This window comes from Medicago truncatula, chromosome 5 (assembly GCF_003473485.1).
Source record: "Medicago truncatula cultivar Jemalong A17 chromosome 5, MtrunA17r5.0-ANR, whole genome shotgun sequence".
In the NCBI taxonomy this organism is placed as follows: Eukaryota; Viridiplantae; Streptophyta; class Magnoliopsida; order Fabales; family Fabaceae; genus Medicago; species Medicago truncatula.
The window spans coordinates 33,476,598-33,548,399 of record NC_053046.1 but is presented as its reverse complement, the minus strand read 5'-3'; the positions used below and the strand labels follow the sequence as shown (position 1 = coordinate 33,548,399).

Below are 71,802 nucleotides of genomic sequence, written 5' to 3'. Positions count from 1 at the left end.
AATGGAATGTTGTCCTTATAGAGAAGAGGGTGGAAATTTCCATCCCATGTAGGAGGAGGAGGGGATGGAATGTTGTCCTTATAGAGAAGAGGGTTGGAATCTCCATTCAATGAGGTAATGTCAAAGTTGCTTTTTCTTTTAGTTTTTTTTGATGTAGCACTATGATGAAGGAAATGCTTTTGATCATGGCTACCAACTTGACTTGGAGTTTTTGTACTAAGATGTTCTGAAATTTTCAATTTCCCTTCTTAAGAATCTCAAGCCCCTCTACAAATTACCTATAAAGAAATGATGAAAGGAAGTCAAATTTTTAAGGGGAAATAAATGGAAACAAAATATTTAATCTAACTGAAAAACAAAATAAAAAGTGACTTTTTTTCCTAGTTTGATTACGAGTATCCAAATCAAAACTTTAGTCAGTGGAAATAAACATTGTACTCCTATATTGGCTAGTCAATAATGTAATACTTCCTCAATCTTATCATCAATATACATTTTCACCTATTACTTGACCAAATGAGAATTCTTCGTAAATTTATTTTATATCATGGTAAAAATAATAATACAGAAAACCCAATATATTTGTTAGTGTCAAGATACATTATTTCTTCAAGTTTGTTATACCTTTCTTTTTAATCCAATTTAAGGAATAAGGTAGTAACACAAAAATTACCACCCATAAAAGTAATGATGCAGGGAAATTAAAATCTATAATGAATATGTTAATAGAAAAACAAGGAATGAAAGTTTACCTAATAAAAGAATAAACGTATAACAAAATAAAATCAAAAGTTACGTGTTCTTCGACTAAAATATTTACTGATCCCTCTTTTTATGGAATTCTCATTCATTTAAGACTCACTCATTCACAACATGCTTTTTCAGAAAATTGACAAAGCACATTAGTAACAAGAAGGAAAAAGATGCCAACCGTTGTGAATGAATTGAACACGATTAATGTGAATGAATTGTAGTTGAACCTTGTGCCAACCGTTGAAGACGTATATGACGCCAAAGATGCCAATGAGACCTAAATGAACGAAAAAAAAAATAAAGGAACAGGATGAGGAATAACACAGTGAACGGCGATAAGAACGAGAGAAATCGAGAAAAGTACAAACCACACAAACATATATAAACATTTCTATTTTGTTACGAAATAGAAATGAATTTTTTATTTTTTATTTTTTAAATTAAAAATGCAAAATATATATTATCTATACCTAAATCTTAATCAAAATCAAAATAAATTAAATCAAATTTCATAAAAATCATCAACTGCAATTTATGCACATTAGTGCAATAAAAAGACGGGACATACGAGTAGGGATGGGAATAGGTCAGACTAGACTTTGATAGGCCTGAGTTTGGCCTATGAATTCTTTTTCAAGCCTGAGCCTTGCCTATGGTCTATCATAGGCCTATTTTTTTGGTCTGGTCTAGCCTAATTAAAAGTGTGGCCTAGATTGAAAACCTATTTACAAGTCTACTTCAAATTAAATATTCATTTTTATCTTACTTCTAAATTGGTCTTAAAGCCTATTTCACAGTGAGGTTTGTCTCTCAATATAAGACCTTAAAAGCCTATTTCACTTTAAGGTCTTAAAGCCTATTTAAAAAGTCAATTATATGAGTTTTTTATGCTACATGTCACTTCTACTTTTAACCTTTCCCGACAAACATATAATCACTGAAAGTCAACATTAACTTAATTGAAAAATGTCCTCGTGAACATAGCTCAGTTGATAAGGACATGCATTATTATATGTAGGGGTCGGGGTTCGAACCCCAGACACCCAATTTATTCACTTTGAAAAATGTGAATTTTTGCCATTAGGTTGCTTGACAAAAAAATAAAATAATAATAATAAATAATCATTATTATTGGAAAATGATGATTTCTCGAACAATACAAGTAATTGCAAAATGAATAAGTGAATTGGACATTATTCGAAAATAGTATTAAGCCTTTGAATATCAAACGTATAAAAATATTTTTTAGAGTTAAATAAACTTTTCACCCTTGTAAAATGGAAACCTACCAAGTGTAGTTCTTACTTAATTTAATATTTGTTTAATCTCTTTAAAAAATTTCTGCACGCAATTTTAGTCAATATTTTTGAGTTTACATGTATTTTTAAATGGTTGTTTTGCAGCATGTTAAAAATTCAGGCAAGCACGTATAAGCTCCAATTTGATAAGGTTCTTTATTAAACAAAAAATAAAAATGAAGGTAGAAATTTGAAAAGCCAGCAGCAGCACAAGTCTTACATACATACTGCATGTTGGGCCTTCTATCTTTTTTTATTTTAAACATATAATCGATATTGACCCTTCTATTTTTTTTAAGAGGTTAAAATGAAATATATTACCACGGCTTTTGGCCCTCCTAGCATAAGATGTATTTAGGAAGAAACACCAAAAGAAAAACAGTAAAAGTGTCAGTAATATTTACAAGGCAAACAACGAAAGCCCGAGAAAACAACAAGGAAACAAAAAGAATATTAGCCTATACCGAGAATGGTAAACGGACTAAGCCACCAACCATGATAATTGAAAGGAAGAGTAGCGAGTTTCGCGTTCAACCACCTAAAGGTTACTGACTTGATCTTGTCCACCACATGAGATATAGAACTTTCCAAAGTATTAAAAATTCTGTTGTTTCTTTCTTTCCATAATTCCCATGTTGTTGCGAACCAAATAACCTGTAAAATTGATCGCCTCGACCGAGTAGCACCACCAATATGACTAAATTGAGTAACCAAATAAATTACAATGCAAAAATAAATGGGAAGATGTTTCCACCAAACCACACCCTCCTACACAAGATTGAGCTTCTATATCAATAACTCGCCGATGGAAAAGATTGTCCTTAGTAGAGAGTCTATTACGAAACAAACGCCATACAAACAGAACCACCTTCAAAGGGACATCTTTATGCCAAAAATCAGGTAACTGAGCCGCAGATGTATAATGAACCTGCTCATTCAAAACTTTGTATGCACTACGAACAGTGTAAGTATTAGATGGATCCAAACTCCACAACCATCTATCTTCTCTAGTAACCTGCAAAGTTACATTGTCAAGTAAAGGCCTAAGTTCCCCTACCAACTCCTCCTCCCACGCAAACAGCCTACGTCTCCAATTCCAAGCACCTCCATCTATCCCCCACCCTAAATTACACATCACATGCACAGACTCCCCTTTCAACGTCGACAAGTTAGTAATGTAAAAAGATATTCAATGTAAGAGATAATCACGAGGAATTGTCAATATGAGGGGGTGAATGAAATGTAAGAGATATTCAATGCTTCTAGCCCGTATTGTTGTTTCTCATATTTATGTGATTGATTCCAATTTGCGTTCCTTGATATCCTGTTAATTAGAGTTGTAGTTAAGAGTTTGTAGAAGTTGGTTAGTAAGTTATTAAGTTTTTTAGGTGACTGTTAAGAGTTGTTATTTTGGTTATTGTTAGAAAGTCTTTAAATAGCCCTCAATCCATACATGGAAAGATAGCTCTAGTGTGAAAGGAGAGTGATCCTTCGGAGTAGCTTCGAATGCAAGGTTACCATCATTGTATACCAAGTAAAGTCAAATTTGTGAGTATTTCCTCTGAGTTGATGTGGTGGCTAATACAATATGGAAACATAAATTTGTCAATCTTCTAGATGACCCCGGATTCGCATATCTCAGTGCAGACGTTTGGTTTTGCTTCTATTTGACATTCTGCATAGGAAGCTTCAGGCGCTTTTTCACATGTTGATAGTTGTGCCACAGTTTTATGATTAGAATTAAACTTCAGAGGTATACATGCATGCATGCTCAAAAACTAAATATTTGTTTCCATATGCAGGAGAAGTGTCTGTCCACGAGCCAATTACTCAATTTCAATTTGTCGGTGCCCTCAGAATAAACTTTCGTGTTGAATCCCTCCTTCAAAACTCTACTGAAGAGCAGCCCGAATCTTTGAGGACAGGTCGACGGGATACTGGTGTGTGGTGTATTGTATTGTAGGTGATGATGAACTCCGCTATAAAGCAATGGCTATAGTGAACAAGAACAAAGGTGCTCCTGTTCCTTTTCACATTGTCGAATAATACACAATCTAGATATGTAGCTTCAACATTTCGCACTAAAGGTGTGTCAATTGTTCGACATGTCAGTAGTAGTGTCGCATTTGGTTTTCTTAGTCTGGCTCAAGGTACGAACAAAATTAGTAGCAGTGTTTGGTAGAATAATCTTTTTGAGAGATGACAAGACCGCACCCTTTCCTTGAACCACGGAAGACAGTTTCAACGGTATCAACGAACTCTTGTTTGTCTCTTCAGAGCCCAATTAATCATATTGTTGTTACTCTTGTTAAACGTGCAAGGGTCATACAGCTCATACATAGTATTGAAATCTGACCCTTGTAAATTAGTGTGGAAGTATTAGCATCCCTTTTCTCTCTATCGTTCTAATTTTAAGATTGTTTTTAGGTGAAGTTGGATTTCGGGACTCATGTAACACTCACAAAGAAAATATGATTTCTCTTACTTGTTCATTCAGCCACAAGCACTAATATTTAAACTATAAGAGTGTGTTTGGATGGGGAATGTTTTGAGGGAAAGTAATGTTTTGAGGGAATTCAAATACCTTGAGATGAATTCCATTGTTTGGATAATAATTTAAAGAATTTTTAAAATGATGGTAATTTATGAAGTATTTTATTCAAGTTAAATTTAAAGAATTTTAAATGACACCTAAAAGTTATGAATTTCAAAATTCTTCATTGTTATATTTTTTCAAATTTTGCATTTTGGTCCCCAAATTTTCCAAAAAAATCAATTTGACCCAATAAATGTTCAAAAAATTGCAAATTGACCCCTTAAAATTGTTGAAATTTACAAATTGACCCATACTTGAAATTTTCAAATTTGGCCTAAAAAAATTAAAATTTATAAAAGTTGTCCAAAATGATGACAGTGAAATTTTTTTATTACTCCATCCAAACAAAAGTATTGAGAAATAAAAGTAATTTAATTGAATCATTTAAATTGCCTAGAATTCTAAATTCTTTAAAATTTTCAAATTACCTCATCCAAACACACTCTAAGAGAAATCAAATATGACATAGTTACTTGCAATTATTTGCATCATATGATAAGCCAGAACAATCCAATCATAGCACCGCAACATCTTTGATATTGTGTACTCATCTCTGAAACATGGGTACTCCGAACATGGAGAAGTACTGATACCGGGTACGCAGCCGTACCGGGTACGCATATGGTACTCGTAAAGAAGTACCGAATTGTACCTACTTTTACTTAGTTATTTTGTCGTAGTTGGTGCAGCAAAAACGTACTGACCTTGAAAAAATAACCAAAATTATCTTGCTTTAATTTTGATGAAAATAGTAGAGGGATGCACACAAAAAATAAAACTCTCAAGCATCATGATGGTAGAAGTGTAGTACTTCACTTGAAAAATCGTTTTTTTGATGTTTTATACTAACGTACCCGTACCTTGATTTTTAAAAATTTGCCGTATTACGTACCGATACCGGTACCGGGCCGTACCCATACTTCTGCATCATAGGTACTCATTATATATGTGTCTATGCTTAAGGGAAAATGCCACGACGGGAACACCATATAATCCAGCCAATTCCACTATAAACAAGGTCATTCTTGTGGCCACTGACATTGATGCTCTTGACTAATGAGAGTCTGAAATCCCTTTGTAGCATCTTGTAGGGGAACGACAAAATACATGCATGAAGATCAATAGTAATAGCATCTTGTCCACATAAATTTTGTTTGTTGATTCTATGACAAGTCTATTGCATTCCTCCTCTCGATGGAAATCATGTTCAACTTTGCAAAATTTAGAGTGCATGGACATTAGAAGAAAAACTTGATATCTTAATCCTAATTAATTAACACCCAAAATTCACTACTATAATTTGCAACAAACTAACAAATTTATTGATAGATAATTAAATACAATAAACATCTTGGGAGACTAGACCAAAACCCAAGAAGTAGGATAAATCCTCACGAAGGAATAGAGTGCAATTCAATAACAAAACTAGCAACAACAAGACCAAACTCAAAAGAGTTCAATATTTCTATAACTTTGTAAAGAAGTCATCTTTGATAGTAATACAAATTGAATTTCAACATTTAATTCAGATGAGGAGAAGGAAGAGCTGGAACATAGTTGTCCTTATAGAGAAGAGGGTGGAAATTTCCATCCCATGAGGTAGAAGGAGATGGAATGTTGTCCTTATTGAGAAGAGGTTTGGAATTTCCCTTCAATGAGGTAATGTAGAAGTTGCTTCTTTTTTTATAAGTCTTTTTTGATGTACCATCTAATTGGTGAAGGAAATGCTTTTGAGCATGGCTAGCAACTTGACTTGCAGTTCTTGTACGAACATGTTGTGAAATCATTTTCCAATTTCCCTTCTTATGAATCTCGATCCCTTCTAAAAATAACCTATAAAAAAAAAATAATGAGAGGAAGTCAATTTTTTATGGGGAAATATGTGAAAACAAAATAAAATCATAAAAAGTAATGTGTTCTTCGACTAAAATATTTATTGATCCCTTTTTTTATTTGTTGATAAAAGGAATAAACTTTTAAATTTAACACAATAAAAATAGTGCCCCTTTCAGAAAAACCAAAGTGTTATTCGAATAAAAGATTTACTAATTTCTCTTTTACGGAATTCTCAGCATGCATAGAGACTCATCCACATGAAGAAGAAAAAAATAAAATTAAAAATAAAGTATAAGTTAATTTTTTTTTTCAAAATAAGTAAAGACATATACCTGTGTTCTTCTTCAGTCCAATGTTTCACGCTGACCACTTTCTTAGTCTTATTCTTAGTTGGAGGATCTTTCTTCTCATCGATTGAAGCTTTTGAAATAAAATCATCAGAATTTGTTGAAAAATCGACAAGACCTTCCTCAATGAGTGCTAAGTCATGCAACAATGTCTCATAATGTTCTTTTACTTCGGTTGATGATCGACCGCAAACAAGACCAATATTTTCCCATCGACCTTCTTGTACTTCTTCAAGATATTCAAAGAGAATGGTCTCAAAGATTTTATTTTCATCCCATGTCCACTCCTTTGATTTTCCATCATTATTATTTGTGTGGTTCATATGTTGGTATGAAGATTGATACATTCTTGTATCTCTAACTGTTAATCGCTGGTTGAAGATTAATAAGGGTTGCGTTTCTTTTTTCTTTTGGGTACAATAAGGGTTGCATTTATAAATAGTAATGTGAAGTATATATAGGATAAAAAGTAACAGCATTCCAAGGATTAATTAAATGCAATGCCGATAAGTATGAGAATGTATCCCTCAAAAAAAAAGATAAATATGAGAACGTTATTATTGTTAAACAATCATTTATATTTTTTGTTTTAATCAAAATCGAAGTTTCATAAAAAAAATACCTTTATGTTTTTTGAATGTTAGTGCAATAAAAAGATATGTATCCGTCGTACATATAATTTTAATTAAAATGAAAATAGTTTTATTCAATATTTCATAAAAATTATTGTTCGTAATATATAAGTATTTCTTTTTTTTTGAAGAAGCTAAAATGAAATATATATTAACCCAACCAAATGACCTTCTTAGCACTAGGTGTGCGAAGGAAGAAACACCAAAGTCACAACAATGTATATACAATAATTACATACCACCAAAATACAAGAAAGAAAGACTATTAACCAATGCCTAAAATCACAAATGGGCTATGCCACCAACCAAGATAGTTGGAGGGGAGAGTTACGTATTTCCCCTTCAACCACTTGAAAGTTAACGACTTTATTTTGTCTACCACTTGCATATAGAGCAATTTTTGTTCTTGAAAACCCTGTTGTTTCTTTCTTTCCAAATTTCCTACACTGTTACAAACCAAATAACCTGAAAGATGAACCGTCTTGACTTGGCAGCGCCCCCAATAAAATTAAACTGATTAAAAAGACTAGTTGCATCAGAAGGCATAACAGTAGTAAAACCAATCCACCTAAAGATGTGATTCCAAACAGCCCCGAAAACATTACAATGTAATAATAAGTGAGAGGATGTTTCCACCTCCCCACAACCTCCAACGCAAAACTGATCATCAATGTCAACCACGTTACGGCAATAAAGGTTGTCCTTAGTAGGCAACCTATCACGTAACAGGCGCCAAGAAAATATGGCCACGTAATTTATAAGTATTAACTCTAAAAAAAAAATTATAAGCATTAGTAGTTAGCACAATAAAAATAGCGGACAAACACAAAGTGTCCGCCTAAACGCAAGCTATATATAAACAAGATAAGAGAATTTTTTATTATTCATATTTTACCCTTATCAAACTCAACTATTTTCCAATTTTAAATTTAAAATCAAATCAACACCGTGATAATAGGGAGTGGGAAACTAACTACCTATTTAAATTAAAGTATATATATCGAAAACAATGCCCTTAGGTACACTGGTGAGTAGGGATGGTAAAGCGACCCAATACGTTTTGGTCTGTCCCAATTAAGCTCGCAGAATGGAACGAGATATATCGATTCCATAATTTTTCTCCTCCCGTTTGTGGCGGACTGACGAGGTGGCTTGTTGGCCCATAAAAAAAATTAAATCATTTTTTTGACAATTTTATTGTTATAAGAAAAAATATGTTGTGATTAAAAATATTTGATAGCAGATAATTTGTGGTAAAAACGATCTTATAAGATAAATTTAGGTTATGATGAGTCATTGGATTGCTCCACATTAAAATTTGCATCATCCATTGAACAAAAAAATTAAAAAATAGAAAGTTGACGAGTGGGCGGACTAGTCTTCCCCATCAATCTTAGGTTAAATTCCTGTAAAAAATAAAAAAAATAAAAATCTGAGTTGTAAACTTTAAATATTTGATATTGTTAATATTGTCAAATGATTCGTCTTTCGCATGACTAACGTAACATTGCAGTAATTATATTAAAAACAATTACATTGTTAATATTGTCAAACTCATGATTATTTTTAAAATATCAACATTAACATAGTGTTTCTATTAAGTTTTTTTAATTTCATATGTAAATCATTAAGATTAAGAGATTATAATATATGAGAATAAACTGTTTTTCTATGTTTATGACATAAGAGAAGAGGATAAACTATTTTCCTACATTTATGGTGTAACATAATCTCTTTTCTTTTTAATTACTTAATAGAGAATTGACCATAAAACTCACTAAATTAGTGATATAAAGAATTTAACCGAGATTGTTGTTGAAGATCCTGGTGAATTCATTGTTGGTTGTTGGTATTTGATATAAACAAATACCACTGAAAGTTTCTCTATTTGTATGACGTCTCCTACGCAACCAAGTATCAACAAAAGGCAACTTAATCAACAAAAGATTCTAGCTGTTGTTTTGGTGGGTATGGTATGAAGGAAATAACGGATCATTTATTTTTGCATTGGAATTATTTTGGATGTTTTTGGTATCTTTTTTGAAATTGACTTGGTATTTCATCGGTTGACTCGTATTGTTTAGGAGATAATATTGTGCAGTTTGATAGAACAAGAATAAGAATAATATTAGCGTGTGTGTGTGCCACAGAAATAATAGTCATTGAGAGTTGAGACACAACGAATTGTTTATATTGAATTAAAATAAGGGTACCAAGAATAATCTGAGTTAAAAGAGAAGCAAAAAAAAGCCCTTAAGATAGTAACCACTAACCACAAGTTTGTGTTTGATAATAAAGCCCTTTACAGTATCTTAAGGACTATTACTTTACTTGAGTTCTAGCGTGAGCATAGAAAATAGGTCGCTCACCGTGAAAACTGAAAATCTACCGCTTATAACAGGTGAAGCCGGTTTTACCATTTTTTTATTAATTACATTTAATATGTTTTTTCCATTTCTGCATCTTCAATAAACTTAATACGTTTACGGATCAATTTTAAGCTTTAATAAAAAAATATTACTCATTATATAAAAATACATCAATAGACAATTCTATGTATGTATCTTATTTTTAGTAGGTTAATGATCTCGTTAACAAGTGGAATTTTTTTTTTCCTTCAAAAAAAAAAGTGGATTTTTTTTTTTTCTAATCCGATATTATCAACCCATTTGGTTTTAACCGTATCTTATTTTTTAAATTAATCTCCTCCCATTTGGTTTTACTAATTCGCGTCGTTAACTCCCACATAAAATGCCAAACGAATGGGTATTTGTGGTGCGGTGCGGTTCGATTTTGAGGTTAAATTTCATCTGAACCGTAAGCTGAAAAAGTATGCGGTTTGATTTGGTTCGGTTGACTTTTAAAATAAAATCCGAACCAAATCAAACAAATGCAATTTGGATTGGATTGGTCGCTGTAATTTTGCTTATACCATAATTTTTTTTGTTTTCAACATTAAAATAAAATTTCAAAGATAAAACACAATATATTTTCAGGAATGTTTTAAATTTCATCCAACATTACGATTTTATTTTCATCAAACAATGTACCCAACTACGTACACCAAAGTTTAAACGTGGACAAAAAGTAATTAAATTTTGTAAAAATTACAAAAGACTAAATTTTTTATCATTCTTTAAGAGTTCAAATACCACAAAAATATGTTTTTTAAAGGAAAAAAAAAAAGAGGAAACTTAACAAGAGAAAAAAAAATGTCATTTTCTTAAAATTTCCATTTAGTTTTTTTTTTTTTTGATGTTGCTGTTTGGTTTGGTTCGATTGGTAAAATCAAAACCGCAAACCAAACAAAATCATGCTATTGAGTAAAAAAATTGTCTGAATACATCCGAACCAAGTTCCATTTTTTGCGGTTTCAATTTAGATTGGTTCGGTTTGCGATTTTTCTATTTTATTAGTTCGGTTTTAAACACGCTTAGTCAAACGTGATTTAAGGATAATGAATACATCGAAATACATAATTTAGTTTAAAAAGAAATTTTACTAATTGTGATATTGGAATTTTAAATCATCTTAATAATGTAACCGTGCTTTTATTTTTTGTCAAAAATAAAAGAAACTGTACAATTTTGAAGGGAATAACTCACTACAAGAAATCTGGTTTTTACTGGCGGAATAATCCCTCAGTAATGCTTTGTCAAAACTACCTCTGCATTACTGAGGGAAAATTCCGCCAGTAATGTTTATATTGATCTGCATTACCGACGGAAATTTCAGTCAATAATGTACTTCTCACTTTTTTTTTATTCCTTTCCACTTTTTAATTTTAATTAAAGAAATAAAATTTATTAAACACAAATAAATTAATGAAAGAAATGGATTTCACAAACACGACCACGGGAGCCTGAAATTTGGACGCGAACGGTGGTGGGGAAACCCTTGCAAATTGGTCGATCTACAGGATCCTCCGAAGAACAGCAAAGCCTTCCCTGTAACATTTATTGATTTCGGATACTGTTGAAAAAAAAATTAAAAACAAATGGACACTGTTTCACACCCGGTGGAAGACAGGTTTCCAGTAAACCATCCTAACCACTACATAATATATTTATATATCTGATGGACAAAATTAAATTTTCACCGTGAGAGACCTATTTTCTATGCTCACGCTAGCCCGAACCCTTCTTTAAATGTAAGTAAACAAGCAAGTTTTTACTATATGAGTGCATGCATTAAATTTTGGTCGTTGCATAATTTTTTGTTGTTGCATTATCTCAGGTGGAGCACAATGAGTGACATAATTCTTTTTCAAAAGATTTAATACCAATGCATTCTCATTACTGATTTCAAATCCTAAATATTTGGAATAATGAATAATTGGTATATAGTGAACGAATAGTATGCTCCACAATTGGTTGTGTTTCAACATTTGGAATGGTGTCCCTATAGACAAGAGTGTTGAAATTTCCATTCGATAAGGTAATGTCAAAGTTGCTTCCGGTTTTCTTCTTTTTTTATAGGGAAATGTTAACCGGCACGTACATGAAAAAAAAAAGTTAAAAAATTAAATCAAATGTACGTTACTTAATATCTCAAATATTAATTATTCAAAAAATAAATAATATCTTAAATATTAACTATAAATATAAGGCTTAAATATGTATTTCATCCTTGCAATTAGGGGTTGTTTAAAAATTAGTCCTGTATTCGCTAATCCTTGCAAACTAGCCTTGCAATCATTAATCATTTAAAATTTTGTCCTTTGACCAACTTAATCACTGCCACGTCACTAATTTGATGACGTGGCAATCACTGCCACACATGAAATTCCAATTTTTCCCTTACGAAGAGGACAACATATTGAAGAAAGAATTGGAAACCCAGGGGTAAAATTGGAATTTCGTGTGTGACAGTGATTGTCACGTCATCAAATTAGTGACGTGGCAGTGATTAAGTGGGGAGAGGGACGAAATTTTAAATGATTAAACAATGCAAGAGTAAATTGCCATGATTAGCTATTACAGGGATCAATTTTTAAACGACCCCTAATTGCAAGGATGAAATACATATTTAACCCTAAATATAAATACCAGTTTTCTTCTTCATCCCAATGATATTGCACTTTCTCGGTTTTATTCAGCAGAGGAGTTGTTTTCATCAGTTGAAACATTATTGTTATTTGTGTTTCGATTGATCCACCGTTTTGGTTGATTCACAATTTCTTTCAGGAAATTTGATTCTATGCTACGGTAGATAATCTACTGAAACTAATCAAATCGTGGCTGTTAAACAAATCTCTATTCTTTGATGATTGAATTAGCAACACCATTGTAACTATCAAGAATAGAGATTTGTTTGACAGCCAAGATTCAATTAGCTTTGACTTCACGTACGGCAACGGAAAACTCTACTGAAACCTCCTTCACCAAGCATCTCAAGAAACTCCATATTTTCTAACGGTTGGACTTCATTGAAGTTTTAGTATATGCTATGAATCAAACAAACCTAATCACAAGAAATTGGATTAATTAAACAAATTAACAATAATTACTGAATGATTAGTGTGTGATTAATGAAAAAGTTAGAGAGAACCGGAGTAAATGGAATCATATTTTTTAGATTTCTCGGCATTGTGTCCTTTGTGATTAATGATTTGGGAGAAGAGAAGACATAAATAGAGAGGATTTGAGAATGTACCGTAGCATTGTAGATTTCTCAGCATTGTGTTCTTTGGAGTTGAAGATTTCTAACGAGGCTTCTCTTTGTTGATTTCAAGGTCTCAGTGAAACATATGTTCAACCCTAAACTCCCTTTTATAGGCTTTCTACACTTATTAGGCAGTTAAACAACTAAAGCTTATCTAAAAATTGAAACGGTATCAAACTTGTTGGGCAAGTAAGTCATATTTTATTATTTTTTCAAAACTAATATTTTATTTGACATAAATATCTCAACAAAATTCATATATTACTTTGATCTTATCCACTAAATAATATCAATTATTTTATGCATCATAAATATCTCAACAAACTATTCATGATATTTTAATATTTTCTAATTTAATATTTTAAAATCTACTAACAGTATTTTAACATACTTTTTTCAATACGATGTTAATGATTAAAATATTGAAATAAATCTTTTTAAGAGAACATTGAGTAAAATATTTTTAGATACTTTCTAATTCTCTATTTTTTTAAGCAAGTAGATTAAGAAGTTTTGTAGTACAAAATCTAATGAACACAAAAGTATACCGAGGAAAAAAGAGTTAAATGTTGTTTACCCCATGTCATTTGGATGAGTTTTAGTTTGACCCGTAAATAGTTTGACTCGTAAAAAGAGATGTAAATTCCTCCTTACCATTTGAAGATTCTTTGGTTTTGGACCTTAAAGAAAGCTCACTATGAAAATGCATGAGGTGGTGTGCTGATTTGGATCTGACTATGTAAAATTGCTTTGAATAAAATAGAAAAAATGAAGATTGATTTGTAAGTTAGTGTGCCATGTTAGCAATTTTACAAAGTCAAATCCAAATTAGTGTGTTACCTCATCCATTTCCCATAGTCAGCTGTTTTGAAGGTTCAAAATTAAATAATCTTCAAATGAAAAAGGGGAATCTACAACTTTTTTTTTACGGTGGGTAAACCAAAACTCGCTCAAATGACAATTAAACATCATTTAATCTGAGAAAAAACCTAACCCAATAGAATACAAAAATTGGTATTCAAACAACCCTAGAGTAGACATGGCAACAAAACTCTTCCCCGCCAGACCCAGCCGCCCACGCCCCGAATTTAACGGGAAACGTCGATTTAACTGGGTTCGGGTGTGGGAGAAATCTGAATTTTACTACGGGGGAAGGGCCGAGGGCGAGGGATGCTTACACCCGCCCCGCACCCACCCTTGCCCCACACCCGCTTTTTGAAATTTACTTTATTAAATTTTATAATTTTATTTCCATAAGCACCGGCCTATTTTAATATATTATTACTCTTTAGAAACATATTTATTATAATTATTTTGCTCTTTTAAATTTTTTTATTAGATAGATATTTAATTATTAATATAATTATTGTTTTTTGTTGCTATGAAAAAAGTGAAATAATATGTATTTTTTAACTTGTCAAAAAAAATGTATGTTTTAAATATTTTATAAAAAATAAACTTTTTGCGGATGAGGGTGGGGCGGGGTTGGATGTTCAATTTTTACCGCCAATAAGATTTGGGGACGGGGCGGGTGCATGGAAGCGGGGGGAAGGAACGGGGATGCTTAAACCCGCCCCCGATCCACCCCGTTGCCATGTCTACCTTAGAGGGTAAATAACATAGTCCAAATCTGAAGCAACGAACATCGGTACATAACCTAGCACACCTGCGGATTGCGAAACCATATTGCAACACCTAAATAATACTAAATCAATTTCCTTTTCTTATTCGGAGTATTTAAAGGCAAATATGTGAAAGACAAAACGTTCAATCTATCATTCCTTAAAAACAAATCTATCTATCGAAAAAGAAAATATAATTTGGCATTACGTGGTGTAATTAATGTGGAGGCTTCTATGTGTGTTTCGGGGTGTGGTCAGGTGGAGGATGCTCGTCATTTGTTTCTCTCATGCTCTTGTTTTGGGTGATTGTGGCCTTTAGCGCGGTCGTGGATTGGTTTTGATGGTGTTGACCATCAAGAAATTTCTGATCACTTTATTCAGTTTTCTCACTATACAGGTGTTATGAAATCAAGACGGTCATTTCTTCAGCTTATTTGACTTCTGACCGTTTGGATCATATAGAATGAAAGAAATGCTAGATTATTTAAACAAAAAGAGTTATCTATAGATCAGCTACTAGACAAAGTAAAGTATTATTTTTTGTGGTGGTTGAAAGCCAAAAAGGCTTGTTTTGTATTTGGTGATCATATGTGGTGGTCTAGTCCTATGTCGTGTTTAGGCGTTGGATAGACTCTATTATATCTTATGTGAACTGAATTTTTTCGGTGGTTTCTTGGCACACCTTGTACTAAAGAGATAACTTTTGCGGTGTTAATATAATCTATTTTTACTTGTTAAAAAAAAAAAATATTTGACTTTCCCCCTAATAATATCAGGAGGCATCAAATCAAAACTTGAGTGAACGAAAACATTGTATAAGATAAGATAATACTTTCAATCTTTTCACCTTAATAAGTTAATCAGACTATTACAGATCTTTGAGAAAAAATCCTGATGACCAAAACTATTTTCCTTTCGTTTAATTTGTTATACCTTTCTTTTTAGTCCAACAGAAGGAATAAAGTAAACATTATTTTTTCTTGGTAGAAAATATAAGAATAGAAGGAATAAGTAAACATTTGATCAAAAACAAAAAGAAGGAATAAGTAAACATTATTATTCCTTCAAAAAAAAGTAAACATTATTATTTTTTGGTAGAAAATAAAAGAAAATAGTACCGTAACACAGAAATTATCAAACAAAAAAAGATTGAGATAGGGAAAATCTATCAAACAAAGAAAATTAAAAAAATGATAAATTATATAGTGATCTCTGTTACATCTGTCTAAAACGTCCACGGGTAGACAATATATGTATGATAATTTAAAAAAAAAAATAGTAAATAAGAATTAAATATTAGAAAATAGAATATTGGGGTTAATTTTGCCTAGGGTTTTTAAGCTTGAAATTGTGATTAAGATTTTCGTCACCCAGATGGTCGGCTTTTTCATCAGCCATACTTGGATGTTTTTAATCTAGGAGACTAACCTTTATTTTTGACCTACAATAAACGTAAATCGGATAATACGCAATTTAGCCATTAAAAAAACAATCATAAAATTTCAACAAAATATATGTAATGTTCTCTAAATAAAATATTTAATGCTCTTAATTTTTATGGAATATACATCATGCAAGATAAACTCTTTGACGTACATGAAAAAAAAAAGTCAAAAAAATAAATAAAATCAAATGTACGTTGATTAATTTCTCAAATATTAACTATAAGTATAAAAAGACCTGTGTTCTTCTTCATCGCATTGATATTGGTACTCATAATCCAAGGCACAAAATACAACGAAATCCAATCGTTAGAAAATATATGGAGTTTCTTGAGATGCTTGATGAAGGAGATTTCAGTAGAGTTTTGTCTTGCCGTGACGTCGAAGCTAATTGAATTGTGGCTGTCAAGCAAATCTCTACTCTTGATAGTCAATTCCTCCCTCCGTCCCAAATTGTACGTCACTTTAGAAAAAATATTTGTCTCAAATTGTATGTCACTTTAGAATACCAATGTCACTTTTGAAGGATACCCGCTAAAAAAAAACCTAACCCAATAAACACGAAAGTGTTTGAAAAAACGCCTAACAAATTTTACAAACAAGCGGGTATCCTTCGACATACCATGATCTTTTCATCTCTTTCACTAGCAATGAATTCATTTCATATATAGGAGCTGAATATGAGATTTCATGACAACAAAACTAGAGTCAAAACTCTATTAGCATCTTTTCTTTCTTTTCTTTTTTTTTGAAAGGGCATCTTTTTTTTTTTTTTTTTGAAAGATTCTTTTCTTTCTATATATATAACTGTAGTTATCATATGTAGGAAAGAAATATAAAAAATGGTAGTCGTGGTATATTCGCGTGAAAGCCCTTGGATAGATATAACATAGTTACATGGGTCATGCTAACTTATCAATCCATTCAATCAATTTCTCATGTAATGGATACATATTGCATAAATAATAGGAGCTTTCAACCTTTTCAATTTCTAATGTAATGGAATATCCTACAAAGACATCCAACCTTATCAATCGATTTTTAAAAAGAAGGATTGGTGAGCCTATCTATCTCATCAAAGACAAATTTGATATCCTAATTACCTTTGAATTTTTATTTTTTTTTATTTTGGTTTTTTTTTGTCTCATTTTCTTTCAAAATTCAATTCTTTTTTCAATCCCAAAGTGCTGAAATGTTGCCTTTACAGTTAACATACTCGTTTTTTCCATGCTTGTTATGTACAGAAGCTACGCCAATGTGTGACAATGACATACATTGAATTTTAGGGAATGCATTCAAAAGCTTGTTATTATTGATTGATTTGAAATCATTCAAATATATTACTTGCTCAAGTATTTAAATGAGAAAATGGAACAATTGAAGTTAAAGTTACAATTGAAGATGAAACAAAGTTTAAATGTACTGATAAATTTTGTTTTTTATTGTTAGAGTTTATTATTTAAATGTGGTTAACTGGTTATGTTTTGTTTAAATATTAGGTTACATATTATATATATATATATATATATATATATATATATATAATATTTTATATATTTAATTTTAGGTAAACTCGTACGAGTTTACGAGTCGAGTTTACGATTCGAGTTTACATAGTTAAAACGAGTTGAGGTAAACTCTCGAGGTGTAAAACCTTGGCGTATGGTACTCGTAAAGCACTACCGAACCGTACCTACTTTTACTTAGTTATTTTGTCGTAGTTGGTGCAGCAAAAACATACCAACTTAAAAAAATAACCAAAATTATCTTGCTTTTGATGAAAATAGTAGAGGGGATGCACACAAAAAATAAAACTCTCAAGCATCATGATGATAGAAGTGTAGTACTTCACTTGAAATTTTTTTTTTTTTTTTTTTATGTTTTATACCAACGTACCCGTACCTTCATTTTTAAAAATTTTCCGTATTAGAAGAAAAACTTGATATCATAATCCTAATTAGATTAACACCCAAAATTCACTACTATAATTTGCAACAAACTAACAAATTTATTGATAGAGAAAGATATACAATAAACATCTTGGGGGGACTAGACCAAAACTAGCAACAACAACTAGCAACAACAAGACCAAACTCAAATGAGTTCAATTCTATAACTTTCTAAAGAAGTCATCTTTGATAGTAATACAAATTGAATTTCAACATTTAATTCAGATGAGGAGAAGGAAGAGCTGGAACATAGTTGTCCTTATAGAGAAGAGGGTGGAAATTTCCATCCCATGAGGTAGAAGGAGATGGAATGTTGTCCTTATTGAGAAGAGGTTTGGAATTTCCCTTCAATGAGGTAATGTAGAAGTTGCTTCTTTTTTTATAAGTCTTTTTTGATGTACCATCTAATTGGTGAAGGAAATGCTTTTGAGCATGGCTAGCAACTTGACTTGCAGTTCTTGTACGAACATGTTGTGAAATCAGTTTCCACTTTCCCTTCCCATGAATCTCGATCCCCTCTAAAAATAACCTATAAAAAAATGATGAGAGGAAGTCAATTTATTTTGGTGGAAAAAGATATATTTATATATATAGCGTCAAAGATACATTAACAAAAAAATTTCGTCAGGTTTGTTATACTTTTCTTATTAGTCCAATTTAACGAATGAGTAGTTAGTGTAGTCACACAAAAATCATCAACCAAAAAGGGACTGATGCAGGGAAATTAAAATTCAAGATACATATTTCAATAGAAAAAAGGAATGAAAGTTTACCTACAAAAAGGAATACACGTTTTTCTTTTTCTTTTTTTTTTGTGGATAAAAGGAATAAACATTTAAATAAAAAAAAGTTTCTTGTTTATAAAAAATAATCAAGGATTCTTTGTTTAATTTGATGATTCTTTAAACTGTCCCTTTCATAAAAAAAGTAAGGTGTTCTTTGTTTACTAATATTTCTTTTTACGGAATATTAAGCATGCATAAAGACTCGTCCACATGAACAAGAAAAAAATAAAATTTAAAATAAAGTGTAATTTAATTTTTTTTCTAAATAAGTAAAGACATATACCTGTGTTCTTCTTCAGTCCAATGTTTCACCCTGACCACTTTCTTAGTCTTATTCTTAGTTGGAGGAGCTTTGTTCTCATCGGTTGAAGCTTTTGAAATAATAAAATCATCAGAGTTTGTTGAAAAATCGACAAGACCTTCCTCAATGAGTGCTAAGTCATGCAACAATGTCTCATAATGTTCTTTTACTTCGGTTGATGATCGACCGCAAACAAGACCAATATTTTCCCATCGACCTTCTTGTACTTCTTCAAGATATTCAAAGAGAATTGTCTCAAAGATTTTATTTTCATCCCATGTCCATTCCTTTGATTTTCCATCATTATTTGGGTCGTTCATATGCTGGTATGAAGATTGATACATTCTTATTTATCTAATTTGTTAATCGCTGATTTGCTTGAGTTCTCTAAGAAGGCTGCGTTAATGTGAAGTATATATAGTAAGGATAGAAAGTAACAACTTTCTCCTAATCCTTGGTAGTTAGTTTAAATGCAATGTCGATAAATATGAGAATGTATGGTTGGCTTTGGATGTTTTTTAAATTCCAATTATACCATTTAACAAATTTGCTTATAACTCTTTCAAAAAAAAAAAAAAAAAAACCAAATTTGCTTATAATAATGCTATATTGTTAAAGTCATTAAAAAAAAGAAATTATATTTTATTTGTTATATTGTAGGTATCAATTTTTTTTGGTGGTGGTCGGGGTTTGAACCCCGACCTTGCATATTTTATGCATTGTCCGATACCAACTGAGATATGCTCACGAAAATATTGTAAGTGTAATTTAAAATGTTAAATCAATCAATAGTGTATATATATATATATATATATATATATATATATATATATATATATATATATATACCCCTTAAACAACTTTTTCTATAATAAAATTGTTGTTGGTGTCATTAACAAAAGAATTTAGATTATATTTTTTTGTTATATTGTATTATTGTCGGTGTCGTTGAAATAAATAATCATGATTAGTTTGATTTTTTATAACTTGAAAGTAACAAACATTTATATATTTTTTTAGTTTTAATCAAAATTTCATAAAAAAACACCGTTCATAATTTTCAAACATTTATTGATTATGAGTTTTGTTTTGAAGTTTGTATATAATTTTATTTTCTTGATAAAGCAATTAATTGTGGGTTGAGATTTGTTTGATTTGGAATAAAGAGATGAAGATTTAAGAATATTTATTGTTGAATGTGTTTTTCTGATTTTTTGGGTGTTCATGTGTTTGAGTTGAAGATGATAAAGATTCATGAGTTTGAGTTTGAATTGAAGAAGAAGAATCACGATGGAAAGAAGAAGATGGAAAACCTTGAGAATGATTTTAATTTGATGATTTAATTTTAAAGATTTTAGTTTTTATTTAATTTTGAAATCAAAAATCTATTTAATCCAAGTGACATCTAATTCCAATTTAAAAAATATATAAAACATAAATTAATTACACAGTCAACTGGACACGTAAGTAGATTCTGCTTATAAGTTTTAGTGAGGGACCAAAAGTGGAAGAATCTCAAATGATAGGGACAAAATCTAAAAAATTTCTATAAGAATTAAAATCGGAATTCGTTCATATTACATGGACCAAAAGCGGTATTAACGTTAAAGTAAAAAAACATATGTGGACATGCAGGCTCTGTTTGGATTGACGGAACATAACAGAATGGAGCGGAATGGAATGGAATGGAGTGGAGCGGAGCGGAATGGAATGGAACAAAGATTCCATTCCATTGTTTGGATATGTTATGATGTGACAAAATCATGTTTCCATTCCATTGTTTGTGAAGTGAACGGAACGGAACAAGTTATAAATTTTTATTCCACTTTTACCCTTATTTAAAAAATACTATTATTATAAAGATATTACTACTAAAATTTTATTGCCTTCAACCGTTAAAACATTTAAACAAGAGTTTAGCATCCTAATTTGACTTAGACATGCCATCCATATGTTTAACAAACTGCATTTCTTCAGAACTCTATAACAAATCTAGGAATATACACGCATGTTGAAACTTTAAAACTCATTATAACTCATCAGTATGTATACTAGGTATTATTGGTAAAATAGCAAAAATAAAATTGAAGAATATATAGTCATACATCAACGTAGCAAAGTTTCTTTAAAAAAAAAAAAAAAAATCAACGTAGCAAAGTTCTTTTTTTTTTAAAGGTAAACATAGAGAAAAATATATATACCAGAGCAAGAAATAATAAGCATGCACATGAGGAATTAAGAGGAAAACATGACAGCAATGAAAAAATTAAACGGGAGAAGAAAAAAACGTAAGAACAGTAGTTGGAGGAACATGTTACAGATAAAATAAAAACAGGGGTAAAAATGTAATATTTTTGTTACGGTACTCTATTCCATTGGATACACCCCAATTTGGAGGGAATGAAAAATTGAAGGTTTGGGTGGTATTGGATGGAATGAGTTCCATTGTATTCCATTCCACTCCATTCACTTTTTGCAAATCCAAACAATGGAATATAATTATGTACCACTCTATTCCGTTCCATTCCATCACATATCACCAATCCAAACATAGCCGTAGTTGGTTGCGTTGACTACTATGGGCATCCCATTAATTACACCTGACTGCACGTTGCTTTGCAGTGTGATCTCCCTAATTATTTTTCTTAATATTTTTTTGATCTACTTACCATTGAAGCCATTTCCTTGTTCTTTGAAGCTACTGTAATTGAATTACTTCCATATATTTATTGCTATATGTTCATGCTTTATACCAGTACTTTTCAAAATATTAATAAACTTGCAAGTATTCTATGTGGTATTTTTAAGGAATAACATTGTTTTCCTCTTAAATTGCATGTTTATAAGGGATGAAGATTCCGCTAATCCGAAGTTCATTTGAAATATAAGAAAAGCACGAATAAAAATTGTTTTAACTAATATTTAAATTTTCATTATCCGAAATGATATGTCCTTATCAAAAGTCATTAACAATTTATACAATCTCATGAGCACTAACCAACTAAACGGACTAAATTATCCTTAAGAAAGTAAGCTAAAATATATTATTTCAAAAAATGATAATTTAGTTTTTTTTTTATGGATAATTTAGTCACTTTTGTTTACGGATATTTTAAGGATAATTTAGTCCCTTAGTGATCATGATTATAAAACATGCATCCTCCTACTGAAAAAAAAAAAAATTAATTAGAAAATTAATTAAAGTAAAAAAATAATGAGAGTCAAAATTTCGTTTGACTGAATAGTTGGTTAAAAAGGAATTATGAAAACTTTAAATTTATTATAATATTAAAAATAATACATACCAAAATTAGGTGGTTTTGAGAGCTTATACAACCAAGTTATATTGACCCAAAAAAAAAAAAAGTTATAAGATATGTGAGAGGGGCACAAGCAATATTCATACATATTACAATCACAAACTCACATGTCACATAAATCTCCTCCTCAATATTCTTAGCTCATTTTTCATAAACTTTATCACTTTTTTCTTTTGCCACCCTCATTTCTTATGTTTTTCATTCTTTTCCTGCTCAAGAAAAATAAATTACTACCAAGAATTTTCAAACTTTAATCTCAAACTCTTCACACAAAATTCTAAGTGAATTTTATTTATTTTGATTCTATGAGGGTCATAACCAATTTTTCTATGCTACTCTTGATCACATGTTTTCTTTGTCTAATACTTTCAAGTGCACAAACTTCATTTGATGGCATTGTTTCTGCTCGTTCGCTCGATGATCAGCTTCAAGATTGCGCATTTAAGGCATTTTCGACGCCAAAAACTGGTGTACCTTATGATGCTCAAGTACCTTCCAACCTAACAGGGATTAAAGTTTCAGCAATGAGGCTTAGAAGTGGAAGTTTGTGGGACAAAGGTGTCCAAAGTTACAAAGAATTTGAGATCCCAGAAGGGGTTATTGAACAACCTTATTTTAAAAGAATTGTTTTGGTTTACCAAAATTTAGGTAATTGGTCTCAATATTATTACCCTTTATCTGGTTATTCATATTTAGCACCTGTTCTTGGTCTATTAGCCTATGATGGCACAAATTTGATTGCTTCAAATTTACCTGAATTGGAATTAAGCGCTTATCATAAACCAATTTTAGTTAATTTTTCTTATGTGAAAAATACATCACCCTACGGTTCATTAGCAAAGTGTGTGTATTTTGATTTGTTTGGTTCTATAAAGTTTGACACTTTATTAAATGGAAATGTTTGTCCAATATTTGAACAAGGGCATGTTTCAATTGTAGTGGAATCAAATGCTTCACCACAAACTCATTGGAAGAACGAATTCAAGTTCAAGATTGTTATTGTATGTTTGGCTGGAGGGATTGTTTTGTTGTTTTTGTTTGGTCTATTGATTAGTAGAATGAGAAGAGCCAAACAAGAAACAAAGATTAAGCAAATGGAATTGGAAGCTGATTGCAGTGAAACTTTGAAGATAATATATATTGGTAACGCCAAAGTACCATCTGCTTTAGGGACTCGTACACCACCAAAGATAGAAAATGATTATGTTCCTTAAATGTTAGCCATTGTTGGCGCTACCATATACATATTTGAAAATTGAAATAAACGAATTATATGTTATGATGATTTGGTCCAATGATTAGTTCAAATGTTCTGGTCAATTTTGGTGGCTCTGATTTATTTCATTTGCAGTATAAATCATTATATAACGTAACCTTAAAGAGTTCATTAAAACACGTTATATATATATATATATATATATATATATATATATATATATATATATATATATATATATATAATTAATTACACATGAATAAAAGATAAACAGATAAGAAGTTGTGTCGCAACAAATCTTCATAAACATAACATTAATGGACCTAGAAGGTCAACCACCTCTGGAGCACGACCTGAACTCTATATAGAAGGTCAATAGTCTAGAAAACCAAAAGTGTCGAACGCAGATGGTATAAAAGCTTGTTGATTGTCAGAACACATTTTCTCATGTTTGGTCACTTTGCTTGACGCAACTTTTAAAGCTACTTGTCTTACCGTAAAAGTTCTGACCCCTAATCTCACAACTGATGAAACCCCATTCATCAAATTATTGACTCATTATGATCCTTTTTTTTAACAATAGGATAAATTCGTTTTATCTTCAACACCTTTTTCTTTTAATAAAGATATTTTTCTAAGTAATCATAGTCGAGATCATTATTAAAAAAAACTCAAGTCTCACGTTGAAAAGATATGACTCTTGATAAGAGTTTATAAAAAAGATGCATTCATCACCTTACAGGGATTTAGATTTCCTGCTATTACAGCTTAACATTGAAACAGATCATGGATGTCCGATCTAAAACGTGTGGCTAAGAATGTTTAGAATGATTTTGTACCTGCATTAATCTGTACCGTTCTATCCTTAATTAATGGTCAGATCTTGTACAGCGTAAAAACTGTGTACTTTATTACAGCACGAAATCCCGATCCACACCTTTCAGCCGGTTTTAAAAAGATAAATTAAACCATATATAAAAACCAACAGCCATCAACCAAAAAAATAGGCTATCAACTAAAAAAATATCATATCGAAAGTCAAGGTAATAGTAGAGGAACATGAGTTAAATATCTCCTTAAGGAATTTATTTTCACCCACACACATGTTATGTTATATCATTATTTCAATCTTATTAGCCAACCAATGGACTGTCAAACTCAAAGTCACGATCGATCTTGATGTGTGCTTTTCTATATCATCAAAATAGAATGGTAGTTTTCATATACGTTTTGATGGTTTTAAACTTGTGAAACTTCAAGCATTGTCGAAAAAACTCATTTTTTTTTCTTGTATTTCTTAATCTTCAACAAATTTAAGTCACATAGATCACATTTTCTCTAAAACACAACAAGTACGTGTCTTAATCTTTCAATTTATCATATTTGAATATTCAAGTTGTGTATGTTGTTGATTAATTTGATATTGTTCAGGGTTTGTTGATGGTACATGAATGATTAATTGTTTGTTTCTTTGTTTGTGTTGCATGAATTGTATTATTCATATTTAACGTTGTTGATTGTGCTCTAAGTATTTTATGAAAGGCTTGAATGATAATATTTTTTTCTTATTCTTTGTTGTAGATATCACTGATGATGTTGGTAGAACGAGACTTGGTAAGGAGACCTTGTATAATTCCGTTTGTAGAGAGCGAGAGGCAAATGCTCCTCCAAGACGTGAATGTGGTTGTGGTCGGAGTGCACGAGAAGGAGCAGAATGTACTAGTTCACGAGTAAGAGCATGGATTTGGTGAAGGAATTCCCGATTTGTCATTGTTGTCGAATTTTGATAAACATGTTGCAACAAAGATCTAGATTGAAGTAGTAAGTTTTTTTTTTTGGTCAGGGTTTGAACCCCAGACATTGCATATATTATGCAAGGTCAAAATCAACTTAGTTAAGCTCACGAGAACATTGAAGTAGTAAGTTTAAATATAAGTATTTTAATTTGAGAATGTGTATAAATAATTTATGTCAATATTATTATTATTATTTAATTTGTCGTTATTTTTTTCTTTCTAGAAGTACTAGAAAATCGTTAAATGCATCAACAATTGTAAAAGAATAATAGACCTCAAAAATTAAGAAGATATAGATTGGTTTTGGGATGTAGTTAAGGCGTATGGTCTTTACCCCCTTACAAAGACAAAATTTGGCACTCCGTGGGATCTTACATGTGGAGGCGCGGTCTTGCATTGATGGGTGTGGCCATGTCGAGGATCTGAATCATATATTTCTGTTTTGTCTTTACTTTGGTGCGTTGTGGCCGTTGGTGCGAGCTTGGCTAGGTGTTGTTGGGATCAAGACTCAGTTTATAACAGATCATTTCTTGCAATTTATTAATTATGCAGGTTGTTTGAGAGCGCGACGTTCCTTTTTCCATCTAATTTGGCTCCTGTGTGTTTGGATTTTGTGGACTGAGCGGAATGATAAAGTTTTCAGAAATAAACAAAGCTCTCTACCGCATATGTTAGATAAAGTAAAATCATATTTTTTGTGGTGGTTGAAAGCTAGTAATGTTGTTTTTAGTTTTGGTACTCATAATTGGTGATCGAACCCGCTCAAATGTATGGGTATCGACTAATTGTATTGTAAGTCTGACTAGACTCTACACAACTCATGTCGATCTTATTCTTGAATTATAGGGAAAACACCTTTCATGAAAAATGGTTCCAAGATTTCATTTTCAACGAAAAGCTTATTGTAGTAGTTGGTCAGTGATAGACTTTTAGCAAATATACTAAAACTTTCGAAGTAATCAAATTTATAAACTTCGTATCCACATGAACTGTTTCAATTTTTACTTGACAATGTGTAAATATTAAAAATCTGTTAAAATGGGAGGTTACCTAGGGAGTTGGATCATCTTGCTATCAATGTTTGGTAAACTCCGCCTATGGCTTATAATTGTTCTTCTAACTTTATGATGATTAACAATGTTATAATAGTTATAATAATTCTAATAACATATAATCTAACATCTCCACGCAAACTCACATTACATTAACGTGGAGCATTGATAGTTTGTCGATCAAGAAATGAAAATTTTGTTAGAGTTATAGTACAAACATTTATCATAATAAACCTTTATGCATAAGCTCACATAAGTTATACATATAGAAAATGATAAAATAATTAACGTTAACCAACATGTTATGATAAACGTTTATGAATAAGTTCAAATAAGTTATTTTTAGTAATCATCTTCGTTCCTCTATATATGTGATGTGAATGAAAAACAGAAAAGAGCACCCAAACACGTCCCAAGCAATCTCTGTGAAAATGAAACGAACTGTTTTTCCTCTTCCTCCACGACCACAAGTTGGAGGACCAATGTTCGTCCCACCGCCTCAACCTCAACGAAAAATGCGGAGCAAACCATCTTCAATCTCTTTTCCTACTAAGAAAAACTTTGAACCACTAAAAGTAACCCAAAAATCTCATCCATGGCTCACTTAAGGCCCAAGTTTTTGAATGACTATCATGTGCCAAAGTTGGTGACTAAGAAACGCTAGGTGGCATATTGGAGGAATGTTCCAGAAGAAGTCCATATTCCGAATGTTTATCTTTATGTTTTGTCTCTATCTAGAGGTGACCATTAGATTATAATCAATATTGTTTTAAGTGTATGGATTTAAAATGTGTGTTTGTGTAAACTATATAAATTATTTGATATAAAATAAATAGAAAAGAGATATGACCATTTCGCTTGGGGTTAGAGATATCAACCAAGCGTAACAACTTCAATCTCTTGATCAATTAACGGATTCTTGCTTTTTAAATGATATTATCACAATCACTCGACAATATCATTCGTGTCCAAATGATATCGTTATTTCTAAGGGATCGTTTAAACATCGATTTCCCAAACATTTAAACGATCACAAAGTCGATTGGATAGTTTAATCGACGATTTCCCAACCGATTAAATTACCCAAAAGCACTAAGTCCTAGATTAAAAGTGATTATCAAATATTGACATTCATGTCTAGAGTGATAACTTAAGACAGATTGTTATTCTATTTCTAGATTCAAAAGTATGTGTCCATATCATTTTGAAGATTCAATGCCTAGATCCATGATGTCTCAACAAATTTTAGGTTGAATCTACTCCTAACACCTTGCTTTGTGTTTCTCTAGAAATGTCAAACCAAAATTCGCCCAAAATGAGAACCTGTTGTGTTGCTGCTTCCCCCAAAACGTGAATTCCTCCTCCTGTTATGCTGCTGCCTTCTATAAAAATTGATGAACCTTCTTTTTTCTTTCTCTCGGGTCAACCAAAGTGGCATGGGTAAAAGGCCCATTTTTCATTTAATTGTGCAGAACATGTTAATATTCTTACCTCCCTTTCTTGTTAGGCTACACAGATGGTACAGTACTAAATGTTAACTTGATATCATTTTCCTTGGCCAATTTATTTCATTCTCTTTACTAGCCATTAATTTACCAATAATAGAAATATGACACAATAATTCAACAACGACAACTTATTCAAAATGACTCTAAATTAAATACTAAAATAATAATAATAGACTAAAAACTTAATCAAAAGTACTCTAAAAATGTGATATGACATATTGTCATCAATAGATATTATAAATTAATGCTGAAAATAAGATATAAATCAAATTAAATAATATAGAGTGACAACAATTCCAATGAACTTAGCTCAGATGGTATGAATATTGCATATTATATGCAGGGGTCGGGGTTCGAACCTCGGACACCCCACTTCTCCACAATTAAATTATGCGAGCTTTAGCCACTGGACTACTTGACCCAAAAAAATAAAAATATAGTGACAACCAAAGAAGAAGTAGTAACCGAAAAGAAGAAGCAACGAAATTAAACTAAACCAACGAAGAGGTGAACCAAACAAAATTGAAAAACTAAATCAAGACAAACAAACATAGAGATGAAAGTTTCTAAAATTGTTTAAAGTTAAAACTATCGAAAAGGGGTAAATTTCTTTAAAATTGGGTAAAATCAAGTTAGTTTCTTTAAAGATTTTGCTACATGCGTCCTCGTGTTTAATTCAATTGGTAGAGATAATTCATACCATATGTAAGGTCTAGGGTTCGACCCCCGACCACAAAAAAAAAAAGAGTTTACTAAGTGTAATAAAGTTGAGATTGGTTCGACTTGACCTAAATATGATTTTACAATCAATCCTTAAAAAAAATGATTTTACAATCAATTTAACTCGAAATTCATATTTAAAAATGTGAAACCGAATGTTTTTACAAATTAAAGTTCGATTATAATTATTTTAACTAATGTCATTTGGCGGGATTACTGTAGTCTACTTATTCTTTCCTCCACGTGATCTGGCACGCAGGCTGCTGGGTTGTCTGACAGGAAAGAAACAGCAAAAAAATTTCCAACACAACAAACAATTTGGAGAACGTTAAGTTTCTGTCTTTTGCTTGGTTGAAAGCTAAAATGTTCCCATTCGCCTTCAGTTATACTGACTGGTGGTGGAACCCCTTATTATGTATGAGTGTTACGGAGTAGTTTTCTTCCATTTTATTTCTTCTTTTGGATTGCCTTTTGCTTTGGCAACAGACCTTAACTTTGTAATTTATAGGGTGATTCTCTTCTGCACACCTTGTGTGAGTTGAATCACTCTTAGTGATTAATTCCATTTTGATTTCTTAAAAAAAATAATTACCTGCAAAGTATTTTGTTTTTGTCTATAAACTACTACAAAGTATTTTTAAAGAAAAAACAGAATTTGTAGAACACTAACGATTCTCGTAATCGTGACATATCTTTGGCTTTATTTGCTTCAGATGTTGGCCCAACGTGCACATATTGCCATTCATTTTTCTGCAAGTTATGTACGACACCTCATATATATATAGGCTTAGTGTTGGGAATCCTATGTCTCCCTGTCTTCTAATTGATATTTTAACTTGACATATGCATGTACGTAGATTTTTAACATTTCTATCCTATAATAAAATGTTAATGAAAGGGCTTACATATAAATATAGTTTTCTATCCAAGCTTTCTTGGCGTTAATTTTAATTCTTGCATGGATGACAACAAATTTAGGAATAATGCTCATAATTTAACATGAGTCGTTCTCCAAAAGTTACATCAATGGTTTCTTTAAATAATTCTACCCATATTTCATCAATAAAATAAAAAATAAGTTTATTGTTTGTATCTCACATTACATTTACTATCACCAACATAAGACATAATATCCAACAATGCTTTTAAAGGATCCATGCAGTAAAAACGAACATAAAATAATGTTTCCTTAATTATAAGTAACATGTCTAGGGGCTTTAATCCTTGCCCTAATTCAATAACAAAAATTGAACATCGGATCATTGGATTGGATCGTCTTAAATGTGCTCAGGATTAAACATACTATTCGATTGAAATCCGAAGCATTGGATTGGATCGTCTTCTTCTAGTAAACATCCAACGACTAGCTTGAGATTTTTCACTTTGTAACATCTCAACGGCTCATAACAGATGTCAGCTCGACATTGATAATAACAATCCCTCATCATTGTCCAACGACTACTAACCGATATTTATAAAAGACGTCGTTTAACCATCAACTCAAGATACACAATTTCTATCTTTTTAATACCTCTCACTCTTTGTTCTTGTAACTTTAAATAACAACACTTCTATATTACTGCTCGATAGATGCCACCTTTCTGATCCCTCAGATCAAAATTAAAAATAAATAAAATCTACCTACCACTCTTTATTAGTGTATGTCTATATAGTATATATTGTTAGGGCCCTAGCAATGAAGCCTATAAAGCTTCGATAAAAAGAGAATTATTTTTGGTGGGTCAGTGGGGTGGTTCGAGTAAGACAAGAATGGGAGTGACAGGTTGTTTTGAAAACAAATATTGTTAGCAAGTTGGTTTTGATAGATAGTAGTCAATAACAGCGCCCACTAAGCTGTCATGATTAATTATAATTACTACTTAGACAAGCATAATTTGTAAAAACATTTTTTTTATTTTTAGTATTTTCTAAATTATGTGAGATTTCTTCAATAGAAAATTGTAATAGAAGGAATGTAAATGCTGAATAGGGATGGTATATTTTTTCTAATTTTATACTTGTTCTCTATAACTTTACAAAATAGAATCCAAATCCATCTACACACACACCCTAATTGGAGCATTGCATGATTGCTTTATCATTTTAATTTCCATTCTCTAGCTTAGAAGTCTCACAGTCCAAATCCTCTTTGCCTTCTCCTGTTTAATTGACATTTGAAGAATATTAGAAGATCTTTCTTTTCTATCTTGAACTGATTTTAATTGATTTATTTGAGTTTATCCACGGTCACAAATACTAATAAGATTGTTTATTATAAGAACTAATGCAAACAATTTATGACATGTCTTAAGTTGTTTTCAGTTAAGTTCAATAAGCTCTTCATAATACTTAAGTTGTTTTCAATTTAGTTTAATAAGTTCTTCATATTAACTATGAAACAATATGTAGTTTATCTAGAAACAACTTAATGTTATTTTGTTCGTAAGTCCTAAATCAATTTGTAAAAATTATTGAAATTGTTAGTTCGACGCTATGATCGTGGTTCAGATTTGACTCTTCCACTTATATGTGAGAGTATCCAATGATTACTGTCATTTTGTTTATCTACTAAAAAAATTAACATTGTTTTCTGATAGACTTAAATGCACTTTTGAGACCTTTATTTTTCAATTTTTTTAGTTTTGGTACCCCTATTTTTAAAATCTCTTTTTATTCCCTTATTTTAATTAATTTTAACTTTTGATCCCCATCCTATTTTGGGGTCGACTTCGATGACGTGACATGTGGCATATCACATGTGGACATATTGGAATTCCACATCATTTTGATTTTTTTAATCCAAATAATGTCCATAAATATTTGCGAAACTTTTTTAGGAGAATTTAGAACAACAGTTTACGACATATCCGTAAGTATTCTCAACCTATTATCATAAGCTCTTCGTGATAGCTTAAAACAATAGTTTGACTAACACATGAACACTTATATAACAAACGCTTATACTATAAGCACTTAATTAAGCTGTTTATCTATACTTGTTGATTGGTAATTATTTTATAGAAAGAAACTACTCATTGAGGCTTCAATTTGGTAAGTAAAACTGAAAACATACATACAGCTACACAACACATCACATGTAACAGAAGTCAACAAAACAACAATAACTGAGTTAGATAGATAAACAAATAGAGAGAGACACACTTTAAGGCTTGCTTTTACTACTAATCTACTTACATATAAGGTGGCCCTCTATCTATATTTCTAGTTTTGTGACCTTTCTTTTCATCCACTACCTTCTCTTTTATCAATCAAACACAGTTTTTGTGAAGTGATTCTATGTTTCTTAACAGGATTTTTGAGGCCACACCCTTGTTATCAGACATCTTTTCTGTTCTTTCTTAATCCCTTTGAATTTTCTATATACTCTTTTAGTGTAATCCTTTTTTTTTTTTTTTTGTGTTGAATTGATGTCTGGTTTGTACAACAATCAGATTTCCTCACCAGGAACAGCAAGGGCTAATTCACCAAATATAAACATGAGAAGCAATTTTGATGTTGATAGGTATATGTATATGTATATCTATATCCATATGTACTATATAATTCTTCTTCTGATACTTGTTATTGAAATTTTGATTTTATTCAAGTAATAGTAGTACTTTTAGAATATTTATACGTATGTTATCAAGCGATTGAACTCAAATGGTTAAGCCGAATCTATTGTCAGACCGGTTGATGAATTCCGGAATACTAGGCTAATCTTCTTGAGAACTTGAGAGATAAGACCAAAAATACTTATATGTATGTGTTGTGATGAGTTTAATTAACTTTTGGTTGCATATTCTTATTTATGTTTTGTATAGCCAATACTTAACTGAGTTGGTAGCAGAATATCAGAAGCTTGGACCTTTCATGCAAGTCTTACCCTTATGTACTAGACTCTTAAATCAAGGTTGGTTATTCTAAATCCATATATTAAAGGGTTTTTATTTTGGACAATTTTAAATTTTAATGTTGTATTTGTATTCATAAACTCAGTTTTCTTAATTACTTGGCCTAGTATCTCATTTTTCTTATGTTATGAGGACTATTATCTCCTTTATAATGCACTAAACTGTATTTATCTTTATGAAAAAATGATTAGTCTCCTGTATATATATTTGACAAAAGTGAAGTTGCTTTTCTGTTGATAAATTCATGTGCTTACTAGTAACATTTAATTCATATTTATTTAACAATTTTTAGTTGGAAATTCTCCTACTTTATGTCTGTTCTTATATTAATGTAGTACTTTATTATCAGAGATTTTAAGGGCATCTGGAAAGAGTGGATTGATGCAGAACCAAGGGTTTAGTGACTATGACAGAGTGCAGTTTGGAAGTACCAAACCTAGTCTTATGCCTTCTTTAGACACTACATCAAGTTTCACTGGATGGAACAGCTTGTCGCATGAAGTAAGCATTGTTTCTGTTCTATACTTCCAATACACACCAGACACGACACTAACACATAGGCATCGGTAATAGTTTGAATGTAATCATATGTGTTAGAGTCGGACACCAGAAACGCCTTTAATTTCAATTAAAGGTGCTACATTTTTAATGTTAAACCATTGTAAAAGAATATAAAATAATATCTGATCCCTTGATCTGTATTTTTTTTTCAAAATTTTGAAACATAGAAGCTATACCATGTTTTATTTCTATCATGTACCAATATTCCCCTTCCATTTCTTTTTCATTCTTTCAATTATGTTTTTATCTCTACCCTTTAACCATTAAATCTGCTAAGAGATTAAGTCCAATATTACATCAGGGGCTAAATGTGGATTGGCAAAGAGCACCAGCAATCTCAAATTCTCACATTGTGAAGAAGATGTTGCGCTTGGATATTCCTCATGATAACCATCCAACTGTAAGATATTTGAAACATTATATAAATGCACTTTTAATATGTTCATATATCTCATCAATTTTTTTGTGTTATGAATTGAGAGATCATATTCATTACAATATGTGCGAGAGTAGAAGAACGTCTTGGTGTCATTCTTCTACTCTCACGCTTATTTTATTTAGGAGTTCACATGATGTAATATTTTCAGTTCAACTTTGTTGGGAGGCTTCTTGGCCCAAGGGGTAATTCGTTGAAGCGAGTGGAGGCTACTACTGGTTGCCGCGTATTTATCAGAGGGAAAGGTTCAATAAAAGACTTTGATAAGGTATTTTCTCTCCCTTGGTGGATTGTTTTCCAAGTAAACAAAATCTAATTTGCTATCACACTGTTAGATTTTTATGTTGAGATGTTCAACATTGTTGAACTTGGTGCGTGGATAATATGATGAATGGTCTAAATTGATAGACTCTGGTATCATATTAATACAATTTTAAAACCGAATTCGTAAGGTGGAAGTGACATTCTGTATAACCGTTTTCAAATCTAATCTCATACGAACCTTCTTTTGATTTGTGTTTGTTTTTTCTCCTATTTTTTTATAATCTAAAGGAAGAGTTGTTGAGGGGAAGGCCAGGATTTGAGCACTTGAATGAACCACTGCACATTTTGATCGAGGCTGAGCTACCTGTCAATGTTGTTGATTTAAGGTTGAGACAAGCACAAGAAATCATAGAAGAGCTACTCAAACCTGTGGTATTTATATTTTTCAACTCTCTTGTTATTTCAGTAATATGAATAACAGTTTTTTTCACTTTCTTCTTTTCTTGACACACTGTCCATTATAATATGCATTTTCGTGCAAGGTATTGCCAAATATATTCTTTTACTTGCCGAAGTTAAACGAGCACTTGGATTTTTTGCAGTAAGGGAAAGTATGCAATCACACAGTCAAGTGAGCTCGGCTATTGAATGAAAGATCAGAGGACTAATATTTTGATTTTACCAAACCGGCTTTAAAATGTAACTCGAAATATAAGTCTTATGATCTTCATTTAACATCTGAGATCAACAACTACATGACTATGTGACGGTCGAGAATCCAATTCCTCTAAATAGAAGCCTGTTACAGGAAAACTCGTTGTTTTAGAAATCTACACTCATGTAGTAAAAAAACACAAACTCGATATAGTCAAGATATCAATACGGTTGTAAAATGTTTTACACTGACAATGTATCAAAATTAAACTCTAAGATAAACGTCATTCTTGTGCCAAAATATTTCTAACTCTCCTTTATTATTCTTTTGTGCAGGATGAGTCACAAGACATTTACAAGAGGCAACAACTTAGAGAACTTGCAATGCTGAATTCAAGTTTTAGAGAAGAGAGCCCTCAACTGAGTGGTAGTCTCTCTCCATTCACCTCCAATGAAATGATAAAAAGAGCCAAAACTGACCAATAGTCTTTCTCTACATTAAGAAATTGTTGCATTTGAAGTTACTTCATGTATGTAATGTAAATGCTGTGTAGCTGCAATGAGAAAACATTGAAGATATGATGCCAATTTGGAGAACACAATGATGAGGAGAATGGAGAAGGGGTTGATAGTTTATATGCTGCATATATGTCTATTGTCACATTCAACTGCACTAGAAGAATTGTATAATTAACACAGTTATTACTTTTATTATATTTTGACAGGTTTGTTGATGGTGTGTGTATTTCTTTAATGTGTGTAAATATCAGTTTCACACAACATTTGCTTTCAAGTTGAATATTTAAATGATCAATTTAAAAGAAAAAACAAAAGATAAAAACGAATTAGAAACTTTATATTAAGTTTTCTAAAGGAGACTTTGTCATTTTTATGATTTTATGTAGAATTTCCACCGGTTTCAATCTTTAAGACCGACTATGATACTAATCTTTATTCGGATGCTTAGGCCGCAACTAAAATTCTTCGTCTGTTTTCAAGAGTGTGTTCTCCAAAGATTGAAATGTGGTTTTCTCGCAAACTTTAAATTGAGTTAATGTCTTAGCTTATGTTTGAATATGCGGTGTCATTTTCACATCAGACTAAAACCACGGTAAGAACTCACGTTGAAGCTACATACAGTAGCTTTTCCAAATCATGACAAAAAGGCTTCAAAACGTGCGTCAATCATCGCCAAACTCTAAACCAAACACATACTTAGATGATTTTACATATTAAAAACTGATTATTGATGATTCATGATATAAAAAGTGTAGAAAAGAAATGTCATATATCAAGTGTGTACTTTACTGAGCACAATAAAACTATGATTCATTATTTAGCCATATTATAAGGATAATGTCTAATCGTAGGGTCCTTGAGATTAATGTAGACGTGGAAGTTGTTGTCCGTGACTATTACCGGGCCAAACTAAATTATCTTTTGGCTTTGACTTATTAATGATTGTCTCTATAAAGTGATGCTATTTTAGATCTCTTTTCTTCATTGTGGGGTATATCATGTCCCTAGTTTTCTCCATTCTTCTGCCTAACCCCATTTACTTAACACCATAATGACGAGCTTAAAGTCTTGATTCACCAATTACATTTGTTTGAGAGAAAATCTTTAGACACTCACACATGAAATGAAAAAAATTAAAGAAAAATTATTGAGTCATATCAATTGACATTATTTAATTGTACTATCTTTTATTTAATCATATATTTAAATAAAAACAATTTGGCATACACAAATGAGTGAAAAAAAAACATATAAAAGAAAAATGTTAATATTATGTACTTTTGAAATAATCAAATGATATATATTTTATCAATGTTTTGTCAAAAAAAAAAAAATATTTTATCAATGTATCTAAGTGATTTTTATTTGAATTGCGTACGTATTTCTTCTTATTCTTCTAAAAAAATGTTTCTCCTTATTCATACTCTTCTCTATCATTTTAGCATGAATAATATATTTTAAACAAGTAAATTTTTTTATGAGATAAACAAGTATTTTTATATTTTGTCTATTTGATATTATTTTAATTTTACTCACAAATGAATAAATTGTACATTTCTTCCAAGTTTATATATATTTTCTACTATAACCTTATTAGGATAATCAACCTTAAAACTAAAACTTTCCTCATTAGTATGTTCAAATGAATCTTTATAAATGAACTATAAGAGAGGATTATTATCACCATACTCATTTTCTGACGCTATGTTGTCTCTAACACTGGCTTCCTCTTTGTTATTAGTTTGTTGCAACTCAAGAGACTTTTCTTTCTCTTTCTAAACTCACAAACATGTTGCAACACAACAAACTTTTCGTTCTCTTTTTCTTATGTCTTGATTACCAACACTAGCAGGTTCGATTATTATACATTTATACTTTATATTATAAATGAGTTTTCTAGCAACCGACACCTCTTTAACCGATTTAACTTTTAGCTTTGTTGTTTTGTTTAAAGAAACCATGCACCTTGTTTCACAATATCATAAGGGTGACCAATACGTTGGCAAAAGGAAAAAATAGACGGAAATTTAACCTTATTGTACTCGAACAAGTTTGGTTTTCATATTTAACTTTTCAAACCAAAAACATAGACGTTTCTAAGTTCAAGGTGAGAGGTCAATCCTTCAAGATATTGTGGCAAGTAGTGGTATAAAAGTCCAACTAGTGATCAGATGAATCTAAAAAACTAAATTTAGGTTTTTTTTAGTCCATATCGAACCAAGTAAAACAAATTTGACATTGATGGTTTGAGTATCAATTTCACGTCATTTTAAATTGAGCCTAAACCTAAACAAAATAATTATACCTTAGTATAAGATTTTTGTTTATGCATAAAGTATAACAAACCCTAAATTTCATTTTGCCCCAAATCAATCAAATTTAGAAACCAAATAAATTTTGAGAAAGGGATAGGTCTTTGGTGGAAGCACAACAATGGAAAATGAAGGAGCTTGCATTCCTGTGAACAAATAGCGAGGTGTGGGTAATTGTTTTTTTTTTTTTTTTTTTTACAAAAGAGGACGCCCTAGAAAGAAAAAAAACCTAGACTAAATGAACATTCATGGACATACAAGCTCCAGAAATATCATCAACATAGAGTATGGTTGATTTGCCATCTCATCTTCAGAAGCTTCTAGATACGCTAGACTAAAATAGGGATATTCTCATTGAAATGGAAATTGCCAGGAATCATGTTGATCAAAATCTTTGAGTTGCTCTCCACTATTAGATGAGAAAACGGCTCTCTCCATGCCATGTCCAATTAATCTCAAATACAACCCTTACATATCTGCATATAAGGCATGACACACACCAATCTTCTTATTGTAGCCTTTAATCCATCTACCGTCCAAGTCACGAAAAAGACCCCCACATCCAACAATCTCTCCCCTATCCTTGTAAGCGTCATCACTATTAAGTTTGCTCCAACCTTATTACGACCTCTTCCATCCTATGTAGATAGTTTCCTTCAACTTAAGACCGCTATGAAGATGTTCGAAAATACAATCCTCAATATCTTTAACAAAACTCTTGATCTATAAATTTTTGTTGTTTGGCCTCTGGAAATCAACTTCAAAGATAATTTTGTTCTCCCACTTCCATAAATGCCAGCAAGTTGTCATGAAGGTGGTATGCCATTTGGAGCTACTCATCCCAACCCCTTTCTTGTTGAGGTTATTGAAAATTCAATCCATGCAATCAAAAGAAAAGAAATTAGTTATAAAACTAGTTGGAACAATATGAAGCCATACTCGAGTTGCATGAAAGTCACGAAGCACGTGAAGAATTGTTTCATCTACAACACGGGCAAGTAGGAGAGATCCCAACACCTCTTCTACTCCTTTGAAAGTTAATATAAGGATATGCCTATGCGCAGCTAACGAAATAAATGCTTGAATGCGATGCAGGTCTTTCCATTTTTAAAGGATTTTATAGTCACCCTCCACATCAGGACAATTTTGATGCTGCTAGGAGTACACACTTTGAACTGTGAAATGGGGGATATTGGTTCTGTCCCATCCTATATACCACCAAGGACATCATCATCCATAGGAGGCGGAAGCGCGATAATTCGACTAACAATATTAGCTGACAATTTGTTCGTTACGAAAATAATGTCTCAATCTCCCGAAGAAGTCAGAAAATCCCTACATAAAGGGTAGTATCCACATAGGTTTAATTGCTTAGAGATATAAAAGATCCATTATTAGGAGACCACTTATCAAGCTAGAAATTAGTACCATGACCATCCCCAATTTTCCATACCACGTGATAATGAAAATCATCCCAAATACCTGCAAGGCTTTCTAAAGAGAAGAATTATAAGGTTGAAAACTAATCCTAGTAATGAGGTCATTATTACGACCATACATGCAACGAAACACTATTTACCAAAAGTCTTTTAGATTATTAATAAGGTTCCAAATCATCTTATTTTATTTTATTAACATGTTAATTCGATTATCTCGAAGAAGAATAAAAAACAAATAAACAGACTTAATTGATTTTTTTCTCTCTCTTCATAATATTCAATTATGCAAAAACAAACAAAAAAGAATTAAAGAACCAACTAAAATATAAGACTCTCTCAAAAAACCAACTAAAAATAAGACAAAGAATCGAAACTTGAAGAACGGCGTCGTATTGGACTGGACTCAGAAAGGAAAGAACCAAACCCGGTCCAATAAAAAAGAATCAAACCCGGTCCAATAAAAAACCATAAAGAAGTAAGGTTAGGGTATTGCTTTCATTTCATTCGCATTCTCATTCTCGCTCTCGCTCATTCATTCCTTAGCGTCGTTGTTGAATCGATTATTCTCGAAGATGGGTAAAAACATCGTTCCTGTAAAATCTGTGGTGTATGCTCTTTCTCCTTTCCAGCAGAAAATCATGCCCGGTCTGTGGAAGGATCTTCCCACCAAAATTCATCACAAAGTCTCCGAAAATTGGATCAGCGCTCTTCTATTGGTTGTTCCCGTCGTCGGCACCTACTCGTAATTCTCTTTCTCAATTTAATCATTATGATTCTTGTTGTTTTACAAGCTAGATTTGATTTTGCGGTTTTCAACGGTTTTGATCTTAATTATTTTTACCTAGGGATTTAGTCAGATCTATTTATTGATAATTTTTGTTGATTGAGTATGGCTGTGGATTGTGTTGATTTTTGTTTTGATTATAGAATTGAATTGCTAGGAGAAATGGATAAAAATTCATTTTAATGAATACTGAATTGATTTATTAATTTTGATGCTAAACTGTTTGTTGATTTCAAATGAATTTGGTCTTGTGAAGTTGTTTTCCTTAAAATTGAGTTTGAGTTTGTGATGGTGCTTCATTGAATTGAAGTTGCTAACATTTTAGGTTTTTATACATTTTGTGTGGAGTAGTTCCTTTGTGTTTGTTTTTGCCTTGCCTCGAGACCGGTTGAACTGTTTGTTATGATTCTATTTGAATGTATGTTGTTGTGGTTGACCTTTTTTGATTTCAAATGATTTTTGTTTTGTAAAACTTATTTGGTTAAAATTGACTTTGAACTGAAAGTTATGTTTCTTGTGTTATTTTTAAAAAACAAGATTGATGTAAAACTTGGCCTAAAATTTTCAACCTAACAACTTATTTAGTTAGTGTTAAGTGTTAGCCATAAAAAAATTCACGATTGCCTGGATGAAATCTCTTCGTTTTTTCCACTGTAAATCTAGACATGAACTTAGTTTGTTATGCTTCTTAATGGATTGGTGATCTCTTTGATTGTTAGCAGCTGTTTTTTGTATTGAGAACTAAAAATTAAAACCTACTTCATCTTGAAGTCAGAGTTAGGTTTCCAACAATATTCTTGATGGACGGGTTTAAATAGTAACTATTCAAGCATTTTATATGTCTGTGTTTGTATGTTGTGTCGATAAGAATGTGACATTAAGGTTTTCTGAATGGCACTTCATCAACAACATATTTACGACTGTTTTGTTAATGTATTTAATCCCTGTTTTGGTAGTGTCATCTAATATTGATGGCGCAATACGTTTTATCTTAACTGACATCCTATTTTATGATCTGAGATTGTGAAACATCATAAAATGCTACCTAAAATATAAAATTATATACAAAGACACACACACACACACACATATAGCTAAGATCATAATCATTATATATAGGGGGCATAGCAAGTGAGGGGAGCTAGTTAATATGAGAGTGAAAGGATATAATATTAACAATAAAAACTGTTGGCTCAAAGCAAACGATCAATATTAAATTCCTCAATTAAAAAGGCACATGTTCACACATGCTAATTAAAATGATATTTGATCTAAACCGTTTGTAAAAAAATTAATTGTAACCATTGCCCATGCCGATATTCATGAAACACAGAATTGTATGACTGCTCATTTGCACTACTACAAATTTATACAAAAGTAAATTATTTCACTTGGTAATTATTTCCTAAAAGTTAGTTTGTTAAAATTTAGTATTACCATGAGTCTCAAAGTGCATCCCATGGTTAGAAAGATTCACCTCTCCTTAGAATTGCCTATAAAGTAAGTAGCTGTGATTGGAGCCTGTTAAGTCTTCAAAATCAAATGTATCAGTGTCATGCTCACGCCCTTTGCCATATGTAACAATGTTTCATAAACTAGAAATGCATCTAGGGAGTATTGGGCTACTGGCCAATTCTTTGCACTTTTTGAAAAGAAATTATTGACCAATATGCTGTGATGCAGTCCCAAAAACTTGCCTTAAATTTCTCGTGTAGCATTCTTCTTGAAGGTGTGAAAGAAATTAGAGCACATGCTCCTTTAATTATTATGTGGAGTGAAACAAAATAGATCCAAAAAGGATAGATCTTTTGATTAATTTTTACTTGAAGAAAACATGTTATGGTATTGTTGATTTTTCTTGATTGAGTCTGCTTATGGATTGTATTTTTATATTTTTTTAGGATTGAATTGCTAGGAGAAAGAGAAAATTTCATTTGAATGAATATTGAAATGAACAGTATTCTGATAGGTTTTTGCTCGGTGTTTGCTGTTCAACTTGCTTGTTATGATTCTATTTGGTGAATTTTTGTGGTCAACTTTTGTTGGTTTCAAATGAATTTGATTTTGTAAAAGATTTGGTTATAATTGAGTTTAAAGACGTGTACGGTGTCTGGCACTTATACATGTGATTGCATTAACTTAAGCTATTATTGATGTCTATGTGTTAGTGTCAAGTCTGTTGTCTAAGTATTGTGTTTTGCTTCAGAGGTTTGAATTGAAATGGTTTATAGTTCTAGTTTTTTATACTTGAAAAGTAAGTTTTAGCTAAAATTTGGTGAAAAATTTCAACTTAATACAAAGCATCATTGTTTAGTCACCAAGATTGTAGCTAACAATTTATGACACATAGTAACCAATCATACGGAATGATTGCCTGGTGGAAATCATTTCACTTTTTCCATTGTGCGTCCATACATGAACTTAGTTTGGTATGCTTTTCAATGGATTAATATCCTCTTTAAGTTTTAGTAGAAATTCTTCTTTCCTTCTGTTTTGGTATCAAATATTGAAAACTAAAATCTGCTTCATCTTGAAGCCTTGAAGTGGGAAGTAGACATCGAGTTTTTGAATGGACTTCAATGTCTCTGTTTGTGTGTTGTGTCAAGAAGAATGTGACAGGATGGTTTTCTGAATTTCTCTGATCTCAACATACTTGAATTTGGAACATATATTGATTTGAATGCCTGCAGAAGTATCCTTCAATGTGTTTATTTATACTAATTAACGAGTACAACCAAATCCCTTGGTTAGGGGCTAGACCATAATCAAATCAGCTCTTGGTCTATCCTATTTACAACATAATATTCACAACAAAAACCAAGCCTATTACTACATAATATTCACATAATATTGAATCAGCTCTAGGTCTATCTTATTTATGACATAGTATTCACATAGTATCATAACATAATTTTAAATTCTCAACACTCCCCCTCCAAAATAGATCCAATATTAAGTGGAGGCTTTTGTTCTAATGTGAGTTTTGTATAGGGATAGGTAACAGTTAAAAAAAGGGACAAAATTGTGGGACATTAGTGGTGATGTAAGTATCCACTTGTGATAATAGAAGGGGATTTCTTGAATAGGCAAAGTTGTCTGTTGATGAACCATACAGGCATACACAGTAGCCATGTTTTTTTCTTAATACTGGGAATAGGGGAATTGAATATGATATGGTAAGCAATAGCATTAGCCATTAGGTAGTGAATAATAAGTAATTGTGCAGAGTCAAGACTTATCTTGTATAAGAGAATTGGACCTAATGATCACTTCTGGCATTTTGACATTAGATGTATGAAAAGTTAATTGGAAAAAGGATATATTTTGTGACATGGACAAGGGAAAACATATGTATTTTTTTTTCTTTTCTTTTTCTCATTGTGATTACGAGGTTTTTTCTCTAAATTGTGAACATTATTTGTGGGTTGATGTATATTTGCAGTGTTTTATTTTTAACGAAAATTCATATTTCCCTATTAGCATTGAATTATGTATCTGGGCCACGTAGCCAAAAATATCAATCTCTCGCAGTTGGTGGTTAACTTGTGAATGTTAAATATCCCGTATGAATGTAGGTATGCTATGCACTTCGTGGAACAGGAGAAGCTCCACCACAGGTACTGAGCTCATGCGAGGATAGATTGGATAATCTTCGAGTTTGTTGTCGTTAATTTTGTTCAGCTAGTCAATAATGTGACATTGGTGAAACTAGCTCTTGCCCTTTGGTTGAAATATTTGAGCTTTGGCTGTTTCAACTATGGTTTTAAATGATATTTTTCTTTGTTTTGCATGTTACAAAAGATAATATATGTCCTGTTAATAATGTTGTGATGAGTGCCAAAATGAATTTATATGTTAAACTTTGGACTGGTCTTTTGATTTATGTAATGTAACAATCACTCTACCCCTATGATGAAATTAGTGTATTTGAATAAAATAATCGCATTTACTAGTGGTTACATCACAGTCAGGTATTGAGTAAAAGAGAATCAATTTTGGATAGCATGAATTTTGGATGTAGAATTTCCATTGGTGACTACCACATGAAGTGCATTTACTAGGGGTTTCATATTCCTGCTCAAATAATTCTTTCTGCATCCTCAGTTTTAATCGATCTGTTAAATCTTAGGGTTAGGTTAGCCTATATTACACAGAAAATCAAGCCATCAACATGTCTCATATTACCTCACGGTTTATTGCTTGTGCGTGTCTCCGTAGTTGATTAAGATGTATAAACGGCAGAATCAACATGTTAGATTCAAGTTGTCCAAAGATGTAGATAAAGTTGTATTGGTATCAATTTTTTAAAACACTATTTGTGGCACAAAACGTTGCTTCAACAAATCTTTGAAAGCATCATTGTTTGTATATACTTTTCAAAATCCTGGAAACATTTGCAAATGATTTGTTCCCTTATTTCCTTAATCGTTATCTCTTTGATTGTGAATTATGGAATGATCTAAAGACGACTCTCTTCAAGAATTTACTGTGCAATTAAATGAGCAAGATTATTTTCATTGAAGTTGTGAATTCAGTAAGTTTTTGAGAGGAAAGGGAATGTGGGGATATGTCAATAAAAACTGGATTGAGCTTGAAGACGATAAAACTGGAAAATATTCGAAGATGTTCTAGGCATGGAAAGTTAACAATTCAAATATCATTACTTGGATTAAAAATTCTGCTTCGCCATCAACACACATTCGACTTTCAAGATGTGAAACGGCCAAAGAGGCTTTGAATATCGTGTCAAGTTTGTAAGCACGGACTGATTATGTAAAACTATTAAATTTGGAAAGAGATATTTGAGCACTTCTGCAAAACAATAAGAGCATCAAGGATTTTATTGTACCATGTCAAGTCTTTGGAATAAGTTGCCTCTTAATGAATCTCCAGAATTGCAAACTTTTAAACCTTATATTTATCGAAGAGAAAAACGTTTGGTTCAATTTTTTTATGGCCCTTCGCGATGATTTTGAAGCTATCCGTGGAAGGATATTGCACCACACTCCTCTTCAAACTGTTGATTCAGTGATTGATGAGTTATTAGAAGAAGAAATTCGACTCAAGTCTTGCTCCTATTTTCATTCTGAAAATGGAATTGTTGAGAAAGAGATTCTTCCAACTTCTGATTCATCTTGAAGGCTTGAAGTGGCAAGTAGGTTTCTGATAATATTCTCAATGGATGTAAATAATAATAGTAACTATTTGAGCATTTTATATGTGTCTCTAATATGTGTTTCTATGTTGTGTCAATAAGAATGTGACATGATGATTTTCTGAATGACCCTTCAATTCAGCAACATTATAATAATAGTAACTATTTGAGAATTTTATGTGTCTCTAATTGTTTTTCTTCTATATAATATATCCATAGAATTGCCTATAATGTAAGTAGCTTTGTTTGGAAACTTCAAAGTCTAGAAAAAAAAAATCAATATCAGTGTCATGCCCCTTGCTATATATCTGATAATGATTCATATGCAATACACCTAGATTTGCATCTAGCGAGTATTGGCCAATTCTTTTCACTTTCCCAAAGGAAATTATTGACCAATATACTGTGACTAGTGATTTAAGTATCCACTTCATAATAGAAGTGCAGGAGGCTTCTTGAATAGGTTGAGTTATCTCTTGACGAACCAAACTTAGTTTCATTTTTTGAATACTGGGAATAACGGGAAATGGTAGTTAAACTCGTGAGCCAGCACGTAGAAACAGACAATTCAGTGTCTTGGTACGCCTTGGCGTGTTCGCTCATGCGAGGATAGATTGGATAATCTTCATGTTTGTTATCCTTAATTTTGTTCAGTTAGTCAATAATGTGACAATAATGAAACTAGCTCTTGCCGTTTGGTTGTGATATCTGAGCTTTAGTTGTTTCAACTATGATGGATCTTATTAATTAATTATTAGATTAGAAGTTCAAACAATCTTGTTTTCAAATAATTGCTACCACGTTTTTTGACTTCTAATTGAAGTGCTGCATGAAATGCGGCAATTTGCATGCTTATTTTTACAATAATATATATCTTATGTGTGTCTCATTAGTTATCAGATTTTATTAAAAAAATAGGTTAATGATTGATTCATATGGATGGAATTAAGAATAAATGTATTTAATAAATCTTAATTGATTGATTAATGTTTTTCCTCTCTCCATAATTCAAATCGCTTGGACGAGAAATTAGTTTATATAGTTGCACACTGGTTTAAGATAAAAAGGAATATTGTTTTGGAAACACTCACATATTACTTTTATAAAGTTGCAGGTTTTTCCTTATGCAAATAAAGAACTAAATACATATTTGACAAACCCCTCCAAATTAAAAGCTAATTCAAAGTTGACAGTTGGATAATCTATGATCACATATTTCATTCTTAATTAATTGTTTCAAGTTGCGGCATGATTTTGTGCATTGCCTAATGACATATACTGTTTGACAAAAAAATTTCCTTTAGATAATTTATACACATAAATAATCTTGATAAATATGAAAATATTAAATGAAGTTATTATTATCAAGTTACACACATATACATATATGTGGTGACCACTAGCACTATACTAGTATATACTATACTGTAGCAGTGATCAATGGAGGGAAATTCGAGTTCAAGGCCATTATTGGGCAACCAGAATCATAATATGAACTCTTTCAACTCACTTACAACAACTTTCTTATCCAAGCTGCCTGATAAGGTCCATTCTTTGACCCTCCATACTGAATCTTCCTTTGACTTTGATCCTCATTTCTCCACATCCACCAGCTTAAGCAAAGGTCAATCTCTCACTCTTTTAATCTTATGTACCAAAAATACCTTTTTACTCGATTGAAAGTTCTATTACTCTCTAGTCATAGTTAGATTTATATTATCTTGTTCATAAAGTTTTTTTTATTAATTAAAGTTACACTGATGGTCATTTTACGACAATCACCGAGGGGATTCGAAATGAGTACCTTGAGGATACAAGACTAAGCTCTTACCACCGAGCTAGCAACTAAAGTATTTTGCTTCCACATAAAGTTTACTAGTATTTGGATATAAAGTTGATTTATAAAAGCTCGTTGAGGACATTGAGTACTCACGTGAGTGGTGTTACACCCTTCGTGATGAGCAGACAGGGTTTGTGTCCATCACATGGTGGTCGTTCCCATAAGAGTGATACATGTGTGATGTTAGACCTTAGACGAAGAGGTCCCAGGTAAGGCGGAGATTGTTGATTTCTTCAACACTACGCATCAATCTAGATTATATCATTCTTTATGTTTTACACAAGATAAAAAAATTGAATTTGAGGCAAGACCCTATTTTGATCCAATATTTACAACTCCACTATTATATTCTGTCATATAACACAAATCACAGTGTTTAAGGTAACATGTTTTATGTCTCAAAATTTATAGGAGAGAAAGAGTACTATGAAAGACAATTTGCTACTCTAAAATCATTTGAGGAAGTTGACTCCATAGTAGTGTCGGATTCCATTGATATAGAAGACATGGAGAAGCGGGCTCAACATGAACTAGCGATGAAGATTTCAAACTATGCAAATGCAGTTTTATTGGCATTAAAGGTGATATTCCTAAAGATGTTTATATTCTCTTGAACATACTTGCTTATCTTGCAACAGTTAAATAACAATATGCATATACATGTCTAGATTTATGTGACAATCAGGACTGGATCTATGGCTATTGCTGCTTCAACATTGGATTCTCTGCTTGACTTCATGGCCGGTGGCATACTTTGGTTCACTCACATGTCAATGAAGACCGTAAATATGTACAAATACCCTATTGGAAAGCTGAGAATGCAACCTGTAGGAATAATTATCTTTGCAGCTGTTATGGCAACACTTGGTGTGTCCAAATCTCTTTATCTATTACTTGCATTCAAACTGTTCATTAATTATAACCGTCAATTAATCGGTGTAAAGAATCTTTACGCTGTCATATAATCATAATTGTCAGATCATCAAATCATATCTTAACAAATCTCGCTACAGGCTTTCAGGTATTAACGACTGCTGTAGAACAGCTAATACAAAATGATCCTTCTGAGAAGATGTCTTATGATCAACTAGTATGGCTTTACTCTATTATGATATTTGCAACATTGGTGAAGCTTGCACTTTGGTTTTACTGCAAAAACTCAGGAAACAAGATTGTCCTTGCCTATGCAGATGTATGGTGACCTTCTGAAAACAGCTTATACCGTATCTGAAAATAATTTGACTTTTTTGTATTCTTTATTATATAAGTAACTTATACATAGGCACTTATGTGTTAAGGATTTATACTATAAGCGCTTGATTAAACCGTTTATTCAAACATGGCTGATATAAGTTGTGTTGGCATCTCTAACAAATACTAACTTGCAGGATCATCATTTTGATGTTGTAACAAATGTGGTTGGATTAATTGCAGCTGTTCTTGGTGATAAATTTTACTGGTGGATTGACCCTATTGGTGCTATTTTACTTGCAATTTACACTATTTCAAATTGGTCTGGTACTGTTATGGAAAATGCAGGTAGAATTCATTTACTACTCCCTCCAACCTTTTTTAATCGTCCGTTTTGCAGAAAAACTGTCCATTTTTAATTGTCATTTTCGAAGTTCATTGCCGCATTAACTATTATTTCTTCGATAATACAGTTAACTTGAATTATGTGGTGTATGAATATTGATGCTAGATAATTTCTTATGCAGTTTCACTAGTGGGACAATCTGCACCTCCTGAACTTCTGCAGAAGCTAACGTATCTTGTCATAATGCACTCTCAAATTAAGCGCATTGATACTGTTCGCGCTTACTCATTTGGAGTTCTATACTTCGTAGAGGTATGTATCCAAACTTAAATCACTTTCTAGTACTACTAACTCTAAAATTGTAAATCTGTAACCTCAATTTTATGTATGATATAACTTTTCAATTGTAAAACAGGTTGACATTGAACTGCCAGAGGATTTACCCTTAAAAGAAGCACATATCATTGGAGAAAGTCTGCAGATAAATCTCGAGAAACTTCCGGAAGTTGAGCGAGCGTTTGTTCATCTAGACTTCGAATGCGAACATAAACCAGAACACTCAGTTCTTAGTAGACTACCAGATAGTTAGCCTTAAGTACATTATTTGATTTGAGTTTAATGTCAATGAATGACATGTGTGAACTTTATTCTAAGAAAATGAATGACAAGTGTGAATTTATTCTAAGAAAATGTGAATTTCTTCTAATGAATGTGATTTTTAAGTTTTATCATTTATTTTTTTTTCTTTATACAATTGGAGTATATTTCAATAATGAAAGTACTGCAGGTGCAAGAGTGATTTGCAGAGTAGTATGAAACACATATCACATATAAGAATACACCATAAAGCGAAAAACCAAAACAAAGGGAAATAACAAATTATGAAAAACTACTATGAAGATACTTCAGTATAGTATGAAGATCACAAATTAAAAAACTAAAATAAAAGAGAAAACAACAAAATTGTTATGCTCACAATTGTAATGTTTTAGCACCTTCCACATAATTGAACTCAACCAGGGAAAAAAAGATGCATTACTTTCTTGTGCCTTGTGATAGTCGAGCTTACGAAACCGAAACTGTGAACACTTTCATAGATGGAATCAACTTGATTCTCATCTGGTGAACTCAAAGTCATCATTTCATAATCATTGAACGCTATCATGCACCAAGATGAAGAAAAGGTAGTATCTTTCTTCAATTTTTGTTGTTACTTGAGGCACAAGCAAGATTGAAATATTCAGAAACCATTTGTTGATGCTCACTAAAAACACTTATATAAGGAAATTCGATTCTTGAGTATTCAATTGAAAAGAGTGTATATATATATATATATATATATATATATATATATATATATATATATATATATATATATATTAGATTGTATATAATTTGTTTGTTTCCTTTGTAAGTATACTATAAAATCTAACAAGGATAGCCGATTTATATGTTTGACTATTAATTTCAGAAAATCTAGCTAGTGTGTAATTATACTACAAAATTTTGCTAGACCATTGTAATTTTTAAATTTTGTAGTATAATTTCTATATCTCTTTTGTACCTCCCCATCTCTCTCTCTCTCTCTCTTAAAAACTTAAAAAATAATAGTGAACATTGTACTAGAGTAAAATTATATTAAAAACATAAATTAGAATAAGCACACAAAGACTATTGTGAATTTTTAAATATTAGTTTTAATATTATATTTAAAAATTGTAAATAGGATCAACCAAAAAGTAGTTCAATTTAAGCTCTATTTAATTGCATTGTATCATACATTTTTTAAGGGTGTCATCAACGTTTTTTAATCCTTACATAAATAGTTTTTTTGTATCAAAGTTGATCTAAACCAATCAGGAGCACACAATACAAACTAAAACCAAACTAGAGTTAAAAGCTTTTGCCACAATTAATCAGCATATTGAAGACAAGCTAAGGTGATATAAAATTTTCAACTATTATTCTTCCTTTAAATAAGACATAATAACAAGAAATTGAAGTCATTTTATTCAAAAATAAAATATACTATGAAAACAACAAAAGAGAAACACTATTGATATTGCCCAATTCTTGAACATTTCCATTGGTGTTAACTACCTCGAGAAACATTTGTTACCATGAAAGAGTGGCCGTAATAAAAACAACACAAGCAACCATAATCTTTCCTTCAACAATTGAACTAAACACATATCCACAATCTCTAGAGAGGTAAATGAAAAAATAGGAATACTATGTGGATCAATGATGAACTAGGGAGGAAAACGACCACAATTGGGATTCACTTGTGTTCTTATAGAATAGTTTCAAAGAGAAAATTCTGATATATTATTATTCACAGAGGGCATAAACATATATACAGCTTCTGTTCCTAATGTCTCTCCTTAATAACAGAAGGCTTTAAAACTAAAAATTAAATCACAGCTATACAAATCAATTGATACCAAAAATATCTCTTCCTAGAATAACAACAGTTGACTTATTTTAACACCCCCCTTCAAGTTGGTGCATGGATGTCACACATTCCCAACTTGAGTAGAGATTCGTTAAACACCTTGCTCGATACTCCTTTAGTGAGCATATCAGCTAATTGTTGCTCAGATCTTACAAACGGAAAAACAATTGTCCCAGCGTCAAGTTTCTCCTTGATGAAATGTCTATCAATTTCAACATGTTTTGTCCGATCATGTTGGACAGGATTATGTGCAATCTCTATGGCAGATGTATTATCACAATACAAACTCATAGCTTCTTTTGGCTCAAAACCCAAGTCTGACAACACACTTTTTACCCATAACAGTTCACACATTCCAAGTGCCATACCTCTAAACTCTACTTCAGCACTTGATCTAGCTACTACTGGCTGCTTCTTACTCCTCCAAGTTACAAGGTTTCCTCCTACAAAAGTGAAATATCCTGAGGTAGATCTTCTATCATCTGCTGAACCTGCCCAATCGGCATCTGTGTATCCTTCTACCCTCAAGTGACCATTGTTTGAGAACAATATTCCTTTACCTGGAGTGGATTTCAAATATCTTAATATCCTCTCTACAACATCCATATGAGGCTTACGCGGATCATGCATAAACTGACTCACAACATTCACTGCATAAGTGATGTCTGGTCGTGTATGAGAGAGATAAATCAGCTTCCCAACCAAACTTTGGTACCTCCCTTTATCTGTGATGTTTGAGTTTAGACAATGAAAGAGCTTATGGTTCTGTTCAATAGGAGTTTCTGCTGATTTAGAGGCAAGCAACCCAGTTTCAGATAGCAAATCAAGAGTATACTTTCTTTGGCATAGAAAAATACCATGTTTTGATCTCGCTACTTCAATACCCATAAAATATTTGAGGTTTCCAAGTTGTTTCATCTCAAATTTAGAAGTAAGGTATTTTTGCAAACTAGAAATTTCATCTTGGTTATTTCCTGTAACTATCATATCATCTACATAGATAATCAAGGCGGTAATTTTACCTTCTCCTCTCTTCAAAAATAAGGTGTGATCTGAGTTACTTGCTTTATAGCCAAAAGTCTTCATAGACTTAGTGAACCTTCCAAACCATGCTCTTGGAGATTGTTTTAATCCATATAGAGCCTTCTTTAATTTGCAAACCTTCAATCCATTTGAATATACCATACCTGGTGGGGTATCCATATAAATGTCTTCTGAAATTTCTCCATGTAGGAAAGCATTTTTCACATCAAATTGTAGAAGAGGCCAATCTTGGTTTGCTGCTAGTGACAAAAGTATCCTCACAGTGTTAAGCTTGGCTACTGGCGCAAATGTTTCTTGATAATCTACACCATAAGACTGAGTGTAACCTTTAGCCACTAGTCGTGCTTTATACCTATCAATTGTTCCATCAGCTTTGTGTTTAATTGTAAAAACCCATCTGCACCCCACCGTTTTCTTCCCTCTTGGTAAAGTTACAAGATCCCAAGTGTTGTTTTTTTTTAAAGTTGTCATCTCCTCAACCATTGCAGCAGTTCAGTTAGGATCTGCTAAAGCTTCATATACATTACTAGGAATAGAAATCGAGGATAATTGAGATACAAAAGATGCATATGACCGAGATAACTTGTGAGATGACACATAATTACTAATGGGATATTTTACTTTGGATTGGAGGTCTGGTTCATATCTGACGGGAGGTTTACCACAGTTAGAACGGGTTGGAAGATCATATTTGACATTAGTAGATTCAGTGTTAGGTGTGTTGGTGGTATCATGCAAATAAGGATTAATTTCATTTAAAACAGAATCAATTTCAGAATCAAAAACAAGATCAACTTCATCTATACTTGTATCAATAGGGAGAGGATCAAGAGTTACCGTTGAAGAGTCAAGTTGAATTTGTGGAGAAGATTGAGCTAATAAAATATATATATATAACATTCCATAATCATTTATTCTCTTTACCATTATTCCTTGTTTATTCCCTTCCATTCAACTAATAAAATATATTTAAATTTCTTCAAAAAAATATTTAAACAACAATAATAATAATAATAATAAACTACATTAAATCAAAATTAGGCCCCGTTTGTTTGAAAATTTTTTTAGGAAAAAATCTCTTTTTTTTCAGCAAAAAAAATCACTTTTGTCATTTTTAAGTGTTAATTTAGGATTTTTTAGACAAATCATTTTATCATAAAAATCTATTTTGACTTTAAAATGAAAAGCTATTAGGTGCGTTTGTTTTAGATTTAAAAAAAAAAAAATAGATTTTGTGTTAGAAAAATCTAGAGATTTTGGAAAAAAAAAATCTAAAGCTATTTGTGTTTGTTTACTATTCAAAAAATCACTTTATAAAAAAAAAAAATATATTAATTAGCTAATGGCTTACCTCCTTATCTTTGAAAAAAAATTGATTTTCGAAAAAGCTAATACTAATAGCTTTTCATTTAAGAGTAAAAATAGATTGGAGACTCCATCATGGTAAGTTGCGCATGGATGATAATTTTAGAAGTCGTGGCTGCATTGTTGTGTCGATTTGTAACTTATGCTTGAAAACTGATGAATCTTCCGAGCACCTTTTTCTTAGATGCCAATTTTCCAAGCAGCTTTGGGACTGGATAGGTGCTAAGCTCAATCGAGTTATTGATTGCTCTAGAGTAGACTCGCTCATCTCTTGCAGGCTGGTCAAGTGCTCCTCCCAGGTGTCGGACATTTTTTTGGCAGCAATCTTGCACACGCTGCACACTATTTGGTGGGCTAGGAATTCCTTGCGATTTACAACAGTGACGCCAACTTTGCATTCAACCAAAGTCCGTATTCATTCCTTTATTGCAATGTCTGGAAATATTTCTAAGGGTAAGTGTTTACCATCTGATTTAGCTTTTTTTGATTCTTTTGCGGTTTCTCCTCATTGTCGTAGAGTCAAAGATATTATTATGGTTTTGTGGAAAGCCCCCACCACTTCGTGGTTGAAGGTCAACACGGATGGCTCGGTGATTAGTGAACATGCGGCTTGTGGGGGGTTGTTTCGTGACCACCTAAGCACGTTCCGTGGTGCTTTCTCTTGCAACATTGGTTTACAGATCTGTTGTGTTATTTCGTCATATAAATTGGACATCAAATTTCAACAACAAATTAGATGGTTAACATAATTTAAACATAATTAACCACAACTTTTTTTTTTTTGAGTCAGGTAGGGTTAGAATTCATCTTAAGGTGAATAGTGAGATGTCTGAATTCAAACATCAACATCTATATATATTATACAATGTCTCTATTAATACTAATTGAGGGTTCAATAACCACAATTTTAAAATTCATTAATCATGATTTCTTGGGTGTTCGATTATACAATATGCAACACAGAGACACACACATTCAAATATATACATAATTTTCGAAACAAATATAAAATATACATGATATACAATTTTTTTTTTTACAATTTAAAATTGCGGTTAATAATGTTCTAAAGTGAAGCTATTAATTCTATTCACGGTCCTCGTGAGCTTAGCTCAGTTGACAGGGACAATGCATAATATATGCAAGGTCCGGGGTTCAAGCCCCGACCACCAACAAAAAAAAAATATTAATTGTATTCATGGATTGACCCAAAAAAGATTATATTCAGGGGATGATTAGAATGCAAAATCAATTAATTTACATTATTTATTATTAGACGGATGTTATTTTTTGAAAAAGTTTAAAATGAAATATATTAAAACCAACAAACTATCTCCCTAGCAAAAGGTGTGCTAGAGAAGATAGCCAAAAAATTACAACAAAGGTTCTAATAGAACAAACAACAATTAGCCCACACCCAAACATAGAAAAGAATTTTGGCACCAATCATGAAACTTATAATGAAAAACGGGATACCTAGCCTTAAACCACAAAAAGAAAAGAAGTTTGATCCTCTTCAAAAGCTAAAAAGGGGAGTTTTCTTTGCTTCTTAAAAGCCTATCATTTCTTTCCTTCCAAATCATCAAGAACTAGCAAACCAAATCAAAGACATGAAAGAACACTTTGACTTTACATGACCTGAAGAGGTACAAAATTGGAGAAAATGATCCACAATGGATAATGGATCCTCTGAATAAACACCAAACCAATTACGAACTTGTTGCCAAATCTAACCAAATATGCCGCAAGATAGGAACAAATGAACATCTTATTTATTAGACGGATGTTATTGATTCCTTCTTTATAAAGAATTATCTGCAACAAAAAAATATACAAGGAACTATCAAATTACACTTTCTTTTATTAGAAGGAATCGATCTCGATATTTAAGATTTACAACATTCACCAACATTGCGTCCGAACAACTTGCACTAGACTTTAATGTTATACTCAAATTATATCAATATAAAATTTGAACTTTGTTTCACAACTTAACACAATATAAGATAATTAAGGGAATATGAAGAAAGATAGAAATTTCAATTTTGATCATTTACGACTATATCAATAGTAAAAAAAAAAAAATATTGAGAGATCAATAGTCAAAATTTATCTACCTTATTTTCACATAAAATAAATAAATAAATAAATCTTTCTGATACACCTTAAATAGAAAATATATATAAAGTTTATTTGAGTCTTGGATAATGCGGTATATAGGAATAGTTCGAACTTTAAATTCATAACTTATTTATTTGGATGAATTTTTAGTCACTAAAGTTACTTCTTTAAAAAATAGACACATAGGTTTAACAAATTCACCTACCTGCTTTTTTTTTTTACCCAAATTTCTTTTGAATTGAACAATTATTTAAAAACAACGTGAATTGACCGACTTTGAAACTTAACTATTTAATTGATTAATTCATATGCATTACATCACAATACAAAAAAGGGCACAATGTCAACTAATAATATAGGCTACACCAGTACAAATATTTGACTTTAATAATTTTTTTTAATATATAGCATAAAAATCAGTTAAGTAATTTGTAATTGATTGAAAATGTAAAACGAGTTATAGTTAGTTCATTAAGATACTTAACTCGTGTTTATTTTAGACTATTTGTTATAGATGTAATTTTAAATTTATTTAATAAATGACGTATGTGGTATATATAATAGACCACATACATTATTTATTGAATAAACTTAAAAGGTAGATTTTTGTTTATATTAGTGATCGGAGGGTGTAGATTTGAGGTAGTTATCTGGCTTCTTTATTTATAAATTACTATAATTTAAAAAATTTCAACCAAAATTATAATAATTATTGTAAATAATAAACAGTAAGTAACCCATAAAATAATAAAGAAACAATATACAAAAGAAGAGTTGATTTCCCTTAAAAAAGAAAGAGTTATTTTTTCCTTCTTATAGCTAGAATGACGTTTAATGTGTTAAATGAAAGCACAGATATATTTAACATAACCTTATTAGTTTGATTTTTTTTTTTTGGAGGGAGTTTTTTTTTTTTTGTTAACCTTATTAGTTTTCTGAAGAGGCTAAACAAATTATATTAAAAACCAACACAAGCACCTCTAGCACAAGGTGTACCAAAGAAAGTTAAAGTATCCAAAAATGTCCTTATTAATTATTATTTTTGGGTTCATTAAACAATGCCCTTAGGACACATGTGCAATACCCTATTTTTATTTAATTATTTAATTTCAGGCAACCAAATCACACCAACACTTTATATTATGGAGTTTAAATTAACAATTCATGACTGATTAAATGAAACTCTTTCTTATGATTCCAGAAAGTCAAAATGATCAACCACGTTATTAGTATAAAATAAAATAAAAATGCACAATTCCTTGTCAACGTTTAATTTGCTGTGTAATATTTAATATTTTACAAAACCTTACTCATGCATTCACCTTGATTAATTAAGAGCTATACATTACATGAACGAAACGTAAGTGATGGCAGCATTCTCCCACTACATTGATGACCTGGTCAAGAGTCAAATGCTAAGAAATTTTCAATGCTTATCTTTTATACTTTGATTAAATATTTTGGTGTTATCTATATAAATGTATCCAAATCACTATGATCTATTTGCACTGTTGATTTTGTGCTACTTTCCACCAGGTATTTTGTTGTCGTGCAATAGATATAGCTGCAGAGTTTTCTTGATAAAGAAGTAAGGTTTTGGAGTCTGTTTGGATTGACTTTTTTGAGTTTATCTACTGACATAAGTACGTGTAGAACAGTTTTAAAGAACTTATAGAAACAACACAAGACATGTCTATAAGCTGTGACTATAAGCTGTTTTCATCTTATTTTCATAAGTTCTTCAGGATAGCTTATGGAAACAGCTTATATGAAAATAGTTTGACTTTATATAAATTTTTGTTAAATAAATAGTTTATACGTAAACACTTATAAGTTATACGATGAGTTTTTAATTAAATTGTTGTTGTTGTGATAATAGTCGCTTCACGATCCTTGAATATGGAAAATCATGACTGTGAAGCCTCAATCGTAGTCGCATTTTGATTGTGAAAATAAATAAATAAAACTATGATGTCGCAGTCCAAATCGTGGTCGCTGGGCTTATTTTATAAAAGCATGCTAGAAGCATGTACCAACTTGGTTGTTTTTTAAAAGCATTGCTATGAATGTTTTCTAACTGGTTTTGTTGTTATCAGGGAAAGAAATTAAAGTACCTTGCTAAGTTCAAGGATAGATATTCAAGAGGTGTAGTGATTTCTGCTTTTGTGGGATGAAGTATTTTCTGAAGGGCTGTAAATGTGAACTTGTTCTATGCTTTCTGTTCTGCTGCTGTTTTCTATTGTCTGCAAGTCAGAGAACTGACCCTACTGAAGGTAGCTTTTTTCTTCCTCTTTTGTATCATATATTCTATTGTTTGTTCGACGGAATGTATTCTATTGTTTATATGATGATTTTATTTTCACTAACTTGCAGTTGACACATTGAGAACCATAAGGGACAATTTGATTGATATTAATGGAAATTTGAGCAGCTGGAGTCGCGGAGACCCATGTAATTCCAAGTGGACGGGAGTTCTGTGCTTGAATACAACATTAGAAGATGGCTTTCTACATGTTCAACGATTGTAAGATACGCTTCTTTTTTCCATTGAAATAGTCCTGATTGCCTAAGTAGTTTGGAATGTATTTCTCAGCTTTTCGTTCGTCTCTCTCTTATGACATTTTGATTTTCCGTTGTAAGCGGATCGAAGTATTGTAATATAACAATTCTGTGTAGGCATCTAATGAATATGAGCTTGGCTGGAACTTTGGTACCTGAGATTGGAAACTTATCTCATCTGGAAATATTGTAAGCAATGACTGCATTCATGTTTCTAATTCAACCATGTTACAAATAAACAGCTTTCAATTTAGTGATTGCTAGTTTTCAATTTTAATCAAGAATATTGCAGATTTGATTTATGTGAACATTTGCATCATGTAGTAGATTTCAATTACCTTATCCGCTAATCTTTACTTTTACTCGTATTCATCAAAGGGACTTTATGTGGAACAACATAACTGGGAATATTCCAAAGGAAATCGGCAAGATCAAAACTTTAAAACTCTTGTAAGTTTAAATCCCTCCTCGCGATCTAATTTCATCGCTAAATATTAGAGACACTAAGACTAGAAATGTATTATATTTTTTTCCATCTCAAATTTTTGTCGGTACTTCAATTTTTCAGTAGTGTTACACATATTAGTACATCAACAAAATCGTTGCGCATCTAATCATAACAGTGTTTCTACACTATTTCTCATTAAGTAGATTTTTTGTAGGCTCTTGAATGGAAATCAATTAATAGGTCATTTGCCAGAAGAGCTTGGCTATCTTCCAGTCTTGAACAGAATGCAAATTGATCAGAACAATATTACAGGACCAATACCTTTATCATTTGCAAACCTGACAAATGCACAACACTTGTAATGTTCTTTACATTGATTCATACAGTTCTAACATTTTCTACTCTTGCTACTTTACTTCTTTTACATTTCTCTCCAGCTTTGTTATTTTTCTTAGAAGAATGGTGAGAAATAATGCTTTAATCTTTTCTCTTAATGGAGCAGTCACATGAACAACAATTCACTTAGTGGACAAATTCCATCGCAGCTTTCTGGCTTACGAAATCTTCTTCACCTGTAAGTAATATAATCGTCAGCCGTTAATTTTTTTATTTTTTAGGGTTAAATATGTTTTTAGTCCATATAAATATACAATTTTTGTTTTTAGTCCCTATGATCACTGTAAAAATTACAAAACTGCATGTTGTTTTGTAATTTTTAGGACTGAAAGGTGGATATGGAAAACAAAATTCGAGAGAAATATAAGGATTAAAAATACGTTTAATCCTATTTCTAATACTTTATTGTCATGTCTATATCTTGTTGACAAAATGTATCTCTTGACCTGCAGTCTTCTTGACAACAACAATTTATCAGGAAAGCTCCCAGATGAGCTTGCTGAGATGCCAAGCCTAAAGATACTGTATGATTTATTATTCTTTATGTTATGTATGTGTGCTCGTATCTTTGTAACTTGTAAGCTCATTTTGTTTTAGGTCATTATAGCAATTAGCACATATTCTTTTATGAAATCAAAGACATTTTCACTTCTTCTGTGTTTTAATATATATATTGGTTGCTCATTCTTTTTTCATAACATGTACGATTTTACCATGTCATGTGAATCTTTATATGTCTCGAGTAGAAGTACAAACCAAGAAAATAAAAGAAAAAGAAGACATGTGGCCACTGAATCTCAAACTTAGAGACTAGTATAATCACAGTTTAAATAAAGGGCTGTGATCTGGACCTCGACATAATGGTTTTTGATGTTACAAAAACCAAACTTGGCCGCAATTTAGACCACATTTGACCGCGGTTCTCCACAATATCAAAGACTTCAACGTGACCACAACAGTTACCACGACTGCTATTTAAAACCTCGAGTACAATTGGACTTGAGAGAGTGTGTAGGAGAATGAGAACTGAATAGCTGCTACTTTTGTCATTGTAGAGCTTTTTTAACCTCTTTTTAAATGTTTGTTGCTTTAACAATATTAACTGAATGCATAAATATATTTTGCTTGCACATAGATTTTTAAAGCATTTTATTGTTCTTGCAGTCAACTTGATAACAACAACTTTGGTGGAAATAGCATTCCAGATTCTTATGGCAACATGTCAAAATTATTGAAATTGTAAGTGCATTCTATGATGATATCATGTGTGCTACTGCTAAGTACATTCCAATATAAGGAGTGAAACCATGGTGCTTGAACCATTACTTTATTAATGTTTTGGTTTGAAATGACAATTTGAGATAATAAAACCTTTATGATTTCTTGTGCATAGGAATTCAATTAGAGAAAACAATATTGAATATTGTTTCGTAGAGATGATATTTGACAGTTGATCACTCATTAGAACATAATGAACAGAAAAAATGTCATACACAAATACAACCTTAGTTATTTGAATCAGTTAGTGTAATATGGTAGTATCATCATGTTTTCTTCAAAAGAATATATTAGGACAATTCAATGAGAAAGAAAAATTCAATTATATGATTTACCATCTATATGTTGTTATGGCAGGAGCCTTAGGAACTGCAATTTGACAGGACCAATTCCTGATTTCAGCAGGATACCACACCTTGGTTATCTGTAAGTCCATTCATCTCATTTCTATTCAGTTTAGGTCACAATTTGTAGGATTCTGTATTAAGCTGCTGCACTGCACTTGACAAAAGCACTAGTAGTGTGGTATAAGCGTTGTTTGGATAATCAGTTTAAGTAAAGGGCTTGTAGCATAAGAGCTTATCATATAAGTGCTTATGCATACACTACTTCTTATAACAAAATATAAAATAAAGTCAAGATGTTTTCATATATAAGCTATAAGATGTTTTTTTAAGCTATCTTTGAGAGCTTATATAAATAAGCTGAAAACAACTTATGGAAATGTCATAAGTTCTCTATAACAGTCTCACAAGTTCTTATATCATTAGTTAAGCTCAAATAAGTCAATCCAAACAGGGCCAAAAGTGAATCTTTAGAGTTATAGGTTTGAGAAACAGTCGAAGCCTAATAGTAAAGTTTTTATTGACAATTGTTTGTTTGTATTGCAGTGACCTCAGTCTCAATCAATTCAATGAACCTATTCCTACTAATAAGCTATCTGAAAATATCACAACTATGTAAGACCTTATATTGCTATGATAATATCTTCATTCAATTATTTGTATTCCCAATGTACAATAGTCAAGGGAAATCTTCAGAATGAATATGATAGCATGAACTTGTATAATCTTATTTTTTACCTTTGAAATTTGTGCAGTGATTTATCAAATAATAAGCTTAATGGAACTATTCCATCTTACTTTTCTGATCTTCCACATCTTCAGAAATTGTAAGTTATCTTTTGTTTCATCCTTTTGTTCTTTTACATTAAATGTTTTTGTATACTATAGACCAAATAACATTAACATGAGATCACCTTATCTTGCTTATAAACCATATTCTGTTAAATTTCTTAGTCAATAATCAATATATTCTTAATTTATAGTTTTATTACTCGTGCTATAAAATCAATGACTTTTTAACACATTACTTGCCCTATGACAGGTCAATTGCAAACAACGCACTGAGTGGCAATGTTCCCTCTTCCATTTGGCAGAACAAAACTTTAAATGGAACAGAAAGACTTCTTTTGTAAGACGCGCAATGATAATTGCATGATCTTTTTGCTTATAGATATGTGTCTATGAAGCACCGTTTGACACAGACACAAACACTAAACATGATATTGACATGTAAACAGTGATAATACTTTGAGGAAGCTATTGAATATAAACACATGCATCGGAATTTTATCGGACACCAACATGTGTAGAATACAGGACACACATTCAATCTAAAGTGTCCGTGCTATACTGTTAGAACTTAGAATAAAGGGGAATTTGCTAGGATTGAAGTTAAGAAGTTAATTAGAGTTGGTTAGTAAGTTGATTAGTTTGTTAGGTGGTTGTTAAATGTTAAGATTGTTATATTGGTTATTCTTAGAAAGAAGATGCATGTACATTCTTAGTCTTAGGAATTTTGTATTCTTATTATGCTTTTTTTCCTTTATGTACTACTTAATTTTGTTGATTTGATTTACTCATCATGGAGTTGTGATCCTGCAGGGACATGCAAAATAATCAGCTTACAAGCATATCAGGCAGTATATCAAATCTTCCATCAAATGTCACACTCCTGTATGTACTACCTATAAACTTATTTTCTGCTTATAGTGTTGAAATTAGGGTAGTGAGCAAAAGAGTGCTCCACTTTTCTCCCCTTGTTATGCATGTCTAGAAAATATTTGTTAGGAAAGATTAGCCAACATGAATGAATCCTTGTGCCTCGAGGGATTAGTTTATGGAACCCACTGGAGAATACCCTGGTGCACCAAAAAGATAAATAAACTTTGCTTAATATCCTTATGATATAAATAAAAAATTGTTGATCATTTCCTTTTATATTAGTTCCATTTTTTATGAATAACTTGTCACATTATCGTTTTGAAAAATCACTATTTTCCAGGCTTCAGGGGAATCCTATATGCTCAAATAACAACTCCTTAGTTCAATTTTGTGGATCTAAAAGTGAAAACGATATGAATGGTAACTCCATTGTAAGCTGTCCAAGTCAACCATGCCCTCCTCCTTATGAATATTCTGCGCAGTGTGTCTGTGCCGTGCCATTGCTTATTCATTATCGGTTGAAGAGTCCAGGATTTTCAGATTTCCTTACATATGTGGAGGCATTTGTAAGCTTCTTAGCAAGTGGACTTAACATACATAGTAATCAGCTATTCATTAATAATTTCATGTGGGAAGAAGGTCGATTGAGAATGTACTTGAAGCTTTTTCCTGAATATGTTGATAATACAAGCTCTCATACTTTCAATGAAAGCGAGGTTATTCGGCTAAGAGACTTGTTCAGAGAATGGGATATCCATGAGAGTGACTTGTTTGGACCTTATGAACTTCTAGACTTCGTTCTCCTCGATCCTTACGAAGATGGTAAGTAAAAAGAAACTTAACGTCACTAGAATTTAGTAATGAATCTGCTGCTGCATACTGCAACAAACCCTATTTCATTGATAAATACAGTTGAACTCGTTACTTATCATCTCTGCAGCGACTTCCTCCTCTTCAAGTTCAGGAATAAGCAAAGGTGCATTGGCTGGAATTGTCTTAGGTGCAATTGCCGGTTCAGTTACATTATCTGCAATTGTTGCCATTCTTATATTGAAAATACGCTTGAAAGATTACCGTACAATTTCCAGACGACGTAAATGTGAGTACATTGAGGCAACATATAGGGTGGGGAAATGTCTCATATAGTCTACGGTGGACCAATGCTTGAAAATGTTTTGAAACTTGAGCAGCAATTATCTCTCTTCATTTTCTCTTCTTTTAATCAAATCAATGGCGATCAGTTCGTTGTATCGGTTGTAAGGATGTGGAGGACCCTGAACTTCTATTTAAAGATTGAGATTTTGGTCATCATCGAAGTTTTGAACAATTTCCAAGCATTAGTCCTCTATAAACCACATGAGACACTTCTCTACTCTAGCAATTTTTTTCAGAATTAAATCCTTTTATTCTGACCATGTCTTATTAGCATGAATTTCTTTATGGAACTGTATCTTAAAGCAGACTTGTAATTTTTCACAGCTTCTAAGGTCTCGATAAAAATTGATGGTGTAAGGTCATTCAATTATGAAGAAATGGTGTTGGCTACAAACGATTTTAGTCAATCTGCTGAAATTGGACAAGGAGGGTATGGGAAGGTTTATAAAGGTAATCTTCATGATGGAACTGTCGTTGCCATAAAACGTGCACAAGAAGGTTCACTGCAAGGTGAGAGGGAGTTTCTTACAGAAATTCAACTGCTATCAAGGTTACATCATCGCAATCTTGTCTCTTTGATTGGTTACTGTGATGAAGATGGTGAACAGGTAACTATTTGAATTGGCTTATTTACCGGCACAAAACACTTGTTAGACTGTTTGGAAGAGTTTATGGAAACAGCTTATGTCATATACATTAGCCGTTTTGACAATTTTTTCTTGGTCATAAGTTGTCTCATCCCTTAACCTCATTAGATCTTTTGCAATAGAAATTAGTCATACATAAGCACTTATATTCCTAAGTCTATTCTTCTATGACTAGTTAAATTTTTCCATCTGGCTTGTTGCTTTATGGTTGCAGATGCTGGTTTATGAATACATGCCAAATGGAACACTAAGGGATCACATTTCTGGTACATTTTGTGCTCTTGTCATCTTGTTTGTTATATTGTATGATAGTGTTCACTGCTTTTACCTTCAACTGTATCATGAAACAATATATTATATTTGGCTTCAACTGTATCACTAAACAATGTATTTTTCTTATTCTTCCTTGTTCCTATATGAAATAGAAAAACGTCTAGGTATCGGCTCAATAATAAGAGTTTGACCTTATAACCTCAAGGGACGAAGTTCATTTCCCTTCACAAACAGTTGTAAAATAATCACTAGTGTCACATTAATAAATAATAACTTCCTCTTCTACAATATCTTAAAAAATAACTGAAGTACAAAATAATCATGATATTTGATTATATAGAAAAATTATGGATTTCTATGTTTTCTCTTTTAACTTTGTAGTTAATGTTTTATGACAGCTAAATCTAAAGAACCGCTTAGTTTTGCCATGAGATTGAAGATTGCTCTAGGGTCAGCTAAAGGTCTTGTCTATCTACACACAGAAGCTGATCCTCCAATATTCCACAGAGATGTCAAAGCTAGCAACATATTATTAGACTCAAAATTCATAGCAAAAGTTGCTGATTTTGGACTTTCAAGACTAGCTCCAGTTCCAGATATTGAAGGCAACTTGCCTGGCCATGTATCTACAGTTGTAAAAGGGACCCCGGTAAGGTTACTATGAACATAATAACTTTTATAAAACATGCATGTGGCCTTAAGAATAAGATTTGAAGTCTTATTAAAATGTATAAAACCAAAATACAATGGTTAGGTTGATTTTATGTCACCCTATCAATGACTTATTTTCTTTGTTTGTTCATTGATCATAATATGCAGGGTTACCTTGATCCAGAGTATTTCTTAACTCACAAGTTAACTGACAAGAGTGATGTTTATAGTCTTGGTGTTGTATTTCTTGAGCTTGTGACCGGAAAGCCACCAATCTTCCATGGTGAAAATATTATTAGACAGGTATGTCTTGGTTTCCTCTCTTGACAATTGTGATAGGATTAACACATAACTCATCGCTTAAAATATTACGAAAATATAATGATTAACACATTTTTTAAGGTTAAACTGGCATTCGAATCGGGTGGAGTATTTTCGATTGTTGATAACCGAATGGGATTTTACACTTCTGAGTGTGTGGAAAAGCTTTTGAAATTGGGTTTAAAGTGCTGCAAAGATTCACCAGATGAAAGGCCTAAAATGGCAGAAGTGGCTAGAGAGCTTGAAATCATATTGACTATGATGCCTGAGTACCATGCCAAAAAGGGAGCTGATTATGACTTAAGTGATTCTGGAACCACATTTAGTTCACAACCCTCATCATCTAATATAAAGACTCCTTTTATAGTTTCAGGAGATATTTTGGGTAGTGACCTTGTTAGTGGTGACATACCTACCATTAGACCAAGATAGATTTTGAAAAAGAATATTGTTTTTGTAAATATGGTTTTGATAGTATGAGAATTATATTGGCTTGTAAATTGAATAGTGAAGCTAATTTTCATTTTTCCTTATACTCAACTCTTTTAATACTACCTTGTTGTAAGATAAAATTACGGAGAAATCGTTTGTAATTATTTGATTATGTAGTTCCATTACTCTCCAATCAACTATCTTTGTTCGCTTATCTAGGAAAATGTAGTTCGTATTTATTTTCCGTTTTAAAAGTTCGATGAGGAGAGTGTGCGCGGTCGATCTCCTTATTGCCGAGGCATTTGGAGTGTGTATGGGTCTCAGTATTGTCATCGCGAGCTTTGTTGTTAAGATTGCAACCGCAAGATTGATAGCGAGTTGGTCTTTCTAGCGTTAACTAAGAGGAAAAACTTTGAAGGTTATGTTGGGTCTCTCATTCGAGTTAAGATCCTCTCATTCTGGTCTATTTGAAGATTTTGTCTGATTTTAGATCCTTGGCCAAGTATGCTTTTAGTGACTGAGTAGGGGTCTGGATAGAAGATATCTCTCTTTTTTTGGCCTAACCCTTGTAACGGATATAATCCATATTGGATCCTAATTTATTATATCTGTCTTTATTAAAAAAAGTAAATCAATCAAAGTTATACTTTACAAAATATTATTAAAGATCTTCTAAAAAAAATTATTATTAAAGATGTCATTATGATAAATTAGCTCCGACCCTTCATTGATATATAAGAATGATTATAGTAACAAACCTTTAAATAAGAGCTTTGCTATATATAGTGAAGCCAATAACCCACCAAAGTACTTTTTTCTTTGACATAAAACAAACATTCATTCATTTAAATTGATAGAATAACATCGATGCAATACAAATTCGTTAAAAATAAAAAGGATGGATCTGTGGAAAAACTCAATCCACAAAAGTACTAGCACCGTTAGATCTGCATTTTGGCACAATTCATGGGTGGTAGGCAAAATACATGGGTGTGTGAATAATAATTTGGCTTGCATGCAGTATGCGTCGTGGTGTTGTCGCGAGAAAACTTCTCGCTGTAAATAGTTTTTTCCTTTAAATAAATTAATCGAGAAATATGACAATACATTGAATAACTTCTGATGTGATTATTTTAAATATTTTATGGGAAATGCTAACCGATGCCTCCGAGGCACTGGTTAAGATAATAAAAAGAAAAATTATATGTTAATTATTGCATTGAAAATTGTTTAATTAATTTATAAATAAGTTAACAAAACTTCTTTTATGATAAAAATTTCTTTTTTTTGTATGTTTAACCAATATTCCGGAAGCACCGGTAAACATGACCCTTTATTTTATCAATCTAAGAAATATAAGATTGGGTGATGTACTCAAAAAATACAGTTATGGAAGTAGAATGTTTTATCGATATGTCCAATTTTCGCTGAGTTGGATATCCTTCCTCACATGTGTCTATCAATCTCTATCCAACTTGCCATAGAAAAATGATAAAAATTACTTAATAATATATATAATACTCTTACTATTAAAAATTCCTTCTTTGTTATTTTGCGAAATTTCTAAAATTTTGGTTTTTTCTTGAATTTGGAATATCACTTTCCTCTTTGGATTCTAAATGGATTATGGATAGGGTTGTGGATTATATTTATCATAGATGACATTTTGACCCAAAAAAATCATCTAAATGACATGATTAATAAAAAAATTAGTGCCAAATTAATAAGTAAAATTCATCTAAATTCATCATGATATTATATATATGCATCTAAATTTATTTATCATCATTATAAATAAACACGTTATTAAACACATCATATATGGTAAATATCAAACACATGATTAATATATGATAAATATCAAACACATTTTGAATTTATTCTCACATTTTGAATATAATATAATATTATATTATAGTAAAATATATTGGATACCGCCAACCCCAAGTACCACCATATAGATCCTCTAAAAGGACGAACATCGAGTAGAATCTCATCACAGATAGCAACAAACGATTGTTGCTAAATGTTCATATGTAAACATTCAGATTATACATGCATGCATACACACAATATTCTATTTGTATAAAGTTCCAAAGATACTTCAGTTCAAATGGTATAGTATTTTCACAATGAAAAAAAATATCTAGATATAGATATTTTTAGGAAAGGGTCTAAAGTAAAGCCCTAAATTATTTCTTGTTGCCCCTATTATCGCCGCAACACAAAAACTCTTGTTGCCCTAAAATAGACTAGTCCATTTATGCAAATAGTGTTTTGATTTTAGCCATGAAAGCATGCAAGTTGATATTTGAAGCCAGATTTTTCATTGAACTGAAAATATCCTTACAAGATTTTTGTAAGTTGTTGTCATCATCTAAAATTTTCGTTGTTATTTCATCTTTTTTATTAGTGGTTATAGTAATCAACTACTATATTTCACAAATGACGTGTTTAGGGTGAAGAAGAGTTTCATATGATGTACTAGTGGATCAATATTTGAGGATAATTGGAAACTCTAAAAATAATTGATGTCACTAATCATAAGTAGCTTATAGTATTCATATCTTCACGACTGAAACGGCGACTCAATCAATGTTAGTTTATAAATAAATAAAAAACGGTGCAATCAAAATTCAATTTATGATCATTTTCTCTTGTTTTTGTTGAATAAACATCGATCAAGTCAGTCATCGTATTAACCGTAGAAATGTAAAGAACCTTGATATTTTACTTAGATGTCAAAATTTTGATCCAACTCAAATTATTTCGATCCAATCCAAGCTAGCTGGAATGTTTTTGCCCCTATTACTATCATCAAACAACAAAAAATCTTGTTTCCTCCAACATATACTAGACCCGATGTTTTGTCAAAAAAATAGACTAATCTATGTTGATATTATTTTAATCTTAGTCATGAAAGCATGGAAGTTGATATTTTTAGACAGATATTTATTTGAACTTAAAATATCCTTAAAAGATCTTTGTAAGTTGTTGTCATAATGATCTGATTCATGAAGAAGAAAAAATCATCTTGTGGATAATTATAAAGAAAATAAAATTGTAACAACTCAAGATAAACGTTTAAATTTGGGATGGACATTGAAAACTTAGTACATAATAAAAATATTAATCAAGGCTGTCCACATTGTGAGAAATAGATACATATTTGAGACGCCACTGCGAAATCCGGGTTTAATTTATTTCATTTGTTTGATTGTATTTTGACTATTTTCTTTTTCAATTCACAGAAATTAAAGATGCAAAAAAGATTCCTTAAATAAAATGAAAAAAATGAAAACTAGCGAAATTATATTTCATCTTTTCCATCTCTATATTTGAATTTATGTCGTTATTTCAACTTTCTTATATAGTGATTGTAGTACGCAACTAATCCGAATATATGCGCCATGCATGGAGGATTTTTTTTTATAGAACTTATGTCATTATTTTAACTTTCTCATAGTGATTTTTTTTTTTGTGTTAACTCTTCGATCCGTTAGACATAGGAATTGGAACAGTTATTCAGACTATTTCTCATTTAATGAAACTCATTAATCGTTTAAGTTTAATCACTTTATTTTATATTTTACTTATATGTGTATTTGTACAATACTTCACTTTATTTTATATTTTACTTATATGTGTATTTGTACAATACTTTACATTGTGGGTGTTTAACAATTAATGTCTCTAAAATATCTCTCAAATAATATGTATTTTATATTTTGTTACAGTATCTTTTATATCATTGTGGAACTCTTTTCAAATAAATAATTTTTTTATTATAACAAATAATTGGATTGCAATCAAGTATAGTTTTCTAATTTTAATTAATATAAATACTTTTACTTACAATGCATGGTGAGAGAAAGCACTAAAGGCATGTTAGAGCATCCACATTCATGTCACATATATTTGTAGTTTCTTTTCATGTTTGCATTGACCTTTTCAAAGAGTTGTTTTAGCTATAGTTGATTTTTTTTTAGGTGGTGTTTTAGCCATAGTTGATTGATGTGGTGCATCGGTGCATATGGTCTATGGTGAACGATGCTTAAAATTCATTCAAAACTTTATTGACGACGAATGTGATTATGTTTTATTAGAAGTTGACGGTTTTTAATGTTCTCACGGATGAGAGACAATAACTTGCACGTTATTGGTTCAACTTAAACAAGATAGAATAAATTTTAAACGAACTGAAATTGATCGAGTCATCTGCATGTACAAATAAATCTATAAACTTAAACAATTGACATCGTTTTTTTTTATCCGGAGACACTTCTAAGTTGCCTTACGTACTCTAACACATCAAGACACCTTCGTTAGTTTACAACACAAACGTATGTGATGTGTCTAGCGTGAAGAAGAATTTCATATGGTTTAAGGTGGATCAACATTTAAAAATTATTTCAAACTCTAACAAAAACTTGAGGTCGTTCGTCATAAATAGAAGCTTGTAGTATTTTTCATTCTCACACCTACAACAATGACCTATAATTGATGATTTTGGCTTGTAAAAAAATAAGAAAAACAAATAATAGTGTGATCAAAATTCAACTTGTGTTTATTTTCTTTTGTTTTTGTTAAATCAATATCGATTAAATAATTGTTCTATTATATCACTCTATTTTTCTCTTCATTTTAAAATGTATAACTTTTTTCCTAATCTCTGACTTCATTTAGTACCTCATATTTTTAATCTCTATTTCAATCATAATATTAATAAATCACATATACCATATCAATCTCTTTATTATTTTTCTGTCTTAATATGTACACACTGCAACACGTTAACAAAACATTTTTCTTCCTATTGATCAACCACTAGCCAAAGCAAGAAACATGGCTTTGTTGGCATAGAATTATTTTTAGCTGATGTGGCAAACTAATATCCTAGTATGCATTGAGGTCACAATTGGAAACGTCATATCCACTCGTATCTATGAGTGGCTGAGACATAGCAAAAGCCCCACAACTGCCCCATACATCTTCCTTTTCCAACTTTACCACTCTCATGTTGATGAACTTTAATTTATGTCTCATCACCATCTTTCATCCATTGCATGTAATCTTAGTCAACGACAATTTGACTCATTTTTATTGGCTATACTTCTCTTACAGCTGCCACATTTCTCAGCCACAAAAAACATTTTTATACTTATAGTTATACATTTCTGTATATATTAGAAATAAAAACATGAATGGTATTACTCTTTTATGACTGAAAAAAAGTAAATTTATATAGTTTCATTATATTTAATTCATCATTTTATAAATATGACAAATTCTTATGAAAAAGGTGAACAAAGATAACGATAACTCGCGACATAAAATTGTTTTAATTTGTGACACCAAAAAAATTAAATCGTATTAAATAACATTATAATTAGCATTTTAGACTAACATAAAAGAAATGACTTTCAAATCTCTTTTGCTTATACTACATTTTTCCTATCTTTTGAAAGGGAGAATGTTGGTATGTTAATTTGATAATTAACATTTGTTGGAGGTATGAATCAAATTTGATCCCACTATTTTCACTTTATTTATTAAATATTTCATCAACCACAAAATCAATTTTATAACTCCTTATTTTTGTCTTTATATGTAAGACTTTTTAGACTAATAATATGCAATAATTAAAAAAACTTTTTGTATTAAATTTATCAATATATATTCTCATCCCAAAATTATATTTCAATTATTAAAATAAAGGATGACTTTTAAATTCTATGTGATTAACACATCTTGTTATTCGAAAAAAGTCACATTAAACCCCTAAAAAAAACATTTAAATTTCACAAAAGGATCATACATATAGAAGTTCTTAAGGCACTAGTCTAGTTTCTTTTTCGTTTTTCTTTTTCTTTTCTTTTTTTCTCTATGTACCAAAAAAAAAAGGGAGGTAGTATTTTGTTACAGAAAGGGTATAATATAAGGAAAATGCTTAACAGTACGGAATCAAAGTTGAACGAAAAACAACGGATGCACTTGCTGTAGATTTCTTATTACAATTTTATCCTCAATCCACTTCTATATGACCACCTTACCCTTGTATATGGTAAGTGTTTTTTTAGTTTCGTCAAATCCCGTGAATAAATAGCCCGTACTGCATAACACTCCTCATAATATAAATATCATTTTATGAAAGGAAGTAAAATTTAAAATATAAAAAAATAAAAAAAGACTAAGGAATTATAGGATTTGGATTTGGTGTTGTAGAAAAAGCACACAGTTTCACCTAGTAATAAATTCTGGCTTTTGATATCAGAAAGGACGGTTCAGATTAAACAGCAGTTTAACACAGTTAAATAATCTCAACCGTTGATCTAAATCGGACGGCCCTGATTTGTTACAGATCCTGCTGTAAACAGCAGGAAATCCCTATCCGGTATT

The 71,802-nt window shown here is 31.5% G+C and overlaps 7 protein-coding genes across 10 annotated transcripts; 5 read left to right on the top strand and 2 right to left on the bottom strand.

The window, feature by feature from the left end:
- Positions 1-6,167: 6,167 nt before the first annotated feature.
- On the bottom strand, positions 6,168-7,177 carry LOC11423440 (transcription factor DIVARICATA). Its single transcript, XM_003616023.2, has 2 exons — positions 6,816-7,177; positions 6,168-6,480 (listed from the first exon to the last, which is right to left on the bottom strand). Exons 1-2 carry the CDS (start codon positions 7,175-7,177, stop codon positions 6,168-6,170), a joined length of 675 nt encoding a protein of 224 aa, XP_003616071.2.
- An 11,178-nt stretch (positions 7,178-18,355) lies between these two features.
- On the bottom strand, positions 18,356-19,569 carry LOC11436402 (transcription factor DIVARICATA). Its single transcript, XM_003616020.3, has 2 exons — positions 19,208-19,569; positions 18,356-18,668 (listed from the first exon to the last, which is right to left on the bottom strand). The coding sequence occupies exons 1-2, from the start codon at positions 19,567-19,569 to the stop codon at positions 18,356-18,358; spliced, it is 675 nt and encodes a 224-aa protein (XP_003616068.3).
- Positions 19,570-22,850: 3,281 nt separating this feature from the next.
- On the top strand, positions 22,851-23,759 carry LOC11430051 (uncharacterized). Its single transcript, XM_003616019.1, has one exon. The coding sequence runs from the start codon at positions 22,851-22,853 to the stop codon at positions 23,757-23,759; it is 909 nt and encodes a 302-aa protein (XP_003616067.1).
- Positions 23,760-31,907: 8,148 nt separating this feature from the next.
- LOC11425929 (KH domain-containing protein At3g08620) lies at positions 31,908-35,430 on the top strand. 2 transcript variants are annotated; one of them, XM_024784610.2, is made up of 8 exons: positions 31,908-32,039; positions 32,149-32,360; positions 32,662-32,750; positions 33,101-33,252; positions 33,614-33,712; positions 33,900-34,016; positions 34,301-34,444; positions 35,003-35,430. In XM_024784610.2, the coding sequence occupies exons 2-8, from the start codon at positions 32,266-32,268 to the stop codon at positions 35,150-35,152; spliced, it is 846 nt and encodes a 281-aa protein (XP_024640378.1). In that variant the 5' UTR covers positions 31,908-32,039; positions 32,149-32,265; the 3' UTR covers positions 35,153-35,430. The 2 variants fall into 2 exon arrangements, with proteins under 2 accessions (XP_024640378.1, XP_024640379.1); XM_024784611.2 differs by having other exon boundaries at positions 31,943-32,039; positions 32,290-32,360.
- Positions 35,431-39,417: 3,987 nt separating this feature from the next.
- Positions 39,418-43,684, top strand: LOC11423432 (cytochrome b-c1 complex subunit 8-2, mitochondrial). Its single transcript, XM_024784016.2, has 2 exons — positions 39,418-39,678; positions 43,296-43,684. The coding sequence occupies exons 1-2, from the start codon at positions 39,509-39,511 to the stop codon at positions 43,342-43,344; spliced, it is 219 nt and encodes a 72-aa protein (XP_024639784.1). The 5' UTR covers positions 39,418-39,508; the 3' UTR covers positions 43,345-43,684.
- Positions 43,685-46,249: 2,565 nt separating this feature from the next.
- On the top strand, positions 46,250-48,962 carry LOC11425928 (metal tolerance protein 4). Of its 2 annotated transcripts, none has more exons than XM_003616011.4 (7): positions 46,250-46,499; positions 47,127-47,296; positions 47,384-47,582; positions 47,729-47,907; positions 48,104-48,254; positions 48,434-48,564; positions 48,668-48,962. In XM_003616011.4, exons 1-7 carry the CDS (start codon positions 46,316-46,318, stop codon positions 48,839-48,841), a joined length of 1,188 nt encoding a protein of 395 aa, XP_003616059.1. In that variant the 5' UTR covers positions 46,250-46,315; the 3' UTR covers positions 48,842-48,962. The 2 variants fall into 2 exon arrangements, with proteins under 2 accessions (XP_003616059.1, XP_024639783.1); XM_024784015.2 differs by lacking the exon at positions 46,250-46,499 and adding an exon at positions 46,529-46,924.
- Positions 48,963-56,655: 7,693 nt separating this feature from the next.
- On the top strand, positions 56,656-65,567 carry LOC11435322 (probable LRR receptor-like serine/threonine-protein kinase At1g06840). 2 transcript variants are annotated; one of them, XM_024784281.2, is made up of 21 exons: positions 56,656-56,773; positions 57,334-57,510; positions 57,611-57,761; positions 57,914-57,985; positions 58,175-58,246; positions 58,459-58,602; positions 58,747-58,818; positions 59,093-59,164; positions 59,805-59,879; positions 60,276-60,344; positions 60,809-60,877; positions 61,018-61,089; positions 61,305-61,391; positions 61,865-61,936; positions 62,265-62,746; positions 62,865-63,023; positions 63,404-63,687; positions 63,941-63,992; positions 64,398-64,648; positions 64,819-64,953; positions 65,053-65,567. In XM_024784281.2, the coding sequence occupies exons 2-21, from the start codon at positions 57,408-57,410 to the stop codon at positions 65,401-65,403; spliced, it is 2,844 nt and encodes a 947-aa protein (XP_024640049.1). In that variant the 5' UTR covers positions 56,656-56,773; positions 57,334-57,407; the 3' UTR covers positions 65,404-65,567. The 2 variants fall into 2 exon arrangements, with proteins under 2 accessions (XP_024640049.1, XP_003616057.1); XM_003616009.4 differs by having other exon boundaries at positions 56,683-56,825.
- The last annotated feature ends 6,235 nt before the right edge of the window (positions 65,568-71,802 follow it).

What these genes read in the sequence shown, in the direction of transcription:
- LOC11423440 (XM_003616023.2), bottom strand. Translation starts at nt 7,177, where the DNA reads ATGTATCAATCTTCATACCAACATATGAACCACACAAATAATAATGAT. An exon ending in TGGACTGAAGAAGAACACAG is followed by an intron (nt 6,481 to 6,815) that starts GTATATGTCTTT and finishes TTTTTTTTATAG; the next exon opens with GTTATTTTTAGAAGGGATCG.
- LOC11430051 (XM_003616019.1), top strand. Translation starts at nt 22,851, where the DNA reads ATGAGGGTCATAACCAATTTTTCTATGCTACTCTTGATCACATGTTTT.
- LOC11425929 (XM_024784610.2), top strand. Translation starts at nt 32,266, where the DNA reads ATGTCTGGTTTGTACAACAATCAGATTTCCTCACCAGGAACAGCAAGG. An exon ending in GGAACAGCTTGTCGCATGAA is followed by an intron (nt 33,253 to 33,613) that starts GTAAGCATTGTT and finishes ATATTACATCAG; the next exon opens with GGGCTAAATGTGGATTGGCA. An exon ending in CTCATGATAACCATCCAACT is followed by an intron (nt 33,713 to 33,899) that starts GTAAGATATTTG and finishes TAATATTTTCAG; the next exon opens with TTCAACTTTGTTGGGAGGCT.
- LOC11425928 (XM_003616011.4), top strand. Translation starts at nt 46,316, where the DNA reads ATGGAGGGAAATTCGAGTTCAAGGCCATTATTGGGCAACCAGAATCAT. An exon ending in ATCCACCAGCTTAAGCAAAG is followed by an intron (nt 46,500 to 47,126) that starts GTCAATCTCTCA and finishes CAAAATTTATAG; the next exon opens with GAGAGAAAGAGTACTATGAA. An exon ending in AGCTGTTATGGCAACACTTG is followed by an intron (nt 47,583 to 47,728) that starts GTGTGTCCAAAT and finishes ATCTCGCTACAG; the next exon opens with GCTTTCAGGTATTAACGACT.
- LOC11436402 (XM_003616020.3), bottom strand. Translation starts at nt 19,569, where the DNA reads ATGTATCAATCTTCATACCAGCATATGAACGACCCAAATAATGATGGA. An exon ending in TGGACTGAAGAAGAACACAG is followed by an intron (nt 18,669 to 19,207) that starts GTATATGTCTTT and finishes ATTTTTTTATAG; the next exon opens with GTTATTTTTAGAGGGGATCG.
- LOC11435322 (XM_024784281.2), top strand. Translation starts at nt 57,408, where the DNA reads ATGAAGTATTTTCTGAAGGGCTGTAAATGTGAACTTGTTCTATGCTTT. An exon ending in ATCAAAACTTTAAAACTCTT is followed by an intron (nt 58,247 to 58,458) that starts GTAAGTTTAAAT and finishes GATTTTTTGTAG; the next exon opens with GCTCTTGAATGGAAATCAAT. An exon ending in CCATCAAATGTCACACTCCT is followed by an intron (nt 61,937 to 62,264) that starts GTATGTACTACC and finishes ACTATTTTCCAG; the next exon opens with GCTTCAGGGGAATCCTATAT.
- LOC11423432 (XM_024784016.2), top strand. Translation starts at nt 39,509, where the DNA reads ATGGGTAAAAACATCGTTCCTGTAAAATCTGTGGTGTATGCTCTTTCT. An exon ending in CCCGTCGTCGGCACCTACTC is followed by an intron (nt 39,679 to 43,295) that starts GTAATTCTCTTT and finishes GTATGAATGTAG; the next exon opens with GTATGCTATGCACTTCGTGG.